General features: G+C 46.9%; 1 protein-coding gene across 2 annotated transcripts; it reads left to right on the plus strand.

Annotated features, from left to right (window-relative positions):
* Nucleotides 1-11,419: 11,419 nt before the first annotated feature.
* Nucleotides 11,420-28,816, plus strand: LOC104028262 (glial cell line-derived neurotrophic factor). Of its 2 annotated transcripts, none has more exons than XM_009479250.2 (2): nucleotides 11,420-11,591; nucleotides 28,332-28,816. In XM_009479250.2, the coding sequence occupies exons 1-2, from the start codon at nucleotides 11,420-11,422 to the stop codon at nucleotides 28,814-28,816; spliced, it is 657 nt and encodes a 218-aa protein (XP_009477525.2). The 2 variants fall into 2 exon arrangements, with proteins under 2 accessions (XP_009477525.2, XP_009477526.2); XM_009479251.2 differs by having other exon boundaries at nucleotides 11,420-11,492.
* Nucleotides 28,817-72,089: the final 43,273 nt, after the last annotated feature.

Genomic DNA, 72,089 nt, shown 5'->3' on the forward strand with positions numbered 1-72,089 from the left:
ATAAATATACAAGTTAAACTCTACGAGCAGCTATCTACAATAAAGTTCTGCAAAATCTGCCCAAAGAGAAGAAAAGTTAAGGTTGCTTTTAAGCCCCATTTGCCACATCAGACCAATTTTAGAAATAGGGTGTCTTCTCTCCTCCTTGCACCTCAGCAAGAGAAGAGCCCCTGCTTAGGACTTGTTTCCATTGCATTGGGAGGTCTGCCTGAAGCATGTGGAGACACTCTGGCTGCACCTATCCCAGGAAAATAAACACTGCCAGGGATGCTGCCAGGCCCAACCATTGATACTATCACGCTGGGAGAACGGTCACTGGCATGCTGGGGCCCATGCTGTCCCAGGCAATCCCATCCCCACACGGGTGAAGGAGTCCACAGGGACTAGGAGCCACCCCCAAGGCTACGTGCATGCAGCCACCCTCTTTGGGAGGGAGCGGGAAGGATGTGGTCAAATGGCTGCAGTTGGCCCCCAGGCTAAAGAATAGATCTTGGCACTGGCTCACAATAATTCTAATAAGCACAGCAATTAGGGCCAGCTTTAACTAGATTGCTTGAGCAATGCAGGTAGTCTGGGCTCCAGCACAGGCTGAGCACCTGAGCAAATCCTCATGGGCCCCAACGGACCTGCACTGCCCAGGGGGATATCTATGCTGCCATATTTTCACTCTGGTTCTTATCTAAATTAAGGTCTCACCCCTTGCCCACCAGTTGAGTCACCATAATACACATACCACGGGATGCAGGAACAGCAGGTCCAGCACTGGATGCCACTGCATAGCAGAATGGCCATCCATGTCCCCAAAACACATGAATTCATACAAACCTTAATCATCTTAAATCAAAGAAAGGGAATGAATGCTCAGAACTGAGTTTCATGCAATGGCCCAATCCTGCAGGGACCTCCTGCAGGTCCAGGGATGACCAAGGACATTCAACATCACACAGGATCCAGCAGCTGTAGCCCAAAACACAACTGCATCCCCAGGCATGCAGCTACTTGGCGCGTTTCCCTGGTACTCAGATGACTTGCAAGGGAACTCGCTTCAACAACAGCACAATCTCCTCTGTCACTAATACCAAAGAAACAACTGCTTATTGCCTGAGCAGTCATACTGCGACTAAGCAGTCATGTTTCATATTTCAAAAGTAACTTAGAAATTACAATTTGGAGTGCTTGACATCTTAAGAGATCTATACATCATGTTGAAACATATAAACAAAATTGAGACCATACTGCATAATGTCAAGCAGCTTTTTAGCTTGTTTTAAATGAGGCAACCTTTACAATGTAAAGACACACTTTATTTAGGTCTGAATGGTTCATATTTTTCTTTCTGTTTTTTTTTCCTGACAGCAGAATTTCTTTTTTTTCTTCACCAAAAAAAACTTTTATCTCAAGCAGCTCCTAAACACTTGTGCTTAAAACTATTACCTCTATAGAAAAATATAAGCAATTCTTAAGTTTTTGTAGCTTTTGTTAGCTTTTAATAAAACTATGGAAATTTTACAGTGGCTACTTTCATTTCCACAAAGTAAGAGTGCGCAGGGCTCTCAGTAACCCTCCTTACCAAGAGACTCGCAACAGCGGTGCAGGGAGAGGCAGGTACATTATTTTTGTGATTAAGAACTAGCAGGTTTACTCTCCATTTATTTCGTCCATCCTGTTAGTGCAGCCAAGACGCATGGATAACATTTCCTTTCACTATGGTTCACATGAGCTAAATAACACATATGTTAAAAACTGGGCTTTCAGCAGCTTTTAATAGCAAGGAAAAATAAACTCCTGCAGTATTACAGATACAAAATCTCTGTCTTGGCTTAATCACCTAATGTTATTTTCATAGAATCATAGAAACATAGAATATTTTAGGTTGGAAAGGACCTTTAAGATGATCCAGTACAACCATTAACCTAACACTACCAAGTTCATCACTAAACCAATTAAGGGTAGAGTAGCAATTTCATGTTTTCTGGCTTGGTGGCTGGATTATATTTTAATGAAAGTAAAACTAGGAATCAGTAAGGTTGGAAAGGACGTCTAAGATCATCAGTCCAATCATCAACCCAACACCACCATGCCCACTAAACCATGTCCCAAAGTGCCACGTCTACCTGTTTGTCGTGGTTTAGCCCCAGCCAGCACCTAAGCACCACGCAGCTGCTCGCTCACTCCCCCTACCCCGATGGGATGGGGGAGAGAATCGGAGGAGTAAGAGTGAGAAACACTCCTGGGTTGAGATAAGAACAGTTTAATAACTGAAACAAAGTAAAATAGTAATGATAATAATAACAATATAATAATGATAATAATAATGATAATGATAATAATAATAATAATAATAATATACAAAGCAAGTGATGCACAATGAAATTGCTCACCACCCGCCGACCGATACCCAGACAGTTCCTGAGCAGCAATCGCTGCTCCCTGGCCACCCCCCCCAGTTTATATAGTGAGCATGACGTCATATGGTATGGAATAGCCCTTTGGTCAGTTTGGATCAACTATTCTGGCTGTGCCCCCTCCCAGCTTCTTGTGCACCTGGCAGAGCATGGGAAGCTGAAAAGTCCTTGACTGGCATAAGCAGTACTTAGCAACAACTAAAACATCAGCGTGTTATCAGCATTCTTCTCCTACTAAATCCAAAACACAGCACTGTGCCTGCTACTAGGAAGAAAATTAACTCTATCCCAGCCGAAACCAGGGCACCGTTTTTTGAACACTTCCAGGGATGGGGACTCCACCACCTCTCTGGGCAGCCTGTTCCAATGCTTGACTACCCTTGCCGTGAAGAAATTTTTCCTAATATCCAATCTAAACCTCCCCTGGTGCAGCTTGAGCCCATTTCCTCTCATCCTATTGCTAACTACGTGGGAGAAGAGCCCAACACCCACCTCACTACAACCTCCTTTCAGGGAGTTGTAGAGAGCAATAAGGTCTCCCCTCAGCCTCCTCTTCTCCAGACTAAACAACCCCAGTGCCCTCAGCCGTTCCTCATAAGGCCTGTGCTCCAGACCCTTCACCAGCTTCGTTGCCCTTCTCTGAACACGCTCCAGCACCTCAATGTCTTTCTTGTAGTGAGCGGCCCAAAACTGGACACAGTATTCCAGGTGTGGCCTCACCAGCGCCGAGTACGGGGCACAATCACCTCCCTGCTCCTGCTGGACACACTATTCCTGATACAAGCCAGGATGCGGTTCGCGTTCTTGGCCACCTGGGCACACTGCTGGCTCATGTTCAGCGGGCTGTCAACCAGCACCCCCAGGTCCTTATCGGCCAGGCAGCTTTCCAGCCACTCTTCCCCAAGCCTGTAGCGTTGCATGGGGTTGTTGTGACCCAAGTGCAGGACCCGACACTTGGCCTTGTTGAACCTCATACAGTTGGCCTCGGCCCATCGGTCCAGCCTGTCCAGGTCCCTCTGCAGGGCCATCCTACCCTCCAGCAGATCGACACTCCCACCCACTTTGGTGTCATCTGCAAACTTACTGAGGGTGCACTCAATCCCTTCATCCAGATCATTGATAAAGATATTAAACAAGGCTGGCCCCAAAATGGAGCCCTGGGGAACACCGCTCATGATCGGCCGCCAACTGGAGTTAACTCCATTCACCACTACTCTCTGCGTTCTGCTACCCAGCCAGTTTTTTACCCAGTGAAGTGTACGCCCGTCCAAGCCATGAGCCAGCAGCTTCCCAAGGAGAATGCTATGGGAGACGGTGTCAAAGGCTTTGCTGAAGTCCAGGTAGATGACATCCACAGCCTTTCCTTCATCCACCAGGTGGGTCACCAGGTCATAGAAGGAGATCAGGTTGGTCAAGCAGGACCTGCCTTTCATGAACCCATGCTGGCTGGGCCTGATCCCCTGGTTTGCCTGCACATGCCTGTTGAGCGCACTCAATATGAACCGCTCCATAATCTTTCCCGGCACCGAGGTCAGGCTGACAGGCCTGTAGTTCCCTGGGTCCTCCTTCTGGCCCTTCTTGTAGATGGGCATCACATTGGCAAGCCTCCAGTCATCAGGGACCTCCCCTGTTAACCAGGACTGCTGATAGATGATGGAGAGTGGCTTGGAAAGCTCCTCTGCCAGCTCCCTCGCTACTCTCCGTGGATCCCATCCGGCCCCATAGACTTTTGACTGTCCAGGTGGCATAGCAGGTCATTAACTGCTTCCTCCTGGATTATGGGGGCTCCATTCTGCTCCCTGTCCCTGTCTTCCAGCTCAGGGGTCTGAATGCCCTGGCGATGACTGGTCTGGCTATTAAAGACAGAGGCAAAGAAGGCGTTAAGTACCTCAGCCTTTTCCTCATCCTTGGTGACAATGTTCCCCCCCACATCCAACAAAGGATGGAGATTCTACTTGGCGCTCTTGTTGTTGTTGATGTACTTGTAGAAACATTTGTTATTATTTCTTACAACAGTGGCCAGATTGAGTTCTAGCTGGACTTTTGCCTTTATAATTTCCTCCCTGCATGACCTAGCAAGATCCCTGTACTGCTCCTGAGTTGCCTGCCACTTCTTCCAAAGGAGGTAGACTCTCCTTTTTTTCCCCTGAGTCCCAGCAAAAGCTCCCTGTTCAGCCAGGCCGGTCGCCTTCCCCGCCGGTTGGTCTTACGGCACATGGGGACAGCCCGCTCCTGCGCCCTTAAGACTTCCTTCTTGAAAAAGGCCCAGCCTTCCTGGACCCCTTTGCCCTTCAGGACTGCCTCCCAAGGGACTTTCCCAACCAGTGTCCTGAACAGGCCAAAGTCTGCCCTCTGGAAGTCCATGGTAACAGTTTTGCTGCCCCTCCTCCTTATGCCACCAAGAATCAAGAACTCTATCATATCGTGGTTGCTAAGCCCAAGATGGCCTCCGACCACGACATCTCCCACGAGTCCTTCTCTGTTTGTAAACAGCAGGTCAAGCGAGACACCTCCCCTGGTAGGCTCACTTACCAGCTGCGTCAGGAAGTTATCCTCCACACACTTTAGGAACTTCCGAGACTGTTGCCTCTCTGCTGTGTTGTATTTCCAGCAGATGTCCAGCAAGTTGAAGTCCCCCACAAGAACAAGGGCTAGCGGTTGCGAGATTTCTGCCAGCCGCTTGTAGAACGCTTCATCTATCTCTACATCCTTGTTGGGTGGTCTATAGCAGACTCCCAACAGGACATCTGCCTTGCTGGCCTTCCCCCTCATCCTTACCCATAAGCACTCGACCTTATCATCACCACTGTCGAGCTCTATACAGTCAAAACACTCCCTAACATACAGAGCCACCCCACCACCTCTCCTTCCCTGCCTATTCCTTCTGAAGAGCTTAAAGCCCTCCAGTGCAGCACTCCAGTCATGAGAGTCGTCCCACCATGTTTCTGTGATGGCGACTATGTCATAGCCATCCTGCTGCACAAGGGCTTCCAGCTCCTCCTGTTTGTTGCCCATGCTATGTGCATTGGTGTACATGCACTTGAGCCGGGCTATTGATTTCGCCCCCAATGTTGCCATGCTGCCCCTGGGCTCTACACTAGTGGGCCCGTTTATATCCCCTTACCCCTTCAAACCTAGTTTAAAGCCCTCTCAACGAGTCCCGCCAACTCATGGGCGAGAATCCTTTTCCCCTTTGGAGACAGCTGATCTCCATCTGCTGCCAGCAGGTCCAGTGCCATGTAAACCTCCCCATGATTGTAAAAACCAAAATTCCACTGGTGGCACCAGCCTCTGAGCCACCTGTTAATCAGGTGAGTTTTCCCATTCCATTTAGCATTCTTCCCTGCCACTGACGGGATTGAGGAAAACACTACCTGTGCTCCTGATCCTGCGACCAATCACCCCAGTGCCCTGAAGTCCTTTTTGATTGCTTTAGGACTTCTCTCTGCAACCTTATCACTGCCAACCTGTACAACCAGGTTTTTTAAGAAAATTAATGGCTTTGCACTGACAAAATCCGTGCAAGGGAATAACACATTGAGCTCATTTTATCTAATATGTGCAGTAAGGCTTAGTTAATGGTCTTATAGTTAAAATACTAGGACCCCATCTCACTGCATGTTAATGAGGTAACCAAGACATTAATTTCAGTGTGTCTCTGTCCCTGACCCCTAATAGAGGCACCACGTTGCATGCATTCCTCTAACCTTTCTGCCTGCTCTGTTCAGTCTGGGAGCTGGGAATAGCTTTTTGTGCATACGGCACTTGGTTTATACATCACTTCATGTATATGGCATGTATATTGGGTTTGCATGGCAAGGAATTGGTAGCAGGGGGGCTACAGGGGGGGCTTCTGTGAGAAGATGCCAGAAGCTTCCACTGTGTCCAACAGAGCCAATGCCAGCCGGCTCCAAGACGGATCTGCTGCTGGCCAAGGCCAAGCCAATCAGCGACAGTGATCCCAGATGCCTCTGGGATAACATATTTAAGAAGGGGGGAAAACTGCTGTGCAACAGCAGCAGGGAGAGAGGAGTGAGAATATGTGAGAGAGACAACTCTGCAGACACCAAGGTCAGTGAAGAAGGAGGGGGAGGAGGTGCTCCAGGCACTGGAGCAAGGATTGCCCTGCAGCCTGTGGTGAAGACCATGGTGAGGCAGGCTGTCCCCCTGCAGCCCATAGAGGTCCACAGTGGAGCAGATATCCACCTGCAGCCCGTTGAGGACCCCACACCAGAGCAGGTGGATACACCTGAAGGAGGCTGTGACCCTGTGGGAAGCCCATGCTGGAGCAGGCTCCTGGCAGGACCTGTGATCCTGTGGAGAGAGAGGAGCCCACACTGGAGCAGGTTTGCTGGCAGGACTTGTGACCCCATGGGAGACCCATGCTGGAGCACTCTGTTCCTGAAGGACTGCACCCCATGGAAGGGACACACGGTGGAGCAGTCCATGAAGAACTGTAGCCTGTGGGAAGGACCCATGTTGGAGAAGTTCATGGAAGACTGTCTCCTGTGGGTGGGACCCCACCCTGGAGCAGGGGAAGAGTGTGAAGAGGAAGGAGTGGCAGAGACAATGTGTGATGAACTGACTGCAACCCCCATTTCCCATCCCCCTGCACTGCTTGGTGGGAGGAGGTAGAGAAAATCAGGAGTGAAGTTGAGTCCAGGAAGAAGGGAGGGGTGGGGGGGAAGGTGTTTTAAGGTTTTTTTTTTTATTTCTCATTTCCCTACTCTGACTCGATTGGTAATAAATTAAATTAATTTCCCCAAGTCGAGTCTGTTTTGCCCATGATGGTAATTGCTGAGTGATCTCCCCCTGTCCTTATGTCAACCCACGAGCCTTTCGTTATATTTTCTCTCACCTGTCCAGCAGAGGAGGTGAGTGACAGAGTGGCTTGGTGGGCACCTGGCATCCAGCCAAGGTCAACCCACCACAGTCCTTTTTGGTGCCTAACGTGCAGAAAGCCCCAGGCAGGCAGCGGGAGCTGGTCCCTCCTGCATCCTCTCCCTGTGGGGCCTGGGCTGGCCGGGACATACGCATGGGAATGGGGCAGAGGGGAGGGGAAGGGAAGGAGTATGCAGCTTACGAGGTGGCCCAGGAGAGATGGAGTCGGGGAAAGGCAGCCCCCGGTGCCGCTGGCGGTGCCCGAGCGGGACGAGCTGGAAGAGTCGGCCCCGGCGCGGCCCCCACTCCCCGAGCTGCCGAACCCCCCAGCAGCAGCCGTGGCAGCCCCCACCGCAGCAGGCAGTCGCCCCCGCGGGGGGGCCGGGGCCGGGCAGCGGTCACCGGCGTGGCTGCCCGGGAACTGCTCGCCTTTCCCGGGAGAGAGGGACGAGCCGGTGCGCACACGTGTGAATGCACAACCATAAGAACACACATACACGCACCCGGGGGGGAGTATTGCAAGAAATCTGCAGACAGGTTACAACTTTCGGGGGCAGCTCTGTTGCCGACCCGGCCCAGCCATGCCCAGCGCGGGTCCCTCACCCCCGCGGCGGTGGGCTCCGGTGCTCGGCGCTGTACCGGCGCGGCGCGCTCCGGGAGCGAGCTGGTCTCGTGAGGGTTTCGCTGCTCCATCCCAGACCGCAGCCCCCCCCAAGCAATAAATAAACAAACAAACAAACAAACAAACCCCAGCAGCCTAGAGCGGACGGAGCGCTTTACTGGCCGCCGCACAAGCCCTGCGCGCTCCCCAGCCGCTCGCCCGGGCTGCGCCGCGTTAATTTCATAGCACCGGCGACATGAGGACCTCATACCTCCGGACAACTGGGTGAGTCATAAATACAGGGCGCAGGGCTGAAAGCCGAGACTGTTTACAGCGACTTTGCAGCAGCCTCCAGCGAGTCAAACTGCCTCCCCACGCGCAGGGGCCGGGCTGTGCAGCGCGGGTGCTGGCGGGGGACCCCCGTTGCCGCGCCGGCGGCACCTGCGACCGGCGAGGGGAGAAGAGGGGGCGGCCTTCCCGCTGCTGTGCGTCCGTCCGTCCGTCCGCGGGAGCGCGGAGGAGCGGTGCTGGGGAGGGATGCGCCGCCGCGGCGAGGTATTGGATTACCTCTGCCAGGCCCCGCCGGCGCGGGGCCAGCGGGTGCCGCGGTGCTGCGCCGGCGTCCGCGCAGCGCACGGTATGTCGGGCCGGTGACTTCAGCCGGGAGATATTTGGAGGCTCCGCGGGGTCCGGTGCGGGGGGCCAGCGTGTGTTTAGGTTTGAAAGCGAATCAGCGGAGGGCGCGTCACTGCCAAAGGGCCCTATAAATCCATCTGCGGCGCCGAGTCGCCCTGGCAAAGCCCCCGCGTCCGGCTCCGCGCTCCTCTCCGCCCGCGAGTGCGGCGCCCCCCGCGCCCCGCCCGGCCCCGCGCCCCCGCCCACCGAGTCCCGGCGGCGCCCGGGGAGCCAGGCGCGCCCAGGCCCAGCCGGGGCAGCCGGAGCGGGCGCTCCCCGGCACTGGCCCGGCCTCCCGCCGCTCCCGCCATGCTCCCCGCTTGGATCTAAGCTTTCGCCGCGACGGGATCCCCGATCTGGAGGAGGAAGCCTCGCTGCTGCTGCTACCGGCTCTACAAATCCCAGCGCCGGCATCTGATTCTCCCAGCAAGCAAGGGGGGTGGTTTGATTTTTTTTTCCCTGCTCGGCTGGGGTGGGTTTTTTTCGGGGTTTTTTTTGTTTGTTTGTTTGTTTCCCGCCGTTGCGTGCGTGTCCGAGCGGTGCGCGGCTCCCCGCGGTGCTGGACCAGCTGGCGTTAGAGGAGCCCTGATGTCTTCACCTGACCCCCCGCAGTTGTTGATGGAGTGTTTTTCTCAGATTTCCAGGCAAGGTCCCGAGAGCAGCACCCAGAGTCAGCTCCCGCTGCCAGGCGGCGCTCCCCGCGGCTCCGGCCGCTCCCGCCGCTGCTGAGCGCAGCTCCGGGGCCAGAGTGGGGAGAGAGCCCCGCGGCGCCGCTCCTGCCGCGACCACAGCACCTGCGGCGGCTGCGGAGGCCGCCGGGGCTTGTGCTGGCGGCTCCCCCCTGCCTTCATCCAGACTTGCGACCTTGCCCCTCCCATACCCACGCCTCCCCCCCGCGCAAAGAGAGTCCCGGCTGTTGAACCGCGACCTGGCCCACATGCATCGCCTGTCCGGCCACTCGGCTCCCCGGCGTTAATGTCCATCTCGGGTCCGACGAGACCAGCTCAGAGGTGAGGGCGAGGCGAGGGCCGCGGCCGAGTGGGCGAGCCGGGGCGGGCACCCTCCCCGGGGGCACAAGGCCGCCCCGCAGCCCCCCGGAGAGGTGCGAAGGCAGCAGCCGGCGGGGAAAGCGTGCACCGGGCAGCCGCGTCGAACAGGGCTGGGGGCAGCTGTCATCCCCGGGCGGCGTCCATCGGAGTGCGTGCCGTGGCTGACTGCGGGCAGGGCGACCGGAAAGTGAGAAGGGAGGGTATGCGAGAAGAGAAGGAAAGGGTAAGGAGAAGGGAAAAGAAAGAGGAAAAGGAAGAAAAAGAAGAGGAGGAGAGAAGAAGAAGGAAATGAGAAGGAGAGAGAAACAAGAAAGAGGGAAACGAGAAGGAAAGGGAAAAGGAGAGGAAAATGTTTCCATTTCCCTTTCCTTTCAAAGAAGGAATGGGAAAGGGAAAGGAAAGGGGAAAGGGAAAAAGGAAATATGGAAACAGAAGGGGAAAGGGAAATAGTAAGAGAAAGGGAAAAGGAAAGGAGAAAGGGAAAGAGGAAAGGAAGAGGAAAAGGAAAGGAAAAAGGAAGAGGATAGGGAAAGGAAAAGGAAAGGGGAAAAGGGAAGTGAAAAGGAAAGAGGAAAGAAAAGAAGAGAAAAATTAGAGGAAAGGAAAAAGAGAAAAAGGAAAGAAAAGAAGACTGGGAAGGGAAAAGGAAAATGAAAAGGGAAAAGGAAAGGAAAAGGAGAGGAGAGGGAAAGGAGAAGAGAGAGAAAGGGAAAGGAAGGTTTGCCTGTAGCATGGCAAAGCTGTGCAGCCCTACACCCCAGTTCAGCCCGGTCCACCCCAGCCCAGCCAAGGGACAGGTGCCCTGGCGCTGCCCGGGTGCTGGGGGAGGATGAGCACAAGGTGACCTGGCTGCCAGCACAGGGACACGGTGTCCTGGTTTCGGCTGGGATAGAGTTAATTTTCTTCCTAGTAGCAGGCATAGTGCTGTGTTTTGGATTTAGTAGGAGAAGAATGCTGATAACACACTGATGGTTTAGTTGTTGCTAAGTACTGCTTACACTAGTCAAGGACTTTTCAGCTTCCCATGCTCTGCCAGGTGCACAAGAAAACTGGGAGGGGGCACAGCCAGAATAGTTGATCCAAACTGCCCAAAGGGCTATTTCATACCATATGACATCATGCTCAGTATATAAACTGGGGGGTTGGCTGGGGAGCAGCGATCACTGCTTGGGAACTGTCTGGGTATCGGTTGGCGGGTGGCGAGCAATTGCATTGTGCATCACTTGCTTTGTATATTATTATTATTATTATATTGTTACTATTATCATTACTATTTTACTTTATTTCAGTTATTAAACTGTTCTTATCTCAACCCAGGAGTGTTTCTCACTGTTACTCCTCCAATTCTCTCCCCCATCCCATCGGGGTAGGGGGAGTGAGCGAGCGGCTGCGTGGTGCTTAGTTGCTGGCTGGGGCTAAACCACGACACACGGTCACAACCCCATGTCTCTGGGCGCAGGTTCCTAGGACCTGCCTGCCCGCATCCCGCAAAGCAGCTTGCTTGGGCATAGAGGGGCTGGAGGCCATCCTGCACTGCCCTCTCCCACACTGCTCAATGGGAAGAGCCCACCTCTCTTGCTCTGGGAGGCGATGGGGATGGGGATGGGAAGGTGACCTGGGCGCAGGTTGTTTCCCCCTGCTCTGTCCCCGGGCCCGGCCAGGGTGGACCTGGATGATCTGGGGTGTGAGGCTGCGCAGCTTTGTCTCAGGTCTGGCAGGGAAGGGGGCAGGACTGGGGGAGCACAGCAGCTGGGAGCTAACCCTGCATCTCCTCTCTGCCAGGGGCCCGTGTTGGAAGGAGATCTAAGATGAAGTTATGGGATGTTGTGGCTGTCTGCGTGGTGCTGCTCAACACAGTCTCCACCTTGCCCCTGCCCACCGGTAAGATGCCTCCCAAGGGGCCCCCTTCAGTGGTAGAGGGGCCTGAAGACGATCTCTCCCCCATCAGCCTGCTGCCTCCCTATGCTGTGCACAGTGACTGTAAGAAACATTCCCCTTCATAGACACTGCTGTCTATCTTGTTAAACCCACTCCCCTTTGCCCAGGCATCAGGGTGAGGAAAGGACACCCCACTTCCCCCTCCCCCCCCACTTCCCCCCCCCAGTTTCTGCCCCCACTTCTCCCCCACGCAGGGTCAGTGGTTCTGGTCTGGCTCCAGCAGCTCCAAACCAAGTCATCCTCCAAAGCTTGGGGTTGGCAATTGCAGTGGAAATGTCCCCCTTCCCCCTCACCTCCAGCCCTACCTTCCTGGCAGTCATAAGATCCCTTTGGTTGAAAAACCCAGAGAGATGAGAAAGTTAGTTGTATGCAAAGGAGCCGGGAGGAGGATCAGGTATGTACACCTCCCAGTGCAGGCACTGAAACTCCTTCCATACCACTTTAAGCTCCTCTCCATGCTCAGACCTGCCAATGCAATTATTCACTGTCTGTAGTGAGCGCAATTCCTGATGGAGATTGGGCTCCATGGCGGGAGGCACTGTACACATCCTGGAGTGCTGCTGAGTTTCATTAAATCCTCCTTGGATCCTGATCCCAAAATTAGTGTGTCCATGTGGAAATTTACAGAAGAGTAGCGGTGGCAGGGTTAGGAGCTTGATGCAGAGCAATCCACATGAACTGGCTCACAGTAAAACAGCTTACAATCCAAATGACAGATAATAATAATGCCTTGCTAATAATAGGTCTCCTACAATAGCAGATACAGGATTTTCACAGCAGTATGTGAGTGTTATGCTAACACTAGTGGCTTTGTAAAGTGAGAGTTAGTATGACTCAGTAGGAAGTGGCAAAATACATGAATTGTGGAGATATTCACTTAGCAAAGGCAGAGACACAGCTTGGAGGTTGTTCCCTTTGCCCTTGTTCAGCCCTCTCTGTTCAGCTCGTTGCAGGATGCAGACAGTGTCCAGTAATTTGGATTCATTTTTATCTCCTTATCTGGAGGCACGTCCTTTCTCTGCACCTGCTGCAGCTCCAGCCACAGGCAGCCCCACTCTGGTTTCTCTGGGAGCAGCCAGACTAATGCAGCGTGGAGGCACTGAGCAGGGAATCGTGTGCCGTGACTCCACTTTGCATCCCCTCTCCAACATCCATCTCCTCTTCCATCTGTCCCCATGCACGCATATCTATGTCATTCCCCATTTAGTCTTCTGTATTTCCTTTTCTTGCTTGTGTTTTCCCCCTGCTGGAATCTTTCCCAGGCTGCCGCCTCTTCCCATCCCAGCCCAGTCTCCTGCTGCTCGCAGACCAGCAGCCCCTGACGTCCTTTCAGCCTCTCCACGCAGGGAGGTCAGCCAAAAGTGCTTCCTCCCAGGGCTCCAGCCTGCCAGGGCTGCGGGGCTGTCACACGTGGTGATCTTCTCCATGGTGAGCTGCATGACGTAGAAGATACTGGGGCACTGAGCCGTCCTACGAGAGGCAGTGATCAGCTTTTCAGGCCGCTGTGTCGGTCCTCTCTGCATGGGCTTGCTGCAGCGCTGGTGGCAAGAAGAGCATTAGGGGGAAAGCAGTGTGGATGGGAGAGCATTAATGCTCTGTCTTTCCAGGGTGGGAGTATTTGTACAATACTGCTTTTATCTTGAAACTTACTTCTGGGAATGTGGTTCCTGGTGAGCTGATTTCTCCGCAGCAGCTTGAGGGCACAGGTAGCAGTAGCAGTCTTGTCTGTTCCTAGTGTCCAAAACTTCTCATTGTTTCCTCCTTTTTTTCTGTGGATTGGGTAAACAAGAAGTGGGAAGAAAGATGACCTTTGTTTTACCTGAGCTATGGTAGTATCAATAGACAGCCTCTTCCAGAAATCTCTGTTTCCAGGGTACAGACATAGTCTTTGCCAAGCAGAGCTGGGTCGCAGGTTATCGCCCAGGAAAGTCATTTCAGAAAGGGCTGATAGTTTGGTCTCAATCTCTTAACCATGCAGATCACAAATAGACGTGCCTGGCTGCAAGGGGAAAGTAAACAGTGCCATTCTTCACAACAGAAATCGGGGAAAATCCAGGGAGTTCCTGTGATCTTTACACAGCAGTGGTTTACACAGCACCTGTGCCCGAAAGTCAGAAACTCTTCTCTCCGCTACATTGCCAAGTCAGATGAGTCAGGGGAGACCTGCAGAAAGGCAGCTGTAAGAAAGCAGTGAAATACTTTGATCCACTTTTATGCTGGTTTTAGTTGATTTAAAAGCGTGTGGTGTCTGGAGAGCAGTCTGCAAATACAGAGCCCATGAGGCTGATCCTATCTGGGCACATCGCTGCCTTCCTGCTACAGCAGCACTTTGTTCCAGTTACCACTGTCAGTGTCTTTGACATATTTGTTTCTCTCCGCTTACCATTTGGTGGCACACACCCTTCAGCATATGAAAGACGTAGAACGACGTACACAAGAGGAGTCACATCTACACCATGTAGACTTTCGTCTTCGAGGTTTCTCTTACAAGCAGAGGGCAGTATGCCACGAGCATGCAGGCATGCTTGCAGCTCCCTGGCTCGTCTGCTGGTGGACCTGCCGTGTATTAATATCTCTGTGGATACTGTTGGTCAGCTGCTTCACTGAGTGCCTTTGCAGGAGGCAGCTCACAAAGCGGTGAGAGCGCCATCATCACCCATGTTGGCTCATCTGCATAGGGCAGTGTGTGGGTGCTGAGCAGGACTGGGTGCTGTGTGCATTCAAAGAGGGGTGCACTGCTCTCCCCTAAAGTGATCCCCATGCAGGCTGGGTGGGGAGTAGCAGTTGCGCTCCGAGGTGTGCATTGCTCTTACTCCAGGGAGGTCAGGTCTCCCATACACCACCGGCAGTGGGGGTTAGTAGGGTTGTGAGATCATGTCCGGCTCCTAGGGACAGGCCAAACACCTTGCTGGAGCACAGATCTCTTTTCCCAGGCCCTTTGACACCTTTTTGTGTTCTCATTTGATGGGACTGCTTTCTCTGCAAAGTGCTCTGAGGTCACCTGATGCTACCCCCATCTCTTTCAGATTGGCTTGAAATCTTCCTTCCTTCCAGCCTACAGGCAAGGTCCTAATCTCCCAGGTTTATCAGGTGTAATGTGCTGACCTTTGTTGTTCAGGGCAGCAATTAGAGATGGCAGAGGGTGTTGGCAATTGCAGTCTTCTGCATTTTTTACTTGACTGGATGCTGGAGTGAGAGTAGCCTCCATAAATGCAGTGCATTTGAGATTAATCCAGTGTTCGTAGGCGTTTTAGGCATCAGTGTTCATGGGATAGCTTATTTCACATGAAGAAGAGTAGCTGTAGCATTTGTAAAGTTAGAAAACCCTTTCTTTCCATCATGCTACAGTCTGCTGGGGGAAGGACACAATTAGCTTAAATAGCAACTGTGAACAGAACAAATATAAACCAAATTTCTATAAGCTAAAAACTAAGACAGCAGCTTCAGAAGCATGACAGTGCAGAGGGAGCCAAACACTTGGTTTGACTTATATGCAGTTCCCAGTGAATACATTTTGTAACTGCTTGCTGCTGTATGGCCATAATCAACATGCATGTGAGGACTGGAGTATCCTAAGATCCAGGATATGATATATAGTCTCTTGATCAAGTGGGCATCTTTAGTAAGAACTAGTGGTATGCATGTAGAATTAAATGAAAAATCTCACCATAGGCTTTTCCCTCTTAATAGAAGGAAAAGATGTTTCTTTGCATTATAACGACTGAGTTACTCCATGGCCACTGGATGGTCATTTGTTGTTGGAGCTCCTTTGGTATGTTATACCATAACACACTGTGTTATGTGTGCATTATGCCTCTGTTAAACATTCTTTATACTCCTGATAAGGGGTATTTAATGTTAAGTTACTGCATTTAGCTGCAACATTATCAACTAGTATGGAAGGTATCTAGAATAAACAGGGATACTGTAGGGCTCTTTAAGGCAAAAATGGTATTAAATTATACTTCCAAATGAATGCATTTCCTTCCCTACAGTATTTATTAGGCACATTCAGCGTTACGAACCAGAACTCTCATGTTTCTGTCCAGACTTTCCTGCTCAACACACTTATGGTGTGGCATATGCACTTTAGCCTAAGACACCCAGAAGCTACAGAGGTAACCTGCCTGTGCACAGTAAATCCAATGCATTGGAGAGGTATCTGCCACACTGAGCAGGTGCCACACTGCATCATTTGATCTGTGTGTATCCAGTACAGCCGGTGCATCCAGCCAGTGTCAGACCGAGTGTGCCTGTGTCCCTGGGCCAGCATATATATATAAAGTTTGTTTGCATGAGCACACATAGGTTATCTAGGCTTTTAGAAATCTTAAGCATTCAAATTTGCCTTTTTTTTTCATGGGCAAAATTCTAAAAAAAGAAAGAACAGGACACTTCTGGGTAAATCCAGATGCATTTAGCCCTAGAAGCCAATTTCTCCACAGTCTTAGGTATAACTACTGAATATACTCCTGTGAAGGCTGTTCTGAGACTTAAGGAGGAAAGGACTGAAATGCAAGAGAATACAGTTTTATTCTCATTTTAACAGTTATCCTTTGTTTAAAGTTTTATGTCTTTGCTCCTTTTCAATTTAGGGACCACAAAAATTTCCCAGTGGAAGTGTGGATCCTTTTAGATGTTTTGCAGGTGCGGGTTGCTAGATAACATACCTGAACATTCTTTTCTTGGTCACTTTTCATAGGCTTCTTCAATATATTTTAGAAATCCCTGTGTTCAGGGTCTGCAGATGACAAGCTGTGAAACCTCTCTTGGAAGGCTGAAGAATTCAGCTGTGTAGTGACTACTGATGAATTGATGGGGGAGGTATTATTTGTCCACTAGAATAGGATCCTCAGATTGATAGGTTGTAATGTCTTTGTAAATTATACTGTTCCTGATTAGGACTGCATAAAGTAAGTTTAAAATATTTAAAGTTACAGAGGTTGAGAGAAGCCATTGGGGTCATCGAGTCCCATCCCCCATAACTGCAGATGATCAGGGATGAATATCTAGTGCAAATATCCAGTCCTCATTCCCCACGCACACTACCAAGCAACTGCAACTTAAAACTTGTAGTACATAGGCAAAACCGCATATAACTACACTTGTTGAGGAGTCTCATACTTCAGAGGTAATAAGCTAATGACAAGTAATAAATGAGGAATACTAAATATTGCAACATAACCATGTTCAGGATCATCAGATATCTAAATAGGCCACTGCCACATTAGTGCTGGTAGAATGGTTAACACTGCACAACCGTCATTTTTGACAAAACCAGCTGTAGTTTCTGATCAAGTAATATTTGGTAAGGGGAACCAAAGGAAAGATTTCAATGATTCTTGGAAATCCAGTCCTAAGAAGAAAGAAGAGAAGAAAGAAAACAGAATCAAAAAGATTTATTTGAGAAAGGTACAAACAAAGCATTAAGACACAAAATATACATTAGAGTATGTCTATTTTTAAGGACAGAAAATTAATTATGTAAGACATTTCAAATATCAGCATTCTTTTTAAGGAATAAAGCCACATTGTATGACACTAGCAGATATTTAGGCTTTTGCCTTTGTGTGTATTGGTACAGCACTTAAACTGAAACCTGCAGGTACATTTCTTTGAAGTCAGTGGGACTTGTACAAATGCTTTAACGATTATTGGACAGGAATAGGCTTCAAAAGAAGCAAACGCTGAAATCAAAATACTTGTTTTCCTGCGTCTAGGCCAGGCAGCGTTACAGCAGGTATGCCAAAACTTCTCAGGTGGCCATGTCTTTAGAGGCAAGCTGGTCATATCCACTTTAACTAACAAGCTACATACAAATATCTGGACTACCTCTGCTCCCATCCCAAGCGGGATGCAAGGGGAAAGTAAACAGTGCTGTTCTTCGCAACAGAAATTTCTTTGGCAAAACCAGCAATTACTCAGGAAATTTCTGACAGGGAGGTGTGGATCCAGCATATTGGCTGGAAAGGGAGCAGAACTCTTTGGAGCCCAGCTGCCTCTAAGCAGCTGCTAACACCATCTGACAGGTCGTGGTCCACACATCCCAGTGTGGGACCTCCTGCAGCAGAGCACATAGCACCTCTCCTAGAGCGAGGGACTGATTATTATAATAAGAACATTTTCTGAACTGCAATATTAAAACTTTTCATATTGTTCCTATTGTAAACAGGTTGAAATGCAGGTAGTGAAAGGTAGTAGAAGAACGCGTATTATTTATAGGTCAGATCAAAATCTGATGGCAGCAGAGATTGTCACAGTAGGGGCATCAGCCATGGTTTTGCCCGGGCAGCTCTGCTTTACTGCCCCAGGGAAGAGACTGGGATAGGGTCCCTTCCTGCTGCTTTGCTGCCTGTGTTTGTTTCTTGGGGACACTCCTATAACCCAATGGGAGATGCCGTGTAAGAGCACAGGCAGCCCAGGAACAGTTGCTTGACTGGAGTAGGGTTGAGCTGTTGTTGCAGTGACACTTCTGCTGTTATTTCTGTTACGCTGTTCCTGTTCAGTGAGCTGTCACTAAAGTGGGGCTGGGTGACCAATGTGGGGGGTAACTGATGTTGTGCAAGGGCTGGGCTGGATCACTTCTGCACCAGGAACACTAAAGAGAATTTCTTTTTATTACCAACAGTATTTTCTCTGTTAAAGCCTCAGTGCCGTGCCTGTTAGCTGGCTGCATGCCTTCTTGCTAATAGAGGTCATTGGTTTGGGGTCCCAGTCATATATCCTCATTTAAGGCACTTGCAGGGATGGGACAGAACCAAATATTAAGCATAAACCCAGGTTTTACTGGGAAGCTGGATATTTATTCAGCATGGTATGGATTTGGAGGGGTACAAGGCTTTAGTGAGGAGACATGGTGGGCAACAAGGCAGGTATGTGCTTCACCCAGGTTTGGCTCCTGCTCAGTCAGTGGCTTCAGGCAGGGCACTGCCACTTTTTATTTTTCCCCCTTTTACAGTGTTTATGCTGTAACTTCTTCAGATGCAGAGACTGCCTCGTGGGTGCTCGAGTACCCACACAGCCCTGTACAATAAGGCCCTAGTGCAGATGGGCTCCTGGCAGCTACTGCAGGAGCTGTCACAAATACTCAAGAGCAACCACTGAAAAGCTGTCTGGTCCTCAGTGCTTCAGAGCTGGTTTTTCAAAGCTCTGAATCAGAGGTGAGACCACATCCTCTTGGTGCTCCTTTGCTACTTGACTACCAGATGAGACACCCCTTTTCCCAGGGGCCAGAGGAGGGATCCAGCCCCAGGTGCCAGCCCAAAGTTAGGCAGGATCTTGTGAACAACTCCTGCCTGGACCAGACAAAGAACAAGAAACTCTTGTGGACAGGTCAGCTTGCAAGGCAGCTTCCTTTACTTCATCCAATTCACCTGGACTTGCTTTTTCCTTCTGTTACTAGGTCATTCCCCCAACTGGCAGCAATTATGATGGTCCTGTTGTTTCTCCCCTTTCTTCTCCTGGTAGGAACCAGTATTTCATACCTGTGAGAAAGCAGGCAAAGGATGCAAGGGGAGACACTGCCAAGCATGGCAGTTTGAAAATACGAAGTGCTCTGCAGATTTGCCATTATGACCAACACATGGGAAGCAGCAGGGTTAGCTAGTGAGCTACAAACGCAAAACTTGGCTGCTCCATTAGGAACAAGTACACCAGGTAGGTTAACCCTGTGCCTTTTTCCAGTGCTGCCTTATCGTATCTGACTGGTGTGAGTGGCCCCAGAGTCATCCTCCAGGTTACTTAGAACTTTACTTTGATGAGAGACAAGTGACACTGGTGAGAGGCTCCATTTCTAAGGGGTCTCTGAGTCGGAGGGGAGGATACAGTGTTTCCTGGGAGCTGGCGAGGGAGGGAGTGAGGTAGTGAACCAGAACTGTATTAAACATTTAAAGATGAGCTGACCCTGGTATGTTTGATGCTCTGTTTACTGATGGATGCAACTGACTGGTTTCTATTTCACTCTTAGCCTCACAGATTTTCATGCAAGGCATGAAAGCAAAGTCATGCCTCAGACAGGTGATATTTTAATTGTTTAAATCCTGAAAACTTTTCAGTATAACTAGTTTTAACACCTGCCTTTGCTTTGATGCCTGGATGATAGGCTCTGTTTTTCATTAAAAGTATTTAATTTTTAATAAAATAAATGTTTTATCTCCGCCACAGTTCACACCTTTTTACTTTACAAAGCAGACTGATCATCACACTGGTAATTTTAACCTCACTAAGGTCACACTTCCACAAACAGGTTACTCCAAGGGTCTCTTAAAGTATGCCTTTGTGGTGTGAGATGGGGAGATTCTGTGTTTGGATAGGGCTTGTCCACTATAATAAGTACCTGAAAACATTACTGCAAAGCAAGCTAAAGACAAAAATAATTAATGAATAAATGGTATACCACAGTCATCTGCATAAGCAGCAAAAAATGAGGATAATTCATTGCAGTCACAGTTAGAGGCACATTAATATTTCCCACTAGCAAATGATTTAAGAAGAAACATCTTTGTGAGTATAACTTTGGAGGAAACTTAAAAAACAACCAGGAAAGAAAGGAAATTAAAATATTTTAGTTAAGAAGGTCCCAGATTAAAGTACCAGAACTGTTTTGAAAAAGGGCCATTTGATCCTAACACAGATCTGGATCTGAATTTTCTAAATAATGCTTATCATTATAATGAGCTGGATTAACCTCCTTGAACTTTGAAATCATACTTTAAACAAGAGTCTGAATGCTGCTGTTTGAACTTCTCCAATTGAAAGACAACTGTGCTTAAGTGAAATATTCTGGTAATTTTATTAAATGTTTGGCCTGAACTTTTGATGTAGTAGCTATGCAATCCCACAAATGCATGCATAAAAGCTACAATGTAAAATAAAAATTTAATTTTATCATTTTTAGTATACCTTATGTGACTTTTATTATATCACTTTAACTCAGGATATGCAAAGTGCCAAATGATGCTACAGTGATGTAATTACATTTTCCCAGGATCAGTATAGAAAACTATTCCTTAAAGTACAGTTTCCAATAACTTAAAACGTCAAGTTTTATGAGATTTTAAAAAAAAGGAAAACCCACTTATATAAATTATTATTTTGCAATTAATAGAATTTAAGCTTTTCTTGTAAACCATAATAGACAGCATGGTCAGAAGAGACTAGTTAGCCTTTTAAATCCATCACCAAAATGAGTAACTGGATTTTTTTCTCAAAAGCTGGAGATCTGTCTTTTCCCACTGAAATCAATTTGTGGTCAGGTACAAACCGGTTGTTTCTTGCTCTACCATGCTGGGTTACTGCCACTGTGGGGGAATATTTGGCTTTAAAATAAATCTGTTGCTAGTGAAATCAAAGGAATAGTTTTACAAAATGTAATTGTGGTCACATTTGAACAGACAGAAATAAATTGTTCATTTTTCCTTAATGGAAACTGTTTTCTTGAGAATGTGATGAGTTTGGATTGGATATTTGTTTAGACCTATTTTATGTAGAAGTCTGTCTGAACACTGTATAATTTATTCTTCTAAAAAGCGCAGGCATCAGATCCCAGTCCTGCTGGCACGCAGTGTCTCTAATTAATTGGAAATGCAAAGGCAGGCTCTGGGGGGTTTGCAGCAGGGAGGATGCCCAGAGGAAGGCACATTTCCCTGCATGCCCAAAAGCAAAGCTCCAGGGTGGCTTTCTGCAGAGGTTGGTGGGGAGCACCATGGGTGTTTGGCTGCAGGAGCCTGCGCCCATATGTGCTGCCAGCTCTTGCAGTGACCAGGGGACAGGGACTGTGCTCAGGGATGGGCAGGTCAAAGCCTCAGGTTCCAGAGAGCAGCAGTGAGGCAAGAATTTCAGTTTGCGTTCAAGAGGGGTGTTCCTAACCCAAAAGGTTGGGTCAAAACGATGATCTGAGTGTGCCCTAAAGGTTCAGAAAGCAAGCAGACAGCAAGCAGACGATGCAAATGCTCTTGTTTTTTTAAATGTCTTTTAAATGAGTCTCATTTCTTTAGTTTTGTTTGACTCCTGGAGTTTTGGATGTTTGGTGTTGACCAACTCTGTGCCCAGCCTGGTCACTCTTCTGGATTCCTATGTTCACCAGTCCTGTGATGTTTCGTTCTTTCCTTCTTTACTTTTTATTCATTTTCTGATCCTGTGAGATACTCCTGGCAGATCAAGAGCCCTGGTTCAGCTGGACATGGAAGACCGATGGGGTCTGTGAGCCTTTTTGCCATGCTGTGAACAAGATACACAGAGGCCCTGTGCCCCCCGAGGGAGGATTTTACATTTCCAGGATGTATGGTCCTTTCCCTCAGGGAATGCCTGCTTTGAGGTGCATCACACTCATGTATGTGTGAGCCAACCTTCACTAACCTATATTGAGCACGTGCTGTTGTGGGCTATCCCATCCTATCTTGTCCTGTCCTGTCCTGTCCTATCCTATCCTATCCTAGGTGGCTTCAGATTTTTAAATTCTAATTCCTTCACACCCTGGAGCCAGGGACTACTGCTCAGAGAAGATCTTTACTGCCTTTATTGCCATAGTATCTGAGCATTTTCTGCTGGCACTTTGTACATTCGTACGTGTAAATACAACACACATATACACACATCCAAACTGTATATCTTATAAGAAGGGATAATAATATGTGCTTTTCCCAGGGATGTGAAATCCCCACGGAAAGCTCTGTCTGCTGTACAGTCAAGTCAGTGCAGTCCATACAGTATTAGAGAAGCAAAGCTGCCAGGCTGTTGGCCTTCATTCTGAGACTATAAATGGTTTTTAAACAGTGTTTGAGACAGAGGGGTAACTAAGTAAAACAGATCATGGCTCAGTCAAGTGGCTTTATTCAGGTTACAAAACAGCATGCTATGCCAAGGCAGCCCCTATGAGTGTGGTGGTGTTCCCTAGCCACGCAGCTCGGCTCGGCACCCTCTTCACCCCCAGCAGCACTTACTGCAATGCAGAGACCAAACAAGTGCTTGGCAGGCGGTGGCTGTGGTGTGGGGAGGTCTCTCGGCATCCCTGGAGCACATCTACCAAGTGCCCGTCAGGGTGGGGCAGTCCTGCTGTCAGTCTTCTCTGCCTTCCCTGCTGTCCATTAGCCTTTTATGGTCTTTAGTCCTTGGTCAGTGGTTATTGCTTCTTCATGTATGATGTCTGGTGGTAGCTTCCTTAGCATTTATCTCTAGTGCCTTGTTTCAACCCATCATGCCTTGTGTTAATGCTGGCATTTCTATTTGGTTGCCCAGGGTCCTACTTCAAGAGTTTTTTATGGCATTTTGTTTCGGGCTCTCAGGCTTCACACCCATACTTATTGAACAACTGAATATCCCTACTGAGTCATGACTGGCTCCTTGGCGTAGGCCACTAAATCAACTCTCACTTCACTCTTGACTGTCAAGGTTTCTTCAAACCCCTGCGAGCCACTCAGTGAATGTTTGTAGTCACACCGATGACTACGCTTTGTTAAGCAGCAGAAAATTAGTACCAAGCCACATCCAATCAGTATGAGCCCCATTGCTTGGGTCCATGATTCAGTGGTTGCTAGGTCCAGCTGCGCTTGATGCAGTACCAAGAGCAAAGGCCCACACCACTGAGTGTGTGTTGAAACTCAGCTTTTTGGGATTGTGTTGAGGCTGGTTGATTGTGGGGGATTGGAGGTGTTCCTCAAACAGTGCTAAGTTTTGGAAGCAAAATTGAAGCACATTGGCAGTCCAGTTGGAATGTGCCAAAAAGTGCATCGTTGCATTGATCATGACTAGTTTGGGCCTCCACAGGTAGAGGGTGTTGTTGCTTACAACAACTTGCAAGGACTCACTGGGTAGCCCAGTAATGCAGCTGCATTGTGGTTAATGTTGTGTACACACATAGTCCCATAACAGCATGTGTCGTTGTAGGTGGGCAGACACTGACCGGGTCCAGCACATTTCCTTGAGGGGGGCTCTGTGCCCACCCACTGGTTCCCTAATATCACTCATGTGCCTTGTGTCTCCTCTGGACAGATTTGGATATCTGTTTGGGATATTTTCCGGTCTCCTGGGCTGAAGGGGAAGTCTACCCTGGAGACAAAAAATTGGCATTCATCTTACTCATAGTGCTGCATCCTTCCCAGCGAATCTCCCAGCAATAGGGGATGAGCCGAGTACGGATCCTTGGCTCTGTTAGACATATCAGCCACGCACACTTCATACCAGGTTACAGCTTGGAGCGCTTCTTGCATGGTTTGTGTTAGAGCCCCAGTGAGATTAGCAAGATCGGCCATGCTGCCAATTACCCCATCTTCTGGTTGCAGCAAGTCCATGTGTGTAGGTAGGGCTCCTCTAGTTGGATACCCTGTTGTCCTGATTACTTGATCTACTTTTTCCCCTACTGCTTCCACCTTCTGCCATGTTGACACCCCATGCCTGCATTAGCAGCGTTGCATAGGGCTCATCTACGGTGTGTTTCCTCCACCTTAAGTATCATAGGCCACTTGCAGCACAGAAGGCTCTCATCAACATTAGCTCCCTTGGTGCAGTTGAGGTAGTCATCACGCATGAACCAGGATAGATGTCAGCATGGGCTCCAAGCAGGGACACGGTCCACAACATGGGCCTTTCCCCCTCTTTATCCACCCTCCAGGGCATACTTGGATTGGCTTGGGCAGGACAGTGCTTGGACCCTATAACTGTCTGTTTAATATTTAACCAAAGTAGACTCCTGTATATAGCACTGTTGCAGGTGTAGGTGACATTTTTGTACCTGGATTGCAAGCAGTTTAAAAAGGATGTGCCTAGTTGGTTTGTTATCTCTTCAGGTAATCCACAGTTTTGTTTCTCCCTTCTTAGATGGGGGGAGACTTACTTCCCTCACTGCAAAGGCAGCATACCAGATTTGGGATAAATATGAGGCTGAAAGTTGAAGACAAGAGTCTCCACGTATAGGTTGGGTTTCTCTGTAACAATCTCCCAGCTCCTTCCTGATGGTTGACCCTTGCATGGATTTCATTAAACCCTAGTATACTTCCCTGATGGTTGTATTTCACTCTCCACAACCAACATCTCATTGTGTCGTACTGTTGCTACAAGGGTTGGGCCAGAAATATGTGACAGAGGTGTGGGCTGGGGTAGTCACAGTAATATGAGGGAGAAATTTGAAGGTGAGAGTGGGGAATGGCACAGCTAGAGCCATCTCCACAGGGCCACATCCTTCCCCTATTGGGTTATAAGCTAAGAAACCTAGAAACCACCCGGTCCCACAGCAACAAGAACAAGTACCTCCTGCCAAACTCCTCTCCATCTGTATCTGTGCCAGGGCCAAGGTTGTACTTCAGTGATGGGGGCTGTGCCAGCTCCATGTGGATCATCTTGCTTGATTGAGTCTAGCAAGGTATCTACCCCTTCTTTCTTTTAAGGAACATAGCCCACCCATTGCCTTGACCTGGACCTTGCTCAGTAGGGCAGTATTTGTATGGTGTAGGCAGACCAACCCGTCCTACAACAGAGCCAGGTGGTGCATCCAATGGACACATCTATCCAAGCTACCCCCTTCCAGTAGGTATGGCTCATAGTGGGTATTTTGGTACCTGCTACAGAGTTAATGACAGAAGAGTGCAAGAAGGGTGCACTTACCATTGGTTTCACAGGCTTATGGGGCTTGGCACAAGGTCCTGCTTTGTTCAGGTACTGTATAGCTGTAAAGGTAGCAGCCATCCCTCCTTCATGTCTTTTCACAGTCACTGGTCTGGGAGATTGTTGCCATTAGAATTGGATACCTGTAAAACACAGTGGAATTCACTTTTCCCAGTCCCAAATTCTACAGTTTATAGGATCCCACTTCCCATGTGTCACCCTCATTATGTGAAGGTACAAGTCTAGAGAACAAATCTTATGAGGAGCAGCTGAGGGAACTGGGGTTGTTTAGTCTGGAGAAGAGGAGGCTGAGGGGAGACCTTATCGCTCTCTACAGCTACCTGAAAGGAGGTTGTAGTGAGGTGGGGGTTGGTCTCTTCTCCCAAGTAACTAGCGATAGGACAAGAGGAAATGGGTTCAAGCTGCGCCAGGGGAGGTTTAGATTGGATATTAGGAAAAATTTCTTCACGGCAAGGGTAGTCAAGCCTTGGAACAGGCTGCCCAGAGAGGTGGTGGAGTCACCATCCCTGGAAGAGTTCAAAAAATGTTTAGACATGGCACTTTGGGACATGGTTTAGTGGACATGGTGGTGTTGGATTGATGATCTTAGAGGTGCTTTCCAACCTTAATGATTCCTAGTTTTACTTTCATTAAAAAATAATCCAGCCACCAAGCCAGGAAACATGAAATTAATTATTACTCTACCCTTAATTGGTTTAGTGGTGGACTTGGTAATGTTAGGTTAATGGTTGGACTGGATGATCTTAAAGGTCTTTTCCAACCTAAACGATTCTATGATTCTAAGATTGCCTGCAGACTCTTTTACTAGTCTGCACTATTTTGCTGGAGCCGTCCATGAAAAACTGTATACTTCTGATTCGTCCCTATTTTATCATAGAAGGGGGCTTCTAGGATGTGGCTGCTTTGGAGTGGGGTCCATATTCCTCCTTAAGTGCAGATGCACTGTGTTTCAGCAGGTTTTTGCACTAACAGAGTTAACATCCTGCTGCCCTCATCTCCTGTATATTTGGCACTTCTGTTGAGGATATAAAGGTGTACCTTTGCTAGGCAATGGGACGCAGCCTTGTGTCTTCTTCTGTTAACATATTCCATGCCACCGCATGTGGGCTCGGTATATTTGCTGCCTGGTCTCCCATCAGGGCTCCTGTGTGTTATAGTGCTTATTAGGGAAATGTGGTGCTGAGCCTTTGCCTAAGGAGCTGTTCCTATCTCAGCACCTGACCAGGTGAGAGTCTTCATGACTCAGTGGAGGTACCAACCCCCGGCCAGGTGCACTGTGTTAGGTATCACCTTTCCCAATATTTGCAGTTCCTGGGACATTCATAGGGGTCCTTCTGGAGATGGAGCCCCCTTATATGCAGGGCTGGGTGCGTGACACTGGTCTGTTATGTGGGTGGGTGCTTAGGAGTTAAGTACAGAAAGAAGCATCCTCTTAGGTCTTCATGCAAAGGAAGTGAATGCTCAAAGACTTGATTTTTGGCACAATGACTGAGGAAAAAAAGCCTCAATACTGCAATGTTGTTTACTTGTTTAAGAGACAATGTTGTGGTTTAGCCCCAGCCAGCAACTAAACACCATGCAGCCGCTCGCTCACTCCCCCTGCCTTGATGGGATGGGGGAGAGAATTGGAGGAGTAAGAGTGAGAAACATTCCTGGGTTGAGATAAGAACAGTTTAATAATTGAAATAAAGTAAAATAGTAATGCTAATAGTAACAATATAATAATAATAGTAATAACAACAATATACAAAGCAGGTGATGCACAATGCAATTGCTCACCACCCGCTGACCGATACCCAGACAGTTCCCGAGCAGCAATCGCTGCTCCCCGGCAAACCTCCCCCCCAGTTTATATACTGAGCATGACGTCATATGGTATGGAATAGCCCTTTGGTCAGTTTGGATCAACTATTCTGGCTGTGCCCCCTCCCAGTTTCTTGTGCACCTGGCAGAGCCTGGGAAGCTGAAAAGTCCTTGACTAGCATAAGCAGTACTCAGCAACAACTAAAAACATCAGTGTGTTATTAACATTCTTCTCCTACTAAATCCAAAACACAGCACTATGCCTGCTACTAGGAAGAAAATTAACTCTATCCCAGCTGAAACCAGGACAGATAATCATTAATAATAGAACATAAGGGCACCCACACAAGGGCTCCTGACAGCCTGACCCTACATTAAATCACTGTATTCACTAAAGCAGATCACACCGAGGGATTTAGTCCATGGGAAGTTTAAAGATTTCAAAATATGATTTTATTCCAAATCATGATGAAAAGCTGAAATCTCAGAATGTTTCAGAAGAACATGTTCAATTTCACTCTCCTTGAAGTGGTTTATTCTGCTAGTATCAAAACATTTTATTGACTTCACCATTTAATTTACTTGAATAATTTATCTCTACCAGAGTATATATCAAATTAAAAATGAAATAGATATTTTAATTTCATAAAAAGAAAATGCATTAATAACATTTCCCTTGAAAATTAACATAATACTTCTATTCTGACCTATTTCTCCTCAATCTAATCAGCATCTTGTGATGTGAAATAGTTCCATGAGAAATTTTTCAAAAGCTCTGATAATAATTGTCCCCTAAAAGCATTAAAAAAAGCAGGCATTCAGCCAGGAATAATAGCTCAACCTGGCACCCCAGGAAATTCCTCCTCCTGTCCTGCCCAAAAACCTTATTGATAGGTGGCTTTGGCAAAACTAACCACTGCTGGTGTGAAAAGACAACAATTAACAATTATAATCACAAAATTGCTTTAAAGAAACCTCATCCTTTTGCCACTTTGCTGGGAAGAGCCTGTATAACCTCTCTACAGTAGCTTCATACAGCCATTAACTAATATTTATATAATGACATGCTTTTCTTTCCCTTGATTTTGATGGGGCTTATTCAATATTGAAAGATGTGCAAGAGTGCTACAAAGCAGACACCTAGAGAGATACATACATATCTCATTTCTTTTTCCCCAAATGAGTTTCCATGATTATCTAAACCATTCCAAATTCTCCCCAATTTCTGAGGGTCCTGGGTGCACTCTCTGAAGTAATGGGCAGGGCAGCTTGCATGTGTCTTAACATTTTTGAGCCATGAATGAATAAACTTCCATTAATGACAACTGACATGACAAAGCTTTTCCTCTCTTTCCCAAACAGCTAATATGCCAGAGGATTATCCAGATCAGTTTGATGAGGTAGTGGACTTTATTCAAACCACCATTAAAAGACTGAGGAGGTCGACGGATAAACAGACTCCGATTTTTTCTAAGTGGGAGAGAAACCGGCAAAACGCAGCCACAAACATAGAGAATTCCAGCAAAAAGGGAAGGAGGAATCAAAAAGGCAAAACTCGAGGATGTGTCCTAACAGAAATACATTTAAATGTGACTGACTTGGATTTAGGATATGAAACCAAAGAAGAGCTAATTTTCCGGTATTGCAGTGGATCTTGTGATGCAGCTGAGACCACGTATGACAAAATTTTAAAAAATTTAACCAGAAAGAAAAAACTAGTCACTGACAAAGTAAGGCAAGCTTGTTGTAGACCCACAGCCTTTGATGATGACCTGTCCTTTTTAGACGATAACCTGGTTTACCACATACTGAAAAAACATTCCGCAAAAAGGTGTGGATGCATCTGACTGCTGCGCGCTGGAGGCGGCTTCAGTTTTGCATTCCTGCTACGATGCAAAGAGAGGGACCAAGGTTCCCGGGGAAGCGTCTGCTCAGAGTGGAGAAAAGAGGACCAAGAACGCAGAACAAGGGGTCGTGGGAGCCCGGGGGGGGGGGGGGGGGGGGGGGGGGAAGGTGTGAGGTGGCGTAGGAGGATGGAGGCTTTTGAAGTCCTACAGGAAAGTAAATAAAAGCTCAGGTGGAGATGCCCATGGCTGGATGGTGTGCATGCTCCCTTTCCCATTTGACACAGTCCACTGTCAGTGAGACTCAGATCCATGAGGAATGTGCTTAAAAACACAACCCTGCTGTACCACGCTGTGTTGTAGTTATCCCATCCATGCCAGGAAGCTTAGCTGAGAAGTAGCTTAGGAGTACCTTACTCATCCCCTGCGCCCTCAGCTTTACTGAAAGACACATTGTACTATTGCTCATTGAAGGGTGGTTCCTAAGCACTTAGGACAACTTCTAAACTATAAGAAGATTAATCTCGTAAGTAAGATGATATTGGACAAATATCAAAATTCCCAGGCTTAAGTTCTCTAGGGCCAGTATCAATACAAAGCAAAACAGTTCCACTTACTGGTTAAATTTGGTTATTTCTATCTCATGTTTCTTCAAAATGAGCGTAGGATTTCATTCTTCTGGTACCTATGAAAACAAGTTGAGTTTTTAAGCACTTCTTCCTAGTATAGTAAGAGAAATAACAAGCCTGGCCTACACAAAATGTGTTTCTTTTGGTTTACAAAGGACTAACGTCACTTGCATAACTACATTTCTATTTGGTCATTGTGAGTGAGCAGAGACTATTTGATGCAATGCATCCATTCAGAGACATAAATATACAGAAGATATTTATTGAGCTTAAGTTATTGTTATTTATTACAGTTCAGTAATGAGTCTCCTTATTTATTAACGTTTCTTTTCAAAGTTGCCAAACTAGAAGGTGCTTGGAAGATACAGAGAGACAATTAAGTTGGGAACAACGTTCCATGCTTTTGACTGAAAGTGTTAACTTGAATGCAAAAAAATCACTTACTTTACCTTTTTTTCTTTTAAACAAAATCCTGATTATGTTCACAAAATGTAGTGCCAAAGTCTGCAGCCCTTCCTCCTGTTCCCTAATACTTTTGAAAATTACTGCAGTCATACATGTGCAGGAGCAGCAATGGCTCTGCACGAGTGAGGGTCGCAGGACTTGGCTCAACATTAGCAGTTTGTTATAAAAACTGATTCTAGTCATATTTTAAATGTAGCCACATTTTTTTCTCACACTTTTTGCCAGCTGACCTCATATAACTATTGACAAATGGAAAATAATCACATTTAGCCTTATAATTTATTGTTATATTTATTTAAGCTTTTCCTTTTGTATTTCCGTATAGAAGAGGTTAAATTCCTCTTGCTAGTTAGCCCTGGATTTAATATAGCCTGCAGGTAAACAATTGTGTTAAATAACCAAAATGTTTTGTATAATTTGCTGAAAAATTACAGGATCATACCCACACAGCAGAACAGTCTGAGTTTCCTTAGGAGGAGGGAGGTTGTACAGCAAAGGCATTCATACCTGACCACTAACACAAGCTCTTGTTCTGGAGACTTTTTTCCCTAAAGAGCAGCAGTGCAAGTCACTAGACATACCTGACAACCAGTGAAGCATCAACTCCCACAAAAACAACAGGAAGAAAAAAAATCCCTACTGAAAAACAAAAAACAATGGTTGATCTGACCTTTTATCTCATGCATGCAATGGCTCTCCATACTCATTTTTTCCCTGGGCCCCTCGGGGCATCACAGAAGAAGGGTCTAGTCGTCAAAAAAAGTCCAGAACAGGCATAGGAAGACGTATCAGGTGTATGAAATGTAATTCAGCCCCGATCTTCGCTGCTTTCCTGGGCTGACGGAGGGCAGCCTCGGAGCCCACCCACAGGGTCCATGCTCGCACTGCCACGGGGACACCTTACCCTCCACAGTGGGCAGGGGTGGTACAGCTGATGCCACTGCCAGCATTGGCATGATTTGGGCAGTAAAGGCCTGCTAAGCTGAGGGTCAGCTGTGCTGCTGGGCAGTTAGTTGGGTGCAGCACTCAGAGGTCTGTTTCGCTGGCCCTGGTATGGTCCCAGTTGTTGAAAACTTGCCCTACAGCATTTTCTGTGCAGCTTGAAAAGACTGCAACCAAAGCAAATTACTATGTTCAAAATACAAAAGGGTAAAGTTTGTGATTTTTTAAAAATTTTTTTAGACCTTAGTGAAAACAGGAGTGTGCTTCTCTGGAGTTTTTTACTTCATCTGTGATTTACGTCTGTCATTTGTGTTAATCAAAGTTCTCTACAGACTTTATTTTTGTACAATTTTATAACTTTTTACAAAATAAAACTAATTTCTATTGTTAGCTGGTTGTTACTTGTGCTTCTTCCCCTGTGTACCACTTCCAAGTTACAGTATCACCTGGTTCCCAACCCGCATGGGGCAATGCTCAAGAAACAGCAAGTCCTTTACACAGTGGAGCTTTCCTCTTCCATCTCACCCTGGTCTTTAATGTAGATCTCTGTAGCTTCTTAGCAGAACATAACTGTCGTGGTTTAGCCCCAGCCAGCAACTAAGCACCACGCAGCCGCTCGCTCACTCCCCCTGCCCCGGTGGGATGGGGGAGAGAATTGGAGGAGTAAGAGTGAGAAACACTCCTGGGTTGAAATAAGAACAGTTTAATAATTGAAATAAAGTAAAACAGTAATGCTAATACTAACAATAAAATAATGATAATATACAAAGCAAGTGATGCACAATGCAATTGCTCACCACCCGCCGACCGATACCCAGACAGTTCCTGAGCAGCAATCGCTGCTCCCCAGCCAACCCCCCAGTTTCTATACTGAGCATGACGTCATATGGTATGGAATAGCCCTTTGGGCAGTTTGGATCAACTATTCTGGCTGTGCCCCCTCCCAGTTTCTTGTGTACCTGGCAAAGCATGGGAAGCTGAAAAGTCCTTGACTAGTTTAAGCAGTACATAGCAACAACTAAACCATCAGTGTGTTATCAGCATTCTTCTCCTACTAAATCCAAAACACAGCACTGTGCCAGCTACTAGGAAGAAAATTAACTCTATTCCAGCCGAAACCAGGACAGTATCCACCCCTTATTCTATACCATTTACGTCATGCACAGGGCTTCCCATCTCCAATGTGTTCTAATTAATCACCACCAGTTTCCCTATCCTGATATATACACACAGATGTCATTCCCTTCTTCTATGTGCCATCCCTCTAAAATGTCCATTGAGTTCATTTAGTCCATGACTTTGGGTTCCATCTGTCATCACAGTCTTTCAGAGCAGGAGAGGTGGTGTGCAGTGTTGGATTGTTGCATGCTGAAGACAGTTCTCATTCCAACACGGTTTCATCAAAGTTCATTTTCATTAAGCTGGGCAATTCTTACTGTAATACCATTGATGTGGCATATAGCAACCATAACATACAGTATTATATACCTAACATTAACATACTCTATTATTATATTAACATTATTACTATATTAACATACATTTTAGAGATAACATACAGTACTATATAGCAATTAACATCATAGAATTCAGTTTACTGACTATTTTCACCCAAGATCAGATTCCCTTGAGGTACACATTGGACTTCCCCATCCATTCACATCACCCACCAAGTGCACCCAGGTCCTTGAGCAAAAGCAATCCCACGAATGGGCCTGCCTTTGCCAGAGGGCGGGAAGTAACCCAGACTGTCTTCCCCAGCATATTTTTCATGTGCACTACAGGGACTTTATCTCCTTCTACAGTACCTAAGAGTCTTGACTGGGCAGGGCCAGCTCGACTGGCAGATCCCCTGGTGTTGACTAACCAGGTGGCTTTTGCTAAATGTGTATCCCAATGTTTAAATGTCCCACCACCCATTGCTCTCAGGGTAGTCTTTAAGAGTCCAATGTATCGCTCGATTGTCCCAGAGGCTGGTGCATGGTAAGGGATGTGATATACCCACTCAATGCCGTGCTCTTTGGCCCAGGTGTCTATGAGGTTGTTTCGGAAATGAGTCCCGTTGTCTGACTCGTTTCTTTCTGGGGTGCCATGTCGCCACAGGACTTGCTTTTCAAGGCCCAGGATGGTGTTCCGGGCAGTGGCATGGGGCACGGGATATGTTTCCAGCCATCCGGTGGTTGCTTCCACCATGGTGAGCACATAGCGCTTGCCTTGGCGGGTTTGTGGGAGCGTGATGTAATCAATCTGCCAGGTCTCCCCATATTTATATTTTAGCCATCGTTCACTATACCCAAGGGGCTTGAACCACTTGGCTTGCTTGATTGCAGCGCATGTTTCACACTCATGAATAACCTGTGCAATACTGTCCATAGTTAAGTCCACCCCTCGATCATGACCCCATCTATATGTTGCATCCCTTCCTCGATGGCCTGAGGCGTCATGGGCCCACCGAGCTATAAATAATTCACCCTTATGTTGCCAGTCCAGATCCACCTGAGCCACTTCAGTCATAGAATCACAGAATCATAGAATTGTTTAGGTTGGAAAAGAGCTTTCAGTCCAGATCTTTCAGAAAAGATAATTCAGTCCAACCATTAACCTAACACTACCAAGTCTACTCTAAACCAATCAAGGGTAGACTAGACTAAACCAGACTAGACTAATCTTAGCAGCCTGATCCACCTGCTGGTTGTTTTGATGTTCTTCAGTGGCCCGACTCTTAGGTACATGAGCATCTACGTGACGAACTTTTACAACCAGGTTCTCTACCCGGGCAGCAATATCTTGCCACAATGCGGCAGCCCAGATGGGTTTGCCTCTGTGCTGCCAGTAGCTCTGCTTCCATTGCTGCAGCCACCCCCACAGGGCATTTGCCACCATCCATGAGTCAGTACAGAGATAAAGGACTGGCCACTTTTCTCGTTCAGCAATATCTAAAGCCAGCTGGATGGCTTTCACCTCTGCAAACTGACTCGACTCCCCTTCTCCTTCAGCAGTTTCTGCCACTTGTCGTATAGGAATCCATAGAGCAGCTTTCCACCTCCGATGCTTTCCCACAAGACGACAGGACCCATCAGTGAATACGACATATTGCTTCTCATTTTCTGGCAATTTATTATACAGTGGGGCCTCTTCAGCATGTGTCACCGCCCCCTCTGGCGATATTCCAAAATTTTTGCATTCTGGCCAGTCCATGATCACTTCCAAGATTCCTGGGCAACTGGGGTTTCCTATTCGAGCCTGTTGTGTGATTAGTGCAACCCACTTACTCCACGTAGCATCAGTTGCATGATGTGTAGAGGGGACCCTCCCTTTGAACATCCAGCCCAGCACCGGCAGTCGGGGTGCCAGCAGGAGCTGTGCTTCAGTACCAACCACTTCTGAAGCAGCTCGAACCCCTTCATATGCTGCCAATATCTCTTTCTCAGTTGGAGTATAGCGGGCTTCGGATCCTCTGTATCCCCGACTCCAAAACCCTAGGGGTCGACCTCGAGTTTCCCCTGGTGCTTTCTGCCAGAGGCTCCAGGTAGGGCCATGCTCCCCGGCTGCGGTGTAGAGCACATTTTTAATATTCTGCCCTGCCCGGACTGGCCCAAGGGCTACTGCATGAACTATCTCACGTTTAATTTGTTCAAAGGCTTGTTGTTGCTCAGGGCCCCATTTGAAATCATGCTTCTTCCAGGTCACTTGATAGAGGGGGCTTATGATCTGGCTGTAATTTGGAATATGCATTCTCCAAAAACCCACAACGCCTAAGAAAGCTTGTGTTTCCTTTTTACTAGTTGGTGGGGACATAGCTGTTATTTTGTTGAGTACATCCATTGGGATCTGACGACGTCCATCTTGCCATTTTATTCCTAAATATTGGATCTCCTGTGGAAAGTCGCTCGACCTTACTTTGGTTTTTGGCAAAACCGGCCTTCAGAAGGATTTGGACTATTTTCTTTCCCTTCTCAAAAACTTCTTCTGCTGTGTTGCCCCACACAATGATGTCATCAATGTACTGCAGATGTTCTGGAGCTTCACCCTGTTCCAGTGCCGTCTGGATCAGTCCATGGCAAATGGTGGGGCTGTGCTTCCACCCCTGGGGCAGTCGGTTCCAGGTGTACTGAACACCCCTCCAGGTAAAAGCAAACTGGGGCCTGTACTCTGCTGTCCACGAGATGGAGAAAAATGCATTAGCGATGTCAATTGTGGCATACCACTTGGCTGCCTTTGACTCCAGTTCGTATTGAAGTTCTAGCATGTCTGGCATGGCAGCACTCAGTGGCGGTGTAACTTCGTTCAGGCCACGATAGTCCACTGTTAGTCTCCACTCCCCATTAGACTTTCGCACTGGCCATATGGGACTGTTAAAGGGTGAGCGAGTCTTGCTGATCACTCCCTGGCTCTCCAGTCGACGAATCAGGTTATGGATGGAAATCAGGGAGTCTCCATTGGTGCGATATTGCTGCCTGTGCACTGCTGTGGTAGCGATTCGCACCTGTTGTTCCTCAACCTTCAGCAACCCCACAATAAAAGGGTCCTCCGAGACACCAGGCAAGGTGGGCAGCTGTTTAATTTCCTCCATCTCCAAGGCAGCTATACCAAAAGCCCACCGGTACCCTTTTGTGTCCTTGAAATACCCTCTCCTGAGGTAGTCTATGCCAAGGATGCACGGAGCATCTGGGCCCCTCACAATGGGGTGCTTTTGCCACTCATTCCCAGTTAGGCTCACTTCAGCCTCCAGTACAGTGAGCTGTTGGGATCCCCCTGTCACTCCAGAAATACAGATGGGTTCTGCCCCTCTATAGCTTGATGGCATTAGGGCACACTGTGCACCGGTGTCCACTAGGGCCTTCTACTCCTGTGGGTCTGATGTGCCAGGCCATCGAATCCACACAGTCCAGTAAACCCGGTTGTCCCTTTCCTCCACCTGGCTGGATGCAGGGCCCCTCTAACACTGGTCATAGTATTCATTGCTCACTTCCTGTAAATCATAGAATCATAGAATCGTTTAGGTTGGAAAAGACCTTTAAGATCATCCAGTCCAACCATTAACCTACACTACCAAGTCTACTCTAAGCCAATCAAGGGTAGACAAGACTAAACCTTGTCCCAGAGTGCCACATCTACCCGTTTTTTTAAACACTTCCAGGGATGGGGACTCCACCACCTCTCTGGGCAGCCTGTTCCAATGCTTGACTACCCTTGCCGTGAAGAAATTTTTCCTAATATCCAACCTAAACCTCCCCTGGCGCAGCTTAAGCCCATTTCCTCTCGTCCTATCACTAACTACATGGCAGAAGAGACCAACAGCCACCTCACTACAACCTCCTTTCAGGGAGTTGTAGAGAGCAATAAGATCTCCCCTCAGCCTCCTCTTCTCCAGACTAAACAACCCCAGTTCCCTCAGCTGCTCCTCATAAGGCCTGTGCTCCAGGCCCTTCACCAGTCTTGTTGCCCGTTTCTGAACATGCTCCAGCACCTCAATGACTTTCTTGTATTGAGGGGCCCAAAACTGGACACAGTATTCCAGGTGTGGCCTCACCAGTGCCAAGTACAGGGGGACAATCACCTCCCTGCTCCTGCTGGCCACACTATTCCTGATACAAGCCAGGATGCTGTTGGCCTTCTTGGCCACCTGGGCACACTGCTGGCTCATGTTCAGCCGGCTGTCAGCCAACACCCCCAGGTCCGTTTCGGCCAGGCAGCTTTCCAGCCACTCTTCCCCAAGCCTGTAGCGTTGCATGGGGTTGTTGTGACCCAAGTGCAGGGCCCGGCACTTGGCCTTGTTGAACCTCATACAGTTGGCCTCGACCCATCGGTCCAGCCTGTCCAGGTCCCTCTGCAGGGCCATCCTACCCTCCAGCAGATCGACACTCCCACCCACTTTGGTGTCATCTGCAAACTTACTGAGGGCACACTCAATCCCCTCATCCAGATCATTGATAAAGATATTAAACAAGGCTGGCCCCAAAACAGAGCCCTGGGGAACACCACTCGTGACCGGCCACCAACTGGACTTAACTCCATTCACCAATACTCTCTGGGCTCGGCCACCCAACCAGTTTTTTACCCAGCGAAGAGTACGCCGATCCAAGCCTTGAGCTGCCAGCTTCCCAGGGAGAATGCTATGGGAGACGGTGTCAAAGGATTTGCTGAAATCGAGGTAGATGACATCCACAGCCTTTCCTTCATCCACCAGGTGGGTCACCAGGTCTTAAAAGGAGATCAGGTTGGTCAAGCAGGACCTGCCTTTAATAAACCCATGCTGGCTGGGCCTGATCCCCTGGTTGACCTGCACATGCCTGTTGAGCACACTCAAGATGAACCGCTCCATAATCTTTCCTGTCACCGAGGTCAGGCTGACAGGCCTGTAGTTCCCCGGATCCTCCTTCCGGCCCTTCTTGTAGATGGGCGTCACGTTGGCAATCCTCCAGTCACCAGGGACCTCCCCTGTTAACCAGGACTGCTGATAGATGATGGAGAGTGGCTTGGCAAGCTCCTCTGCCAGCTCCCTCAATACTCTCAAGTGGATCCCATCTGGCCCCATAGACTTGTGAGTGTCCAGGTGGCATAGCAGGTCATTAACTGCTTCCTCCTGGACTATGAGGGCTCCATACTGCTCCCCATCCCTATCTTCCAGCTCAGGGGCCTGAGTACCCTGGGGATGACTGGTCTGGCTGTTAAACACAGAGGCAAAGAAGGCGTTAAGTACCTCAGCCTTTTCCTTGTCCTCGGTGACAATGTTCCCCCCTACATCCAGCAAAGGATGGAGAACCTCCTTGGCTCTCCTTTTATTGCTAATGTACTTGTAGAAGCATTTTTTATTATCTTTTACAGCATTGGCCAGATTGAGTTCTAGCTGGGCTTTTGCCTTTCTAATTTCCTCCCTGCAGGACCTAACAAGATCCCTGTACTCTTCCTGAGTTGCCCGCCCCTTCTTCCAAAGGCGGTAGACTCTCCTTTTTTCTCTAAGTCCCCGCAAAAGCTCCCTGTTCAGCCAGGCTGGTCGTTTTCCCCGACAGTTGGTCTTACGGCACACGGGGACAGCCCGCTCCTGCACCCTTAAGACTTCCTTCTTGAAAAAGGCCCAGCCTTCCTGGGCCCCTTTGCCCTTCAGGACTGCCTCCCAAGGGACTTTTAACCAATGAACTGAACAGGCCAAAGTCTGCCCTTGAGAAGTCCATCGTAACAGTTTTGCTGCCCCTCCGCTTGGCATCACCCAGAATCGAGAAATCTATCATATCATGGTCGCTAAGCCCAAGACAGCCTACGACCTCGACATTTCCCACAAGCCCTTCTCTGTTTGTAAACAGCAGGTCAAGCGAGACACCTCCCCTGGTAGGCTCACTTACCAGCTGCGTCAGGAAGTTATCCTCCACACACTTTAGGAACTTCCGAGACTGTTGCCTCTCTGCTGTGTTGTATTTCCAGCAGATGTCCAGCAAGTTGAAGTCGCCCACGAGAACAAGGGCTAGTGATTGCGAGACTTCTGCCAGCTGCTTATAGAATGCCTCATCTACCTCTACATCCTGGTTGGGTGGTCTATAGCAGACTCCCAACAGGACATCCGCCTTGCTGGCCTTCCCCCTTATCCTTACCCATAAGCACTCGACCTTATCATCACCACTGTCGAGCTCTATACAGTCAAAACACTCCCTAACATACAGAGCCACCCCACCACCTCTCCTTCCCTGCCTATCCCTTCTGAAGAGCTTAAAGCCCTCCAGTGCAGCACTCCAGTCATGAGAGTCGTCCCACCATGTTTCTGTGATGGCGACTATGTCATAGCCATCCTGCTGCACAAGGGCTTCCAGCTCCTCCTGTTTGTTGCCCATGCTACGTGCATTGGTGTACATGCACTTGAGCTGGACTATTGATTTCACCCCCAATGTTGCCATGCTGCCCCTGGGCTCTACACTAGCGGGCCCGTTTATATCCCCTTCCCCTTCCCCCTTCAAACCTAGTTTAAAGCCCTCTCGATGAGTTCCGCCAACTCATGGGCAAGAATCCTTTTCCCCTTTGGAGACAGCTGATCTCCATCAGCCGCCAGCAGGCCTGGTGCCATGTAAACCTCCCCATGATCGAAAAAACCAAAATTCCACTGATGGCACCAGCCTCTGAGCCACCTGTTAATCAGGTGAGTTTTCCCGTTCCTTTCAGCATTCTTCCCTGCCACTGATGGGATTGAGGAAAACACTACCTGCGCTCCCGATCCTGCGACCAATCGCCCCAGTGCCCTGAAGTCCCTCTTCATTGCTTTAGGACTTCTCTCTGTAATCTCATCACTGCCCACCTGTACAACCAGCAACGGGTAATAATCGGAGGGCCTCACGAGGTCAGGTAGTTTCCTAGTAACATCCCTAACCCGGGCCCCAGGGAGGCAGCAGACTTCCCTGTGGGATGGGTCAGGCGGCAGATCGGGCCCTCAGTTCCCCGCAGGAGGGAATCACCCACCACAATTACCCTCCTTTTTTTCTTAACAGGGGCAGTCATAATCCATGGGGGTGACTGACTGGCCCTCAGCAACCCCCTGGCTGGACCTTCACCTCCCTCCCTGCTTGCCTGGCCCTCAAATTCCAGAGCCCCATATCTGTTGTGTAAGGGCAGATGGGAAGGTGAAGGAGGGCAGGAGGGGATTCGCTGCCTCCCCGGGCAGGGACTTGTTTCCATTCCCCCCTGTCTCTTGGATCCCCTCCTTCTGCTTGCCGGCAAGAGGGCAGGGGATCCTCTGCTCCTTGTGGGGCCTCCGCCTGCTGCCCTGGCCCCAGAGACGGCAGGGTGCGGCTCCACCAGTCTATCTCCCTCTCACTCTCCCTGATACTCCTCAGCCTTTCCACCTCCTCCTTCAGCTCTGCCACCAGGCTGAGGAGATCATCTACCTGGTCACACTGAAGACATCTGCTGTCTCCGCTGCCCTCCGGTACAAGCGACAGGCTCAGGCACTCCCTGCAGCCAGACCTGGACGGCTGCATGTTTGTGCGGGAGCTCCGTCTGGGACGCCGCATTCCTTCTGGCAGAGGCTTTTGGGTGGGTGGTGACCATAGCTGCCAGGTATTCTCCTGGGCGGACGATGACCACTGCCTGAGTTTCCCTTTGGAACTAGGAGCGGGGTCACTCGGCCCTCCCCACGCGCCCTGCTCGCGCGAACTGCCGCGCCATGCCCTACTGACGTGCCACGTCCTGTTCGCCGCGCTCCTGGTCGCTCGCGCTCCCTGGGGGCTGCATTTATAGGTGGGGGTTTGGCCGCCGTCACTCCTGGCCCCGCCCACGCTGCGTCAGAGCTGCCGCACATCAGCAGCTCGCCCTTTCCCGCTCTTCCCCGCTCTAGGAAGGGGGCTGGGGTGCCCGCTCTCTCCCTGCGCTTTTGCCACCTTAGCAAGGGTGCCCCGGCACGAGCGTCAGCTCCGGAGCCCTTCGCCTCGGTGACTGCATCAAAAGTCCCCTGATCAAGGTCGGAAGCAGAATTAGCCCTCTTACTCTGTCTGGGGAACTGCTCACTGGAAACTGGAGCTGCAGTTTTCCTGGGAGAACCGCCTTTCCTAATAGTTTTTCCTTGCAACTCACGCACCTGTGCCTCTAGAGTTGAGGTGGGTTTTCCATCCCACTTTCTCATGTCCTCTCCATAATCACGCAGGTAAAACCACAGGGTGCCCCGTGGTGTGTATCCCCTATATCCTCTCTCTTGAGCATAGGGACGTTGACTCCTAATGGCTGAGACACTGGTCCGTGCAGGTGGGGAGTAGGACAGATCCTCTCTGAGTTCATGGAACTCTCGGCATATTTTTTCAGACAGTTTTTCCACAGCCGAGACACAGGCCCGTAGGGAGGAAGAGATACTTTCTTCATATTCCCAGAGTAGTCTAGCCACGTCATCCACTGTTGGTGCCTTGTCATCTTTCCAGGCCAGTATTGCCAACGAGTTGGCATACGATGCTGGTGCGCTCTGTACAACCTTCCGCCACATGGGTTGTGTGCACCTGACTTCATCTGGGTCTTTGGGTAACTGCTCATCGTTCAGGTCACTATAAATCACCTCCAGCACGCCTAATTCCCTCGGGTACTGGATACCCTTCTCTACGGTGGTCCATTTGCCTGGGCGGTATATAACATCCTCCTTGAAGGGATACCTTTCCTTCATGCTTGACAGAAGTCTCCTCCAGAGGCTGAGCGGTTTTGCCCCTTTTCCAATTGCTTTGTCAATGCCCCCTTCCCTGGAAAGGGATCCCAGCTGCCTGGCTTCCTTACCCTCTACATCCAAGCTACTGGCCCTGTTATCCCAGCATCAGAGCAGCCAGGTGATGATGTGCTCGCCTGGATGATGACTGAAATCTTTCCGCATATCTCACAGCTCACTCAGGGATAGGGATCGGGTGGTTACCATCTCATTTATGGGTCCTTCCTCCTCTGGTTCTCGTGATGGCCCTGGTTCATCTTCATCCCTTACTAAACGAACTGATTTTATCGTCTATTTTTTCTTCTGTATAGGGGCAACTGATACTGGCGCGGGTTGGTTCTCTGCTTCAGACATGGTGCCTGTCACTGGGGTTGGAGTAGCCAAATACTTTACTTCAGGATTCTGCACTTGTTCAGGGGTGAAGTTCCAAAACACTGGAGGTCCCCACTGCCCTAGGTACTTGCCCATACTATCCCACACACCCTGCCACTCATAACTCTCCAGCCTTGGGGCAGATCTCTGGATGATATTCTTAAATTGCTTACTAACCTTTGTCAAAACTGAAACAATACTCCCAAGAAGTATCAATAGAAGTATCTTAACTGCCCACGGGTGTTCAAGATACTGGAAAGTTGTTGTAATGAAGGAGGAAACATCATAGAAGAAGGTAGCAAAAGTGTCATTCTGTGTTTCCTCCACAACAAGCCTCTCAGAGGAAGAAGTATAATTGCTAACTCTCTCCATGAGGTAGTACCCAAAGGACAGTAATGACTTCTGTATGAAACCCAAATACAAAAGATTGCTCAAGGTCAGGGTTTTGATAAGGAGCCTCCCAAGCAAAAGATCATGAATCACTGCAGAGCATAGCACACTACACAAACTGACAACAAGCTTTAACGCGTGCTGCAAAAAAAAGAACATGGTGCAGATCAGATGAACTAATATCGTGACCAGCAACTGTTAACAGACTCCTTAATACACTCTGGTTAATCTGTTATTATCTCAAACCCTTCGTGCCCCATGTTGGGCGCCAGAAAGGACTGTCGTGATTTAGCCCCAGCCAGCAACTAAGCACCACGCAGCCGCTCACTCACTCCCCCTGCCCCGGTGGGATGGGGGAGAGAATTGGAGGAATAAGTGTGAGAAACACTCCTGGGTTGAGATAAGAACAGTTTAATAATTGAAATAAAGTAAAACAGTAATGATAATAATAATAATATAACAATGATAATAATAATAATAATATACAAAGCAAGTGATGCACAATGCAATTGCTCACCACCCGCCGACCGATACCCAGACAGTTCCCGAGCAGTGATTGCTGCTCCCCGGCCAACCCCCCCCCCAGTTTATATACTGCCCATGACGTCATAGGGTATGGTATAGCCCTTTGGGCAGTTTGGGTCAACTATTCTGGCTGTTCCCCCTCCCAGTTTCTTGTGCACCTGGCAGAGCCTGGGAAGCTGAAAAGTCCTTGACTAGCATAAGCAGTACTTAGCAACAACTAAAAACATCAGCGTGTTATCAGCATTCTTCTCCTTCTAAATCCAAAACACAGCACTATGCCTGCTACTAGGAAGAAATTTAACTCTATCCCAGCCGAAACCAGGACAGGACATTTAGAGGTCATCTAGCCCAACCCCCCTGCAGTGAGCAGGGACAGCTTTAAATCGATCAGGTTGCTCAGAGCCCTGTCCAACCTGACCTTGAATATTGCCAGGGATGGGGCCTCCACTACCTCTCTGGGAAACCTGTTCCAGTGCTTTACCACCCTCATTGTAAAGAAGTGCTTTCTTATGTCTAGTCTAAATCTATTCTTTAGTTTAAATCCATTATTCCTTGTCCTGTCACAAGGAACTGGAACAGATCTGCCAGCTCTGTTCCATTCGCCTGTCCCTGAGGACTGTTTCACAGGGGGTCCTTCTGACTAACTCCTTGAAGAGCTGGAAGTTTGCTTTCCTAAAATTTAGGGTCCTGACTGTACTCCTCGCTTTTCCCATTTCCCTCAGGAGCGTGAACTCCACCAATGCATAATCACTGCAGCCCAGGCTGCCTCCAGTCTTGACGTCACCAATGAGCTCACTTGCATTGGTGACTATCAGGTCCAGTATTGCGTCCCCTTGGGTAGGGGTGTCTATTTCCTGGCTTAGGAAGTTATCCTCAATGCATTCCAGGGATCTCCTGGATTGCCTACAGCTTGCTGTGTTGCTTTTCCAGCAAATGTCGGGGTGGTTGAATTCCCCCAGCAGGACAAGAGTCTGCAAGCACGAAGCCTCCCAGAGCTGGAGGAAGAAGGCTTCGTCAGCAGGCTCCCCTTGATCAGGCGGCCTGTAGTAGACACCAACCACAAGGTTCCCTTTGTTGCCTCTGTCTCTGATTCTTACCCATAAGCTTTCAACCTGCTCGTGGCTATTCTTCAGGGACAGCTCTTCACACTGTGTTGATTTCTTTATGTAGAGGGCAACGCCTCTGCCCCTCCTTCCTCACCTGTCCCTTCTGAACAGCCTGTAGCCATCGATAGCCACATTCCAGTCATGGGATTCCTCCCACCAAGTTTCGGTTATGGCAATCAGGTTGTAGCTTTCCAGTAGCACAGCAGCTTCCAGCTCCTCCTGTTTGTCCCCCATGCTGCGTGCGTTCGTGTAGAGGCATTTCATCTAGGCTGTTGGCCGTGTCACCTTCTTAGTGGAACATCCCTTGTTTCCCTCGGGGTGTTTCACGGAGGTTTCCTTGTTAGCTCCTACTATGTCAGGAGCCCCCGGCTCATCTCTGCCAGACTTCAACTGTGCTGCAGCGTCCCCATCATGTCTCTGGGCAACAGGTTGAGGGCCCACAGTAGCACCCCGTCCCTCTAACGATTGTGTACCGTCCCACAGCTTGTCACAGGCACGCCTGGTATGTTCCCCCTCCCCCTTCACATCTAGTTTAAAGCCCTGTGAATGAGCCCTGCAAGCTCCTGAGCAAAGACCCTCTTTCCCCTTTGAGAAAGGTGGCTCCCATTTGACGCCAGCAAGCCTGGTGCCATGTAGGCCATCCCATGGTCAAAAAACACGAAGTTGTGACAGTGGCGCCAGCCACAGAGCCATGTATTAAGAGATTGGGTCTGCCTGTTCCTACCAATGTCACCTCGCACAGCTGGAATGAGGGAGGAAAAAATAACCTGTGCCCCAGATTCCCTCACTAACCTAACCAAGGCCCTGAAGACTCTTTTAATCACCCTTGGGCAACGCACTGCAACTACGACTGGCGTGGCTGAATAGGGAGCTTTTGCTGGGACGCAGGGAAAAAAGGAGAGTCTACCACCTTTGGAAGAAGGGGCGGGCAACTCAGGAAGAGTACAGGGATCTTGTTAGGCTATGCAGGGAGGAAATTAGAAAAGCAAAAGCCCAGCAAGAACTGAGTGTGGCCAATGTTGTAAAAGATAATAAAAAATGTTTTTACAAGTACATCAACAATAAAAGGAGAGCCAAGGAGGTTCTCCATCCTTTGCTGGATGTAGGGGGGAACATTGTCACCGAGGACAAGGAAAAGGCTGAGGTACTTAACGCCTTCTTTGCCTCACTCTTTAACAGCCAGATCAGTCATCCCCAAGGTACTCAGCCCCCTGAGCTAGAGGATAGGGATGGGGACCAGAATGGAGCCCTCATAGTCCAGGAGGAAGCAGTTAATGACCTGCTATGCCACCTGGATGCTCACAAGTCTATGGGGCCAGATGGGATTCACCCGAGAGTATTGAGGGAGCTGGCAGAGGAGCTTGCCAAGCCACTTTCCATCATCTATCAGCAGTCCTGGTTAACAGGGGAGGTCCCTGGTGACTGGAGGATTGCCAACGTGACGCCCATCTACAAGAAGGGCCGGAAGGAGGAGCCGGGGAAGTACAGGCCTGTCAGCCTGATCTTGGTGACAGGAAAGATTATGGAGCGGTTCATCTTGAGTGTGCTCAACAGGCATGTGCAGGTCAACCAGGGGATCAGGCCCAGCCAGCATGGGTTCATGAAAGGCAGGTCCTGCTTGACCAACCTGATCTCCTTCTATGACCTGGTGACCCGCCTGGTGGATGAAGGAAAGGCTGTGGATTTCATCTGCCTGGACTTCAGCAAAGCCTTTGACACAGTCTCCCATAGCATTCTCCTTGGGAAGCTGGCAGCTCAAGGCTTGGATCGGCGTAGTCTTCACTGGGTAAAAACCTGGCTGGGTGGCCGAGCCCAGAGAGTAGTTCTCCTGGTTTTGGCTGGGATAGAGTTAGTTTTCTTCCTAGTAGCAGGCATAGTGCTGTGGTTTGGATTTAGTAGGAGAAGAATGCTGATAACACACTGATGTTTTAGTTGTTGCTGAGTACTGCTTATGCTAGTCAAGGACTTTTCAGCTTCCCAGGCTCTGCCAGGTGCACAAGAAACTGGGAGGGGGCACAGCCAGAATAGTTGATCCAAACTGCCCAAAGGGCTATTCCATAGCACATGACGTCATGCTCACTATATAAACTGGGGGGGGGTGGCCAGGGAGCAGCGATCGCTGCTCGGGAACTGTCTGAGTATCGGTCGGCGGGTGGTGAGCAAGTGCATTGTGCATCACTTGCTTTGTATATCATTATTATTACTATCATTATTATATTGTTACTATTATCATTACTATTTTACTTTATTTCAATTATTAAACTGTTCTTATCTCAACCCAGGAGTGTTTCTCACTCTTACTCCTCCAATTCTCTCCCCCATCCCATCGGGGTAGGGGGAGTGAGCGAGCGGCTGCGTGGTGCTTAGTTGCTGGCTGGGGCTAAACCACGACAGTAGTGGTGAATGCAGTTAAGTCCAGTTGGCAACCGGTCACAAGCGGTGTTCCCCAGGGCTCCATTTTGGGGCCAGTCTTGTTTAATATCTTTATCAATGATCTGGATGAGGGGACTGAGTGCACCCTCAGTAAGTTTGCGGACGATACCAAACTGGGTGGGGGGTGTCGATCTGCTGGAGGGTAGGATGGCCCTGCAGAGGGACCTGGACAGGCTGGACCGATGGGCTGAGGCCAACTGTATGAGGTTCAACAGGGCCAAGTGCTGGGTCCTGCACTTGGGTCACAACAACCCCATGCAACGCTACATGCTTGGGGAAGAGTGGCTGGAAAGCTGCCTGGCCGAAAAGGACCTGGGGGTGCTGGTTGACAGCCGGCTGAACATGAGCCAGCAGTGTGCCCAGGTGGCCAAGAAGGCCAACAGCATCCTGGCTTGTATCAGGAATAGTGTGGCCAGCAGGAGCAGGGAGGTGATTGTCCCCCTGTACTCGGCGCTGGTGAGGCCGCACCTGGAATACTGTGTCCAGTTTTGGGCCCCTCAATACAAGAAAGACATTGAGGTGCTGGAGCATGTTCAGAGAAGGGCAATGAAGCTGGTGAAGGGCCTGGAGCACAGGCCTTATGAGGAGCAGCTAAGGGAACTGGGGTTGTTTAGTCTGGAGAAGTGGAGGCTGAGGGGAGACCTTATTGCTCTCTACAACTCCCTGAAAGGAGGTTGTAGTGAGGTGGGTGTTGGTCTCTTTTCCCAAGTAGTTAGCAATAGGACGAGAGGAAATGGGCTCAAGTTGTGCCAGGGGAGGTTTAGATTGGATATTAGGAAAAATTTCTTCACGGCAAGGGTAGTCAAGCATTGGAACAGGCTGCCCAGAGAGGTGGTGGAGTCACCATCCCTGGAAGAGTTCTTAAAACGGGTAGACGTGGCACTTTGTGACATGGTTTAGTGGGCATGGTGGTGTTGGGCTGATGATTGGAATGATGATCTTAGCGGTCCTTTCCAACCTTACTGGTTCCTAGTTTTACTTTCATTAAAAAATAATCCAACCACCAAGCCAGGAGGCATGGAGTTGCTACTCTACCCTTAAGTGGTTTAGTGGTGGACTTGGTAATGTTAGGTTAATGGTTGGACTGGATGATCTTAAAGGTTTTTTCCAACCTAAATGATTCTATGATTCATCACCACCCATGTGGAAGAGCAGTAATGGGTAGTAGTCTGAGGGCCATACCAGGCTGGAAAGTCTGCTGGTGATATCTCTGACCCGGGCCCCTGGGAGGCAGCAGACTTCCCTATGAGGAGGGTCCACCCAGCATATTGCACCCTCTGTTCCCCTCATAAGGGAGTTTCCTAGAACTATGACCCTTCTTTTCTTCTTTGTGGAGGTGGTAGTAAATTGGGGGGTAGGTCTTTGTGGTCTTGGTGACTCCTCTGGCGTAGATGGATTGACACCCACATCATCCACTGACTGGTCCTCCACATCTAGAGCCTCATAACTATAGTGCAGAGGCATCTGGGGAGTCATGGTGGGCAAGAAAAGGGTTTGCTTGCCGCCCCGATTGTGGACTTGTTTCCACTCGCTGCTTCCCTCTAAGACCCTCCAACGCTGAAGTCCTGCTTGGCCTTATCAAAGGCTTCAAGTGGGCCATGTAATAGCTGGCAGGAGCAGGTTTGCTTGCATGGAGCTGTTTCACCCTCCTTCCCCATCCTTCCTGGTGAGGATAATATTGGAGAGAGCAGATGAGTTTTGCCATTGCAACCCCAGGCTTGCCACTGCTGGGCTGGCACCTTCACCCTCATTTTCTGGTTAAAGTAAGGATTGCAGTAATTCCCTGGCATCCTGCACGCATTACAGCAGCTTGAACTCTTCAGCTGGCAGGTTGTGTAAAAGGTTTCAAAAAGGGTTTAAACTTTCATTTGTCACTAGGTAGTGCCAGCGCTGGGAGAGACATTATGTCACTGCTTGTGCAGCAGGGACAGCACTACCCTGGGTCCCTTCTGGAAAGATAAGACTGGTCTCAAGTTAAATTACTTACAGGGGAGAGGACGGACCAAAACTCCATAACCATTTACACTTATTTGATCCTAAAATTAGGAGGTTGTTAAGTTTTATTACTCAGCATCTTGATAAGGATTTTTTTTTTTCAATTTTGCTTTGGGTTTTGTTTTGTTCTTTTGCATCAGTTAGCATTGTGCTGTCAGACAAGAAGGGCTGATGAGAGACTTGGGACATATTATGAACGTCTAAGGAAAATGCAAGTATTTTGCAGGAGGGCATATTGAGTGATGCAACCTGGAAATTTTGCTGACCTTCAGAGAGTCCCCTCCAGCAGAAGGGATTGTGGCCACATACATCCCACAGGCAGGGTAGTGAGAGAGAAATTGTAATCATACCAGGTCCTTCTGCAAGCTCTCCGTGCGCTCCACCCCACAGCTGTCTGGTGGTACTGGTCTCAGTGCAGAGAGGATGAAGTAGGCAAAACTGTGTTTGATTTTGGGTTGTTTCACCTCTGCCCACAAAAGGGGAGAAAGGCCAAAGGCAGCCAGTGCCTCGGTCTGGAACAGTGCAGGAGGAAACCATCAGCAGCCTTGCTCCTTGCAATCTGGATGGCTAACCAATAATACAGAGGAAAATATCAGGATGAAGAAAACAAATGGAGCTGACACATTGTATAAATAGGTCTTCAAATGTCATGCATGGCTGGAACAAAGATGTTTTGTTCCAAAGCAAGAGACAGCTTGAAATGGCTCAGTAATACACATTGAGAAGTTTGCTTATTTGGAACAGAGCTCTTCTAATGAAAAGGTTAATTGTGTTGCAATGGAAAAGAAAAAAGGCTAAGCAGAGGCCAGGCCTGCACTCCTCACCCTAGTAAAATTTCCCACTGGCTTGAAGTGAAGATTTTCTATAGCAAACATCACAGGACTGAACTACTAACATTACAACAAATTATACAGTAGGTATATTCACGGGTCAATAAAAATAGCTAAACAAACCATATATTCTAGCAGTATTAATCCCAGTGGCTTTCAGAAGATCCACAGCATCAGCCAGCGAAAGAAACACAGTGCTCAGCCTGCCAGGAAGTTTCCTTGCGCAGGCACCAAGCACCGGTACTTGAGGTCAGCACTGAGACATCTTCACTCACCATTGGCTTTTTCACTTAGAAACTGTGGCATTTTGTTGACTTCTCCCCAAAAGGGTCACTCACAAGTGTGGAAACCTTTCTGCTTTGCAGCTGAAGAAATGGCAAAGAAAACGATGGGCTTTTGAAGGCTGCAAAGAGCTGCTGTAATTACCCACAGGGCTGAACTTTTGTGGGCAACTTCTCTAGCTTTTTTGACAGCAATCCCAGCCCTGGGCCACAGGTGCAGGTTTCCTCCTGCTGCTCCCAAGCCTTTGGCTTCCTGCCTGCCAGCATATTGGATGAGGAATGCTCCCTTCTCTGTCACCACAGGGAAAATACAAACATCAGTCCCTGGCCCAGAGCTGCACACCTTATCCCCAAGTGGTCCTAGGAGGTCTAAAGCCACCAACATCCGCACCAGAGCTGCTCCACTGACTGCCATGGAATTACTCCAGTTTCACAGGAATGTAAATAAGTGCATTGGAGCTGTTGATTTTGTTGGCAGTATTCACATAAAACTACAGATTGGATCCTTGTACAATCCTCCTAGTCTTTTTGTTTCTGTTACTTCCAAGTTTCTCTTACTAATGTGTACTCAACTTGTTTCACATGTCCTGGGATTTCCAGAGCTTCAAGACCTTTCACTGTGTTCTTACCATGTTGCTAATTCCCCGTCTTTTCTCCCTATCTGTTGCTTCTCTCCCATGGCTTTCTCTTCCTTGACTGTCTCATCACTCCTACATTAATCTCTGGCATCACAGATGCTATAAACATGTCCAAATATTCCCTTATTTCAGGTTAAAATCTCTGAGATACAAACAGGGGTCAACAGGCACTCCTTGTTAGCATTTGGTATTATTTTTAATAGAAGTTTTAATCTGGAGATGAAACATTTCCTTAAAAAAAACCCACAGCTTAGAGATCAACTTTGGATGACTCTGAATTTCAAAAGATACAGAGACTCCTTTCCTGCAGGAGTAGACAGGTCCTTTGTGGGTGAGAATGGCTGCACAGCCAGGGCAAGGGTGAAAATCTCCCAGTACCCCATCTCTGGCAGTGGCCCTCAACTGGGAAAGGAAAGAATAGAATAAAAAAGCAAATTTGGAGTGATATTTTCCCTGGAAACCCCACCCCACTTCCAACAATTTGCAGTTCAGGATTTTTCTGAGCCAGATGTTTTATCGGTGTCTAACAGCCCTCGGCAGGTCTGTCTTTCCCTGGGAAGGCGCCCATCCTCCTGTGAATTTATTCTTTCAGCCTCCCCTGTGCTCTGGGGCAATTTAATCCTGTGCAATGCGAGCAAGTGCTTCTCTACTGGCATTAAACCTCTGTTTCATCAATTGTTTGCTCATTCCTGTGTCCTGATGAGTCGCCAGTACTCCTCCACCATCGTAGTCCCCTTGGGTCTCTCCAATCTGAGGAGCCTTCATATCTCTCACCATTTGTGTCTCCTTTCTCTCTCTCTCTCTCTCTCCCCCCCCCAATTGGGCCACATTCTTCCTGGGGGAAGATGCTCCCATCAGGATGCTGGATAGGAGAAAACCCCGGATTTCCACAGAGGCACATTGATATTTTCTGTTGTTTTCCATTCTTTTTCCAATAATTACCAGGTGTTGTGGTTTAACTCCAGCCGGCAACTAAGCACCACACAGCCACTCACTCACCTCCTTTTTTGTGTCTCATTGCTCACAAAGTTAAAGGGGTCTTGTCTTCTGGGAGCTACCCAGAGGGCTGCCTTAAATCAAAAAGGATTGTAGACAATGAGTTGGTCCTTCTTTAAAACAGTAACTACTGGAGGAAGGGATATGGCAGTAGCCCAAGGACAGGCAACCATGACCAAGTGCTACTGTGAACAAGGGATTCAGGGAGCCCAGAAATGTGGCACAGGCCATCCCCCCAAGCTGTGATGATCTGATGATGAGTGGAAAAGTGTTTCTATTAGGCCAGGAAACAAGTGGGTAAATGCAAAAATGTATCCAAAAGAGAAAGTTTCTGTGGCTCCTGCATGGACCAGGTACTTACCATGATGAAGAAATAAAGATGACCTAACGGGCAGATGTTTGGGAAGAGATGAAGAATGACCCACAGCAGTTTTTTCCTCGTGTTTATATAAGAACTCAAATTCTGTTACCAGCAAATCTTTTCCTATCAAGGGTATCTGGTTTCTTTTCAACTACAAGTGGGAATCTCATTTTAAAAACCCACAGCAAGTCAGTGATAGTGATAACGAGGCATTTTTGCAAGGAGTACGAAAACCTCCCTTTCTGATTCTGACAATTGGTGGAACAAAATTTGGAATAGTTAAAAAAAGTTCTCAGAAAACTTGGAACTTGTTCCATTAATCTATTAAGAAAGGTTTGATAACACATTAGGCTGATTTCTTAGCGTCAGTAATATGTGACTATTATAGGACAACTCAAGTCTCAGTAGTAGACTACGATTTATATTTGACTGTGAGCGAGTTTGTATATTATGTGCTAGTATGAACCAATGAAGCACCTCTGTATCATGGTTTCTCTTTGGCTAGCTGCACTGGGGAGATGGTTTTATGCCAGCTGATCCCATTAAATCTTTGCCTATTTTAGAATAGATGTGATATTGGCCATATTTAATGTAAACAAATCCCTCATAGATTTTCCCTAAATGACATCAGTGACATGACATTTCCCTACGTGACATGCTTTTTTGCACAAGGTGAAATAATGTACAGCCTAAAATTGTTTCCACATCATCTAAAGGGTAAACAGAAAACAGCAGGAGTGCCCAGAATCAGAGGCCACAGCAAGGCTATTGCATTTAGGACAAGAAATTTCATTAAAAGTTTCATGTATTGGTTTAATTTACCCATCTCATGATAAGACATAAATCTTCTCTATCTTCTTTGTCTCTAACTACAGACTCAGAAGTGTACTTTAAAATTACACCATGTAGATTTTTGAGCAAATATGGTAAAGCGTCTCAAAAACAAAGGTAATCCCTCTGAGCCCACATGGTCTCATCATGTTTATTCATCTCTTCCAGTGTTATAACTCAATAAATACTGCTATAGCTTAGCTAGGACAGCCACTAAATGTGTACGTAGTCCTCTGAGCCTTGTCCAAAGAATAGTGCAAGGATCAGGGAGGAGAGATACCGCTTCAGTGGTTACCAGACTTGTTTAGGCCTAAAGGGATTCACAGAGACAACTGTTTAGCAAGAGGAACCAGGCAAATAATCTGCTGCTTGGACTTTTATGCATTTCCACATACAAATATTTTAAAAAGAACAATACAGATTGACTGCTTTTACTACACTTCTTCAAACTCAGCAGTTTGTTTCTCCATCAGAAAAAGTCAACTCAGCAAAACGGAAACCTTTTGTGATAACTCATTCATCCAACCAACACTTCCTATGGCGACCAATAAAGGGAGCTGCAGCTCACCTCTCCTGTGGATCTCACACAGCATGTCAGTCTATATGGCAAAGCTGATACAAAGCGCTCGGGCATTGCAGAGATTAAATATCCCACCAGGTTTTAAAAGAAATCCTTAGCTATCCCCTCCTGTCACTTCACTTTTGGCCCACACACCCTCCTTGCCCTGTGTGCTGTCACAGAGCAGTCCAGAGCCCCAGGCACAAGCCCTGTGGGCCACAATCACCACTGGATTGTCACCAGCCAGCCTGGGACCCTCTACCAGTGTCAGAGGAATAGCTCACTGATGACACCAGATTAGTTTCCCAAGTCCAGACAGGTAGTCTGGCCTCACGTCTACTGTGTGGACACCTTCAAAGCAAAGCCCTGCTCTACCAAACTAATATTTCATCTGATTAGTAGCTCACACAGCCCACTGCAATGTCACAGGAGTAGAGGACAGCAAGATATCTGGCCTTGTAGGGGCCATGTTGCTTCATCTTCTGAATAAATGTTTTAATACAAAAAGAATCACTTCTATTAGTAAAAAATGCCATTTTTCAATCCAATATTGGTCTGCAAGTAGGTTGTGTTCATCCTGACAAGTCCTGTGATTGGCCAACAAATGGGATGCTAATCAGGGCATACATATTCACACTTTCTGGGAAAAGGTGAAACAAAAAACAAAGAAGAAAAAAGCCACTCCTTTCTGATAGCAAACCATTACAGAACAGTCCTGCTGAAGATAACGGAAGATAACAACTTTCACATCATCAGTTTAAGCAGAGAAAAATAGCTAGAAAAAAAGAGTCCTAATACCATGTTAAGTAGTACAGTTTTAATCTCATCACCCATGTGCTTTTCTAAGTGTTACCAGGAAGTGTGTAACTGTTCCCCAAAAGCCTAACTCTCACTCTAGGCCGCCTGTACTGCCAAGAATTGCCGAAACTGCTCAGCAACTGGGACCAATGAGAGTGCAGCGAGAAAGCAGAAAGGTGCTTAGAGTTGGGACACCGGGCTGTAATATCACTTTTTCAATCCAGCTGAAGAAAACCTTCTTTATGAAATCTTACAGAGATGTCACGAATGCAGGTTTGTGAATCCTGCTGATTATGTCAATTCACTATGAATGAGTGACTTTACACAGTTTGATTTAGTAATAGTTAGAATTTACTTGTAGCAAATCACAGAATTTGATTATAATATTTTAATAGCACTCAATCATCAATGATTAATAAAGTGATTAGATGAAATTGATCAAAACAGTGACTTAGTTACAGATTCGAAGATGGCAAGGTTCACTCTATTACTACATGGAAGTGCATAAAGGAAAATTAAGTTACACTGAGTTGGAATGATTCATAAAGGGATTGCGTATGTAGGGGATAAGGAGGACCCTCCCGTTGAGTCACGAGGTTCAGAATGGACCCCCTTGCTTTCTAAACTCCTTCTCAGAGAGGAGCCTAGGTGCGGCTGGGCCCACTCAGTCTCAGACTTGGTCAACAGGTTATAAGAATAATGCTATAAGAATAATGCATCAGTATAAGACTCACTTTGAAATTAAATCATACATCTACAGACTACTTAAACTGATTCACACATGCATACACACAGACATGAATGCATATATGAAAATAGTATACCTGTTAAAAATTCCCCTCAAGTTCAGTGAAATACTCACGTCTAATGCCTTGGCATTTCTCAACGGGTGAGGGTTGAGCCTCGAGGAGTGAAGGGTTTCAGCCCAGGCTCCACTGTCAGTCTTCGGCAATGGATTTCTGGTTGTAGCAAACTTTCAGAGTTTGCTGGCTCTGAGAGACATTTTGATCAGAGGGAGATGCTGGTGCGGCCCGCAGCAGTCCAAGAGAGCTCAAAGGGCCTCACTTAGGACTGCCGTTTATAGGATTGTGAGATGATTGACTTTAATCACCAGTAAATTTCCATCCGGGCCACAATTTGGATCGGTAGTTGCTGGAATTCCAGTAACGATGATACCGCTCTGTTTCAAGGCTGTCAGGGGTAGCTGTTTGTTCTTGCTCCCCTCGTTAGCCATAATATGAAGATTTTGATAAGGACAGGGCCGCTCTCTGCTCCAGCCATGTAGGAGTTTCTAGTACAATTAAGGGGCGCTTAACTGACCAACTCGCTACACAAAAGCTGCGGCCTGGATTTCCTGAGATCGTAAAGCCATTGAAGAGAAAGAGGAATGTGTGTGTGGGGGGGGAATGCACCACCACAAGAGAGCAATAAATGTGTGTTTCCTGACCTCAACAGGGGTCTGGCTGCGAGAAGCCTATTTCAGTTGCTGAAGCCATGCGCATCAGCTTTGCAGATTTGCCAGCTCCCTCTTCAAGATGGCCTGTAACATGTGTATACATGGTATCTGGCAACAATAATTCTGTGAAAATGAAAAAACGCTTCTCATTCATTGCAATCAAATGGGTACAGTACAATCCCAAGCAAACTTTCCTGAAGCAAGCAGCCTTCCGGATTAAAAAAGAAGGGAGTGAAAAGCAAGTGTGGGGGCCCAGAGGACCCCTAACAGGAAACGCATGGGAACAGTTACTTCAAAGAAGGGAGCAGATATCTAGGAAAAGAGCAAGTTTCCAAATGCAGCCTTTGCTTTTTGCTCTGGAAGAGCAGACCTCTGCCTGTGACCAGCGTGGGCGCTCGCATGTGCACTGCCAGGGCTACACTCTGCAAACTGCAGCCACTAGCAACGTCCTGCTCCCAGCGTGAAACCTTGTTGCTCATCTCCAAGTTATCCCCAAAACAATTACTTCTGGAATTTTAAAGCTCTGTGTTATGGAAATTATCTGTGACTGCAGGTCTGGGCACCTTCTGAGAAATAAACAGGATTTCATTTTCTTCTACTCCAGGTTTTTGCCTTTTAGAGGCTTTGTCTGTCAGGGTCTGTGATACCAGCACTTGAGGCCATTGGAAGAGTAAACCCATGGCAAAAGTTTAGACTGAAGCAGTATCCCCTGTGGATGTGCTCACAGGGCAACCTCGAAGTTCATCTAAACGGTGATGTTCCAGATCAAGGCACCAGAGCCGTGACAGCAAGTAACTGCTGACATGGCTCAGAGTCGCTTAGCCACACAAAATTTGAGGAAACTAATCTGGTTGTCTCTGCATCCACACCTTTACTTCACAGTCCTCCTCAGTCCTCTCTGATATAAAATTGACAGCTATTCAATAAAAAGGCTTAGCAACTAGGTGGAGAAATGTATGGCATATATACCACTGCCAAGTGTGAAAAAGATACAGCATGCAACATAGGCGAGCAAATAAACCACTTTTATGAAAAATATGATAGGACCTTCGATTTGGATTTGGATTGTATCTGGTGTGAAAGCTAAGGCATATTATTATGTGTGGACAAAATTTCTCATTTTACCTTTGGCATACATGTATTTATTTATACATGTCAACAGTGTATACAGTACAAAATTAATAAATTCTTAGGGATAGGACCTCAATGAAAACATAATCAATTTCATAGTTAACAATCAAAATGCTAAAATCAATAGCTAATCTGATCTCTCCAAACCAATTGCAAACTGATAGATTCAATGTAGCATTTCTATTATCAATGGTTTAAAAGTTATAAACATGCTTTCCTGAAGCTTTACACGGAATAACAGCTGGCATCAATGTCACCTAGGTCTAGTCATGATGAGATACCTTTCGTTGGGTGTTGTTTTGCTTTCCCTTGTAAAAGCTCTGTTGTGTTTACTTCACTAAGTTTTAACTTGGCTATAATTTCATGACTACTGAATTAACGCTGCCCCCCCCCGGCCAAGCCATAGAATAGCTAAAGACTCAATAAAGATGAGTGACATCATTAACCCAATTCAGATGTATGCTGTGGTCTCCTTACATAATCACCTAATTTTAGCTATTGAGTGAGCCACATATAGTACCACAGTGTATTATGAGCTCTGAATAACTGTCAAATATCCAGATGCTTTTTTCAAGGTTATTTTATTTTCCTAGTTTAAAATTATTTCCTTATGCAAATTTCAAGGTGTTGTTTTTCCCTTAAGCAAACCCTCTCTTCAAAACGCGCTCAAGGCTTCTGCTGCTCCTGATCATCTTGACACATCATTAGCTGGTCATCACAATTGTAGTAGTGGCACTACTACACTAATACAGAGCACAGGACCTTAGGGTTTTATAATGACTGTCAATGAGAACAGCCCTAAGAAAACAGTTAGGTGATACAAGTCTTAATTCAAGCACCAGACACACACATGCTCAAGCAAAGGCACCTGGTTTGCTAAAAGTAGCTGTTTCTTGTAGTTTTATAAAATATCTACAAATATACTTTTTAATCAGAAATGTTTTTGGGCAAGGACTTTTTTTTTTGCTATGTGCTACAACAGAAGCATCTGCAAGCCCTATTCCCTGCAATCAATTAACAGCAGACATGCACGTTTGATGCCATTTATAGGTACAAACTCCAGATACAAATTAAATGTTGTAGCTTAAACATGCTAGCAGTAGTATTGGAAATCCCTCAGGTGGGTGTTCCACTTTTGAAAAAGAAGTAAGAAAGCAGGGCTTTCATTGTAGGAATCCCATGCGTGATTTGCACCCAGGCGGTATACATGCATTCCAGGTAAGTTGCATATTATGTATGCTGCATGTACAGGCTCCACAGATCGCACCACATACAAAACCAATCTAATGATTCTATTTGATCTAGTTTACATTTCTTCAGCTTTTTGTTTGATATTTTTACATAACTATGCTCTAACAATGAGAATCGTAGCTTTAAAAGCCTCCATTTTCTATAGTGTTTTTCATCCAAGTGACTTAAAGCACTAAATCTCCAGGTATTGCTCAGAAGTTCCTGTGCCTGTAGAAACATATTGAAAAGAGGTTGACGGATTCCTTCACAATTACAGAAAAGAAAAGATTCAAGGCTATCTACACTGCTTGTACCAAAGCACTTTAATAAAGACCATGCAGAAGGAATAATTACATTTAAAAGCTAACTCATATGTTATGATCCCCAAACCCACAGTTCTGCTAATCCCCCCCATCCCCATAGTGGACATTTGACTTTCTTTCTCGTCACACTCTCTCTTGCTGCTGCCCAGAGCTGTTCTCCAGCCAGGAGAGCTGGCAACCAGTCCCTGTCCCTTGTGTAATCAACTAGCTCACCTCAGAGATATGCTCACATTGTGCTGGCACAGACTCATTTCTTCCACTCTGCAGCACTATGCTCTGCAGACAGAACTCTGGCGTGGCTTTCCATCTAATTAAAACAAAACAAGTGTCTGTGACAATTTCTGGAAAAAAACCCATGCTAAAACCCAAGGCAACATCCTCTGCTGGCTTAAGTAACGGCAACTCCTTAGCACTCATTTCCATTAGCAGAGGTGCTGGCTCCTGAACTCCACTTCGCTCTGTGCTACTGGCACAATATTTTTGATTGTGGTGTTAGTAGGAGTCAAATAATTCGTGTTAATGTTGGGAGCGGAATGTTTGTGCTGCAGAGGGCAACTATGTAACCCCCCTAAGCATCTACTCTATGTCTAATGATACTGTGGTAATTAACAATAAAAATTCTCCACATGGTAAAAACTGACTGTAAAATTCCCTGTAAAAAAATCACATTTAATCGGCAGATTAAAAATGAAACCAAAGCCCAACCACTCAGGAACGTTGAGCAAAGCAAACAGGAATGCTGATCGTGCCTTAGGAACAAGGAAGACAGTCTAGCTGTCCCACTGAGATCCTGTCTATTTTTCTAGACATTTATAAAGAGTGTAAGCTAAATAGCAAGATTTGATTCTGCCCAGGACTCTTTCAGATTGCAACCCCTGCATACATTCTTGCAGGCAGAGGGATCTACGTTTGAGATTCCAATTGTTTTTAATTAAAAAAAACCCTGGCTCCCAAGCAGTGCAGCATGTTTCACTAATAAACAGTATCAACGCTGAGCCAGGGATGTGGAGAGCCAGCCCAGCGCCCTCAGTTCCCAAAGGAAATGAAATTTTTCTCGGCTCTGTGCAGGGAACTGAGTGCCAGAAAGAGTTAGTTAAAGAACATAGCACAAAGCAGAATTAAGTGACATGTAATTCAGGGTATATTTCCAAAGGAGCCATTTCAACCTGAATTGCCAATGTGATATTGCCCACACTCTGAAGTATTCAGTTTCTCATGAAAACCAAATGGCTGCTGATGCAGTTACACAGCTCTGTTTGTAATTCAATTATAGGCACAAACCCACAAAAGTTAGATTACAACCTTAAGATAAGAGCATTTCCCTGATTTGAAAAGATGTCTTACAGACTTCCCAGCAACAGAGAGATCCTGGTAAAGAGTACCAAAGGGATACTGAAATAGCTGTACTATATTCCTAGATCCGTCGCTAATCTGACTTTGATTAACTCTCCTCATCTTGTATTTCTGTTTCTTCAGTCCTGCAGTAATAGTTGTTTTTCCCATTTAGATTCTTAGAGCAGATGATACCATCTCTAATCATAAGTTTGAGAAGCACCTAACAGAATAAAAGCCTGAACTTGAACAAGGTTTCCTGTAGCACAGCAAAAAGGAAAGGTGGGAAGTGGGGATACTCTGTAGGATTTAAGTTACTTCCCCCCCCCCCTCCCCCCCCCCCCCGAGAAAAAGAAAAACATTTAACAACTTTTCTTATAGAACTGTTTAAAACTCTGTTGTATGCCAGAGTAGGACAGTATGCTGGACAGTAACATAAGTGGTTAAAAGAAACAGGAAGAATATATACCATTGTGATACTTATCTCATTTCCAGAACTAAAGCTTGCCTTTTATTTTTTTAGTGTAAACATGAGTTAAAAGCTAGTAAAAATTAACAAAATAATGCTACAAAAGGACATTTTATAGAGCCTCAACCAAAAAGATTATCACCTTGTAAAGAGCAAAATCTCTCCCTGCATTTGGGAATGCAACAGCTGTCATCTTCATTAAAACCTTCTTCTGTGTCCTGGGTTGACCCTGGCTGGATGCCAAGTGCCCACCAAAGTCGCTCTATCACTCCCCTTCTCAACTGAACAGGGGAGAAAAAATATAACAAAAAAGCTCATGGGTTGAGATAAGGACAGGGAGATCACTTGGCAATTACCGTCACAGGCAAAACAGACTCAACTTGGGGAAAATCAGTTTAATTTATTACCGATCAAGTCAGAGTAGGATAATGAGAAATAAAAACAAATCTTAAAACACCTCCCCCCCACCCCTCTGTTCTTCCTGGGCTCAACTTCACTCCTAATTTTCTCTACCTCCTCTCCTCAAGCAGTACAGGGGGATGGGAAATGGCGGTTGCAGTCAGTTCATCACACGTTGTCTCTGCCACTCCTTCTTCCTCAAGGGAGGACTCCTCACACTCTTCCCCTGCTCCAGCGTGGGGTCCTTCCCACGGGAGACAGTCCTCCATGAACTTCTCCAAGGTGGGTTCCTCTCTCTCCACGGGTCCATAGGTCCTGCCAGGAGCCTGCTCCAGCATGGGCTTCCCATGGGGTCACAGCCTCCTTCAGGCACATCCACCTGCTCCGGTGTGGGGTCCTCCCCGGGCTGCAGGTGGATATCTGCTCCACCGTGGACCTCCATGGGCTGCAGGGGGACAGCCTGCCTCACCATGGTCTTCACCATGGGCTGCAGGGCAATTGCTGCTCTGGTGCCTGGAGCACCTCCTCTCCCTCCTTCTTCACTGACCTTGGTGTCTGCATAGTCGTTCTTATCACATATTCTCACTCCTCACTCCAGCTGCAATTTGTCTCCCAGTGTTTGGGTTGGTTTTTTCCCTCCTTCTTAAATATGTTATCCCAGAGGCACTACCACTGTCGCTGACTGGCTCGGCCTTGGCCAGCGGTGGGTCCATCTTGGAGCTGGCTGGCATTGGCTCTGTTGGACATAGGGGAAGCTTCTGGCATCTTCTCACAGAAGCCACCCCTGTAGCCCCCCCAACAAAACCTTGCCACGCAAACCCAATACATTCTGTAATCTTTCTTGCTTTACAGAATGATTTTACTATGTGTTTAGAAAGCATTATGGAAACTTTGAAAGTTGACTCATTAATTTCTTTATGACCATGGGCTGTGATGCATGGGTGTGCATCATCTTCATCCCCCACCTTCATCCTACAACCAGCCTGGGGTGCCCATCTGCCAGCCCCACCACTCCAGGAAAGGTTTCCCAAAAAAGTGTCATTGCAATCCCATAAGCCTGAATTTCACAGCTGAGGATAACTAAAAATGGGTGCCTCAGCACTGGAGAAAACCTCACCAAGAAGATAATTTTTAGCACTGTGTCAGTCTAATTATCTCCTTTTTTTAGTTTCTTTTTCTTTTTCCATTTTGTGGCTCTCTGGGCTACTCCAGTACATTGTTCCATTCTGCAAAGGGTTAATATCAGTGTTTTGCCTAAGCATATCCCAAGTGGAGTGAGGGAGACTCATGTCTCTCAGGTTAAAATACTTACTGCAGACTCTTCCACTTGTTCCTTCATTGGCTGTGCCTGTCATTGATTACACAGCCAGCTTCGGTTTCTCTGGTCCTCTACGTTTCACCCAAGATACTGCCTTAATTAGGGTAAATAACCCCCAAGATCATCCACAGTTAATGCACTACTTGAGATATGTAGCATGTTACTTCTCAGCCATAATTCACTGCATAGCATGTCCCCATCAATAAAAGAAACAATATATGTATACATATACATATATGCAAATGGTTGTCACATTAAAGACAAAGCTGATCTCAGTTATTTTAGCATGTGACCTGTTAATCTGCAAGAAAATGATAGTTTGAACCATCAGGTTTTGTCTTTTTTTTTTTTTTTTTTTTGTGTGTGTCAGTGTAACACAGGAGAACGTTCATTTCAGAATAATTTTACTTTCAGGCAATCCTTAGCATTTAAGGATAATCTGCCTTGTAGTAGTCACCAGTAGTTGTGTTACTGCAGGATGAGGAATTGCTTCCTGTGAACAAGGAGTCTGCTGTGCTGGCATTGTCTAAATACCAAATTTTACAAGGATCATGAATCCTGAAGTTGAGCATGGACTGTTCAGTAAATCAACAAACCAGGAAGTATTTTCCACCTTACTACAGATGGACAATTTATAATGGGCTGGCAAGTCCAATATCAGAATTATTTTTTCATTATCATATTTCCTTAACATATATTTCCTCGAAATCTCTATATAACTGTTTACATGCAGGAAAAAAAAACCAACCAAAAAAACCAAAACCAAACCCCAAAAATGGTTCAAGGTTGTTTTTACAAGGGAAAAATGTCTGTCCCAACAATTCAACATTCATGAGAAACTCTAAAACAGAGTACCTGAAGCACAGCCGTATGGATAACAGCATGAATGGGAAGAGATCAGCAGAAGAGCTTTCTGAAATGTGAAAATTTCCAAACTAGAGAGGGAAAGAGAGAGATAAAAAGTCTTCTATCTTCCTGCAACTTCCCTTGAAAACTCTGGGATGTTAAGGATGCAAAGAGCTGCAATTACAAGCAGGAAAGAGAAAGCAGATTTTTAAAACTGATAGGAGACAAGAGTTTGCCTGTCAGAGCGCCAGCTAAATTTGCAAGACTGCAAATAGAAAGGAGCACTTTTAATTTGTAGTACACGTGACATCAGCATCTGGTGCTAGCAAAAGGAGACCCCCTCTACAGTGTATTTACCAAGCTGATTTTCGGATGAAAGCCATCCCAACCACTTTTGTACTCCTCAGTGGCTGCGAGACAGAATGTGCTACGTTCCCGGACCAGGTCTCACTCAAGCTGCTCAGTTGGGAGCAATCCTTCTGGCAAAAGCTCCACATGCATTTTTTTTGTCTGCCTTGTCAGAGGAAACACAGAAACACAAATCGCCATCCACCAACTCTGGTGTAGCTGAGAGTCATCCCGCCACAGAGGAAAAAATAATCTGCATTTTGAATTATTTTTTTCCAGATGTATTAACTTGCATTTTTCAGGGTGACTCCTTGTTATTTCCTGCTTCTCTTTTTTCAGTGGTGTTTGCAGTATTCATCTGCATCATCTGTTAATTTTATTACCATCCTGTTTAATGATCTCAAAGGGGGTAGTTTAAAATGATGTTACATAAAACGGACATAAACTAACTATTCCTGCACCATCCCACCAATCACATCCCACTCATCTCTGTACCCTATTATTTATCATGACCTGTTTCCTTGTCTTCTGCAAGAGTTCACACTGTGTTCGTATAACATGCCATCTTCAGGTGAAAATTCCTGAGTCACCGGGCCTTAGTTTCTTAGTCTGGGATTGCTTCTGGTTTTCCTTTGACTGCAACATTGTGCCTTTAAGGACTGAATTAAGTGTCTCTGAATTGTTACAATAACAACACAGTTTTGCCCCAATTCTGTGATGCACTAAGCTATGGGGACATGGCTATAAGTACTTTATTGTTACAAATTATAGTGGTATTACTGTAACAAACCGGAAACTTCATATTCTCCCAAAAATTTTATCATAATAAATGTATGCTTTTATTAGTCAGTAACGCAGCCACTTCATTAAAATATATATCAAGACACATTGAAATTATTCTATGAATAATCAAGGAGATCTTACTGGAAAAAGCCATAAAAACTTAAGAGGCATTGTTGATAACATTGCTTGCAAAGGCTATTTTGAAGATGCTGACCTCTTTATTTGGAAGATTCCTGATGTTTGCCTCTGCTTAGTCAGGTAATTTTAAATGAAGAGCCAACTGCAAACTATACACCAACTTCATGACAGAGCAGCCCCCTTGCTGATGCCACAAGTCGTAGTGTTAGAAAATTGGAAGTTTGTTTGCTAAGAGATGTCTTTTATTGGAATCACATGCAGACTCCTAAGTTTCATGCCTACTTTCAGAGTCCTTTGCTCGCATAACTACTGCAAACTTAGGTTTCACTGCACTAGAGAGATGCCACCAAGTAAAAAGAGAAGCTAACAGTACAGAAGAAGAATAAATCCAACTAGGATAGAATGGCTGCACTACAAATTGTGCAGTTTATGTGGGCCGAAGGAGCATGCCTATATACAATGCCACAAAAATAAAGAATACTATAACAGAAAAAGTCTCCATAACAATACAGTTAAAATTGTTATACACATAATTCCTAGTAAGTACCCCTTCTCACCCATCTGCCATCCCTCTGGGTCCTAAGCTGATGGCTAGAGTCTGAGGGGCGATGGGGGAGATGGGGTGTTGTGGCAAGTTGTTAGACACCCTAGCTCTTTGCCAGGAGATTGATGTTGGTGGGGGTTCATTCTTGAATCTACATGGGATTATTTTTATGCATTTTGCAAGACATACTAACCCCTTGCTCTTTCTTTGCTGTTCTGCAGTTCCATGTTATGGTCAGATTTACTATATATGGCCTGCTTTATATTTGTTAGATACTTGATTTTTTTCCTCTTTGCTATCCCTAAAACTGGCTTATCCAGCTCCCAAAGTTGTGTTCTCTGAATGACCAGTAATTACCACTGGTGAGTTCCTTTTAGCCCCAGGGCTGCTGGTATAGTCTTGTGTCCACACCTTCAAAGCCTTTGCTATCACCCCATGCCTGTACTCCTCTATGCTGCATTTTAATTCTAGGGTCACAAATAGTTCATTCAACACAGAATAACCATGTGCAATTACTACCTACCAGTTACAAAGCCATGTATAATAACACAAGGTTCCCCATCATTGTACAAAGCTAAGCAAAACCTTAAACAAATGAAGCAGCGGTCACCTGGTTGTTAAACAACTGTTGTTGCAGCTAAGGAAGCTCAGACAAAGCTCCAGGCAAGTGATCAGGCCTCTTAGCTTAATATAAAACCCTTGGCCTGTTACTAGCAATGGCAACACCGTACTAAAGGGCATCCTAGGCTGCACAACAGATCCACAGAATCAAGCTAAGTAACACAGGACAGGGATGCACCAGAAACGCAGGTTTCACGGTCAGGTGAACACTGCAGAAATTAAGAAGAAACAAGAAGAGACAATTTCCAGTCTAGGAACAACAGTGCCCCTGAGGATGTGAGAAACAGAGATACTGGGTGGTCAGAGGCTTGCAAAGAATAGAAGTGCAGATAGTGCGTGAAGACAGACTTCCAGAGAATATCTCTAACAATCTCCAAGTTCCTCAGCATTTGAGCACTACAGAAACTTGCACACTAAGTGTCACCTAACACCTGCAAGCTAAGTGTCATGTACACATCTATGTTCTTAAATCAGCTGCAATGTAGTCCCAGTGATCTTGACAAGCATTAGTAATGGGCTAGAAAAATGCCAAAAAATTATGATTTTCATTAAAATATTCTTCAGGCCACTGGAAGAGCAGATGGTGAACAGGGAAGCTGTGAAACAAGAAACATTGCTGCTTCCATCATGCTTGGAGTTTCAGAAAGTCAATGGCCAACACAATCACCACAAGCAAGGCAACCACAGAGCTCATCTCACAGCTTTTGGCAGGTGTGAATGCAGTAATTCAATCCTAGTGTAAATCAGACCAGATGTAGACCTATAGGTGTGTGGCTAGCCCTACTGCTAATTCACAGATTATACAAGATTATAGCAGATTACATTTTTTATTATAAAAGGAGAATTAAAGGAAGTGAGAATTCAGGATCAAAACAACTAACTGGGACAGGATGGAAATACGTTCAGAATGTGGAGTACTGAAATGCTGAACACAAGGAGGTCTTGAGGTCTCCCATATCAAACACTGTTAATGTCAGAAGGATTCCTGCTGGACATGAAAAGACAGAGCCATTAAAGAAATCCTGAAACCAAAGGACAGAGGGTCCAATATGCCAGACAGACCCTCCTCTTAGGGAAGTCTGCTACTTCCCTGGGTCCTGGGTTAAGGACATCACTAGGAAACTTCCTAGCCTCGTACAGCCCTCAGACTATTACCTATTATTGCTCTTACATGTGGGTGGCAATGAAGCCACAACACGTAGTCCAAGGGCAATCAAAAGAGACTTCAGGGCCTTGGGATGATTGGTAAGGGAATCCGGAGCACAGGTAATTTTTTCCTCTATCCTTCCAGTTGCAGGCAGCGACATTGGAAGAAAGAGACTGACCCAGTCTATTAATCCATGGCTCTGTGGCTGCAGTCACTGCCAGAATTTTGGGTTTTCCAATAATGGGATGGCCTACACGGCACCAGGCCTGCTGGTGTCAGATGGGATTCACCTTTCTCAAAGGAGGAAGAGGGTCTTTGCTCATGAGCTAGTGGGGCTCATTGACAGAGCTTTAAACTAGACTTGAAGGGGGATAATATCAGGCTTGCCTGTGACAAACTGTGGGATAACACACCAAAGTTAGAGGGATGGGGTGCTAGCGAGGGCCCTCAGCCTGTTGCTCTGAGACATGCTGGGCACATTGGAGCACACTTGAAGTCTTACAGAGATGAGCCAGGGGCTCCTGAGGTAATAGGAGGCAACAGGGAAACACTGGTGAAATACCTCAAAGGAATTAAGGGGTGTTCCTCTAAAAAGGTGACACAGCCAACAGCCCAGCTGAAGTGCCTCTACACCAATGCACGCAGCATGGGCAACAAACAGGAGTTGGAAGCCACCGTGCTGCTAGAAAGCTATGACCTGGTTGCCATTACTGAAACTTGGTGGGACAAATCCCATGATGGGAGTGCAGCTATCAACAGCTACAGGCTGTTCAGAAGGGACAGGCGAGGAAGGAGGGGCAAAGGGGTTGCCCTCTATGTCAAGAAATGGATAGATTGTGATGAGCTGCCTCTGAAGAATAGCCACGAGCAGGTTGAAAGCTTATGGGTAAGAATTAAAGACCGAGCCAACAAAGGGAACCTTGTGGTTGGTGTTTACTACAGGACACCCGATCAAGGGGAGCCTATTGATGAAGCCTTCTTACTCCAGCTACAGCAGGCATCGCACTTGCAAGCTCTCGTCCTGCTGGTGGACTTCAACCACCCTGACATCTCCTGGAAAAGTAGCACGGCAAGCCGTAGGCAATCCAGGAAACTCCTGGAGTGCATCGAGGATAACTTCTTAAGCCAGGTAATAGACAGCCCTACCAGAGGGGATGCGATACTGGACCTGTTGGTCACCAACACAAGTGAGCTAATTGGTGACATCAAGATTGGAGGCAGCCTGGGCTGCAGTGATCGTGCACTGGTGGAGTTTGCAGTCCTGAGGGATATGGGAAGCCAAAGAGTACAGTCAGGACCCTGAATTTTAGGACAGCAAACTGCCAGCTGTTCAAGGAGTTAGTCAATAGGACCCCCTGGGAAACCGCCCTCAGTGACAAGGGAGCAGAACAGAGCTGGCAGATCTCTGTCGTGGTTTAGCCCCAGCCAGCAACTAAGCACCACGCAGCCGCTCGCTCACTCCCCCTACCCCGATGGGATGGGGGAGAGAATTGGAGGAGTAAGAGTGAGAAACACTCCTGGGTTGAGATAAGAACAGTTTAATAATTGAAATAAAGTAAAATAGTAATGCTAATAGTAACAGTATAATAATGATAATAATAATAATAATAATGATATACGAAGCAAGAGATGCACAATGCAATTGCTCACCACCCACCAACCGATACTCAGACAGTTCCCGAGCAGCGATCGCTGCTCCCTGGCCACCCCCCCCCAGTTTATATACTGAGCATGACGTCATATGGTATGGAATAGCCCTTTGGTCAGTTTGGATCAACTATTCTGGCTGTGCCCCCTCCCAGTTTCTTGTGCGCCTGGCAGAGCATGGGAAGCTGAAAAAGTCCTTGACTAGCATAAGCAGTACTTAGCAACAACTAAAACATCAGTGTGTTATCAGCATTCTTCTCCTACTAAATCCAAAACACAGCACTATGCCTGCTGCTAGGAAGAAAATTAACTCTATCCCAGCCGAAACCAGGACAGTATCCACCCCTTATTCTATACCATCTACGTCATGCACAGGCCCTCCCCTTTCCAATGTGTTCCAATTAATCACCACCGCTTTCCCTATCTTGATATACACACAGATATCATTCCCTTCGTCTATGGCCCATCCCTCTAAAATGTCCATTGAGTTCATTTAGCCCATGACTTTGGGTTTCATTTGTCATCACAGTCTTTCAGAGCAGGAGAGGTGGTGTGCAGTGTTGGACTGTTGCATGCTGAAGTCATTTCTCATTCCAACACGGTTTCATCAAAATTCATTTTCATTAAGCCGGGCAATTCTTACTGCAATACCATTCATGTGGCATATAGCAATCATAATATACAGTATTATATACTTAATATTAACCTACTATATTATTATATTAACATTATACTATATTATTATATTAACATGCAGTTAAGAGATAACATACAGTTAAGAGATAACATACAGTATTATAAAGCAATTAATATCATACAATTCAGTTCATTGGCTATTTTCACCCAAAATCAAATTCACTTGAGGTACACATTGGGCTTCCCCATCCTTTCGCATCACCCACCAAGTGCACCCAGGTCCTTGAGCAAAAGCAATCCCACGAATGGGTTTGCCTTTGCCAGAGGGGGAAGTAACCCAGACTGTCTTCCCCAGCATATTTTTCATGTGCACTACAGGGACTTTATCTCCTTCTGCAGTACGTAAAAGTTTTGATTGGGCACGGCCAGCTCGATTGGCAGATCCCCTGGTGTTGACTAACCAGGTGGCTTTTGCTAAATGCGTATCCCAATGTTTAAATGTCCCACCACCCATTGCTCTCAGGGTAGTCTTTAACAATCCATTGTATCGCTCAATTTTCCCGGAGGCTGGTGCATGGTAAGGGATGTGATATACCCACTCAATGCCATGCTCTTTGGCCCAGGTGTCTATGAGGTTGTTTCGGAAATGAGTCCCGTTGTATGACTCAATTCTTTCTGGGGTGCCATGTCGCCACAGGACTTGCTTTTCAAGGCCCAGGATGGTGTTCCGGGCAGTGGCATGGGGCACGGGATATGTTTCCAGCCATCCGGTGGTTGCTTCCACCATGGTGAGCACATAGCGCTTGCCTTGGTGGGGTTGTGGGAGTGTGATGTAATCAATCTGCCAGGCCTCCCCATATTTATATTTCAGCCATCGTTCACTATACCGGAGGGGCTTGAACCACTTGGCTTGCTTGATTGCAGCGCATGTTTCACACTCATGAATAACCTGTGCAATACTGTCCATAGTTAAGTCCACCCCTCGATCACGAGCCCATTTATACGTTGCATCCCTTCCTTGATGGCCTGAGGCATCATGGGCCTACCGAGCTAAAAATAATTCACCCTTATGTTGCCAGTCCATATCCACCTCAGCCACTTCAATCTTAGCAGCCTGATCTACTTGCTGGTTGTTTTGATGTTCTTCAGTGGCCCGACTCTTAGGTACATGAGCATCTACATGACGAACTTTTACAACCAGGTTCTCTACCCGGGCAGCAATATCTTGCCACAATGCGGCAGCCCAGATTGGTTTGCCTCTGCGCTGCCAGTTGCTCTGCTTCCATTGCTGCAGCCACCCCCACAGGGCATTTGCCACCATCCATGAGTCAGTAGAGAGATAAAGGACCGGCCACTTATCTCAGTCAGCAATATCTAAAGCCAGCTGGATGGCTTTCACCTCTGCAAACTGACTCGACTCCCCTTCTGCTTCAGCAGTTTCTGCGACTTGTCGTATAGGACTCCATACAGCAGCTTTCCACCTCCGATGCTTTCCCACAAGACGACAGGACACATCAGTGAACAGGGCTTATTGCTTCTCCTTTTCTGGCAATTTATTATACAGTGGGGCCTCTTCAGCACATGTCACCTCCTCCTCTGGTGGTATTCTAATGTTTTTTCCTTCTGGCCAGTCCATGATCACTTCCAAGATTCCTGGGCGACTGGGGTTTCCTATTCGAGCCCGTTGTGTGATCAATGCAATCCACTTACTCCATGTAGCATCAGTTGCATGATGTGTAGAGGGGACCCTCCCTTTGAACATCCAGCCCAACACCGGCAGTCAGGGTGCCAGCAGGAGCTGTGCTTCAGTACCAACCACTTCTGAAGCAGCTCGAACCCCTTCATATGCTGCCAGTATCTCTTTCTCAGTTGGAGTAGAGCGGGCTTCGGATCCTCTGTATCCCCGACTCCAAAACCCTAGGGATCGACCTCGAGTCTCCCCTGGTGCTTTCTGCCAGAGGCTCCAGGTAGGGCCATTCTCCCCAGCTGCAGTGTAGAGCACATTTTTAATATCCTGCCCTGCCCGGACTGGCCCAAGGGCTACTGCATGAACTATCTCCCGTTTAATTTGTTCAAAGGCTTGTTGTTGCTCAGGGCCCCATTTGAAATCGTTCTTCTTCCGGGTCACTTCATAGACAGGGCTTACGATCTGGCTGTAACTTGGAATATGCATTCTCCAAAAACCCACAACGCCTAAGAAAGCTTATGTTTCCTTTTTGCTACTTCGTGGGGACATAGCTGTTATTTTGCTGATCACATCCATTGGGATCTGGTGGCGTCCATCTTGCCATTTTATTCCTAAAAACTGGATCTCCTGTGCAAGTCCCTTGACCTTACTCTGTTTGATGGCAAAACCAGCCTTCAGAAGGATTTGGACTATTTTCTTTCCCTTCTCAAAAACTTCTTCTGCTGTGTTGCCCCACACAATGATGTCATCAATGTACTGCAGATGTTCTGGAGCTTCACCCTGTTCCAGTGCTGTCTGGATCAGTCCATGGCAAATGGTGGGGCTGTGCTTCCACCCCTGGGGCAGTCGGTTCCAGGTGTACTGAACACCCCTCCAGGTAAAAGCAAACTGGGGCCTGCACTCTGCTGCCAAAGGGATGGAGAAAAACGCATTAGCGATGTCAATTGTGGCATACCACTTGGCTGCCTTTGACTCCAGTTCGTATTGAAGTTCTAGCATGTCTGGCACGGCAGCACTCAGCGGCGGTGTAACTTCGTTCAGGCCACGATAGTCCACTGTTAGTCTCCACTCCCCATTAGACTTTCGCACTGGCCATATGGGACTGTTAAAGGGTGAGCGAGTCTTGCTGATCACTCCCTGGCTCTCCAGTCGACGAATCAGGTAATGGATGGGAATCAGGGAGTTTCCGTTGGTGCGATATTGCTGCCTGTGCACTGCTGTGGTAGCGATCGGCACCTGTTGTTCTTCGACCCACAGCAACCCCACAATAGAAGGGTCCTCTGAGATACCGGGCAAGGTGGACAGCTGTTTCATTTCCTCCAAGGCAGCTATAGCAAAAGTCCACCGGTACCCTTTTGGGTCCTTGAAATACCCTCTCCTGAGGTAGTCTATGCCAAGGATGCACGGAGCCTCTGGGCCAGTCACAATGGGGTGCTTCTGCCACTCATTCCCAGTTAGGCTCACTTCGGCCTCCAATACAATGAGCTGTTGGGATCCCCGTGTAACTCCAGAAATACAGATGGGTTCTGCCCCTCTATAGCTTGATGGCATTAGGGCACACTGTGCACCGGTGTCCACTAGGGCCTTCTACTCCTGTGGGTCTGATGTGCCAGGCCATCGAATCCACACAGTCCAGTAACCCCAGTCATCCCTTTCCTCCACCTGGCTGGAGGCAGGGCCTCTCTAACACTGGTCATAGTATTCGCTGTTCACTTCCTGTAAATCATAGAATCATAGAATTGTTTAGGTTGGAAAAGACCTTTAAGATGATCCAGTCCTACCATTAACCTACACTACCAAGTCTGCACCTGGCAGAGCATGGGAAGCTGAAAAGTCCTTGACTAGCATAAGCAGTACTTAGCAACAACTAAACCATCAGTGTGTTATCAGCATTCTTCTCATCCTAAATCCAAGACACAGCACTATGCCTGCTACTAGGAAGAAAATTAACTCTATCCCAGCCAAAACCAGGACACTGACCAAGATTAAAAACTGCTTTTAAAAATGCGTTAATATTTGCCTTTTTGGTGAACATGCCTGAAAATCCAGTGTAAGGACTATGGCAAGCAAACCAAGCCAAGAGTTAAAGTATAAGTACAATTTAAACTAGTTTTAAATCTTTTTAATACATATCTGCATGGGCACTATTTTAAATTACACGCTGCTAAAACAGTCATTCGAGACAGTTGGGAAATTAATCACTCTAAGAAAAAATTAAAACCTCTTAGAGAAATTCTAACAGAACTTTTGCAGGGTTCACTTGCAGAACTCATTCTTCTAAGAATTAGGAAACAAGATCTATCTGATATGAATAAATAACATAAAAGGAGAAGCTCCGCTTCAACCTTAGAGAACAGCTACAGCATTTTTTCTCATCTGCCTTTCCCTGCAACTCTGCTCCCTAAGCCACACTGCCTCAGTGAACAACTAACAGTAGAAATGATAAACGGTTAATATTCAGCTTAAAACCAAGGACATATTAAAGCTTTTAAAATGTTATTCAAGATTTAATAGAAATTTATTTGAAGATACTTTATTTTGTAGTGCATTATTTGGATGAAAAAATGATGAAAAATAGCTTTAAATGAAAAAATGCCATTTAATGTTTATTTGCTGAGGGGAACATTGCACAGGAAGGTCTTTAACAGGTCCTGTTAACAAGTACTGCTCTTCATCTAGTACTTCTTTTTCTCCTCCATTTACTGTCCAGCTAGGTATTAAGTCCTTCATTCTACATACTACAGCTGTAATTGTAAAATAAGAATTGATTTGCTATTCTACATAAGTATGTACTAAAACATTTTTTACAAGGGACAAAGACAGGTTGTGGATTATTTAGTGAGGTTCCACTCTTATCAAAAGACTATACTGAGTGAAAGCAGTGGAAATATTTTGTCATGGGAGT

Source organism: Pelecanus crispus, chromosome W (genome assembly GCF_030463565.1).
Source record: "Pelecanus crispus isolate bPelCri1 chromosome W, bPelCri1.pri, whole genome shotgun sequence".
NCBI classification, from domain to species: domain Eukaryota; kingdom Metazoa; phylum Chordata; class Aves; order Pelecaniformes; family Pelecanidae; genus Pelecanus; species Pelecanus crispus.

Coding starts and splice junctions, on each gene's coding strand:
- LOC104028262 (XM_009479250.2), top strand. CDS start 11,420: ATGAAGTTATGGGATGTTGTGGCTGTCTGCGTGGTGCTGCTCAACACA. Junction 11,592..28,331: donor CTATGCTGTGCACAGTGACT/GTAAGAAACATT, acceptor TTTCCCAAACAG/CTAATATGCCAGAGGATTAT.